This window comes from Lepidochelys kempii, chromosome 25 (genome assembly GCF_965140265.1).
Source record: "Lepidochelys kempii isolate rLepKem1 chromosome 25, rLepKem1.hap2, whole genome shotgun sequence".
Lineage (NCBI taxonomy): Eukaryota > Metazoa > Chordata > Testudines > Cheloniidae > Lepidochelys > Lepidochelys kempii.
The window spans coordinates 6,444,249-6,515,247 of NC_133280.1; the positions used below are offsets into that span (position 1 = coordinate 6,444,249).

Here is a 70,999-nt window from a genome sequence, read left to right on the forward strand (position 1 = left end):
GGGTAGAGTTTGGGGGGGGGGTCGAGGATGGGGAATGGAGGGGGGGCACGAGGAGGGGAGGATGGAGGGCGTGGGGGGGGCAGGAGGGCGTGGGGGAGGCACGAGGAGGGTGGGGACTGGAGGCGGGGCAGGAAGGTGTGGGGGGGCACGAGGAGGGGGGATGGGGGCACGAGGAGTGGGGGGCACGAGGAAGGGAGGATGGAGGGTGTTGGGGGGTAACGAGGAGGGGGGCAGGAGGAGTGGGGGGATGGGGGGCAAGAGGGAGTGGGGGGGCAGGAGGAGGGGAGGATGGAGGGTATGGGGGAGGTCATGAGGAGGGGGGCAGGAGGAGTGTGGGGGATGGGGGGCAGGAGGAGTGGGGGGGATGGGGGGCAGGAGGGCATGGGGGAGGCACGAGGAGGGTGGGAAATGGAGGCGGGGCAGGAGGGAGGGTGTGGGGGGGCATGAGGAGGGGGGAAGGAGGAGCGGGGGTGATGGGGGCAAGAGGGTGTGGGGCACGAGGAGGGGGGAAGGAGAAGCCGGGGGGATGGGGGCAAGAGGGTGTGGGGGCAGGAGGAGGGTGCGGAATGGAGGGTGTGGGGGGAGTCACAAGGAGGGTGGGAGATGGGGGCAGGAGGGTGGGGGGGAGGCATGAGGAGGGTGGGGGATGGTGGGGGGGCAAGAGGAGTGGGGGATGGAGGGGTGGGGGGGCACGAGGAGGGGGGATGGAGGGTGGGCGGGCACAAGGAATGCAGGGAAAGGGGTATGTCAGGTGTGAGGACTGCAGAGGGAGCAGTAGGGTGGGAAGGGTGTGGGAGACATGAGGAGAGGTGTGGGGAGCAGGAGGGAGGGGGTATGTCAGTTGTGAGGCCTGCAAGAGGGAGGGGTGTGGGGGCCTAGGCGTGCACAGAGGGGGGCGTGTTCTGGGGTGGGGGAAGGAGTTAGGGGTTGGAGGGAGCCGTGCAATGGGGAGCCTGAGGAACTCCCTGCTGTTTCCACCCCTGTGAAGACTCCAGGTGGGAACTAGGGGGACACGGTCACAGCTCCTCTGGGGAGGACACGGCTCTTTTTTCTTTTTCTTTTTTTTTAATAGGGGGGATCAAAGCTTTTGGAGACAAAACAACTCCTGTGGGGGGCTGCGGGAAGGTTGCCATTGACCTTGCAAGTTTGGGCCCATGAGGTGAATACCTCTGACCCTGGGGGTCGATGGCTTATGGGGAGGAGGCAGCTCCTCCGGAAGGTTAGGGAGCCTGTTGGGGATGAGCAACACTTCAGTTTATCCCCTGAAGAATAAGCCTAATGTAACCTTCTTTGCACACGTGCAAACCAAGCCTTTCTAAAAACCAGACACCCAAAACTTCATTGGCACCTCAAGGCTGTGTCGATGAGTGCTCTGTAATCCCTTACAATCCTTAGGCCAAGGGACTGATGGTCTGTGGCTGATGTACCGGCTGTCCTGCCCGCCAATAAACTGATACTTCATGCTTAACGTCTGCTGTGTAAGAGTGTATTTCACACCCGCCTTGCACCTCGCTCCATTACATGCTGCTGTGGCCATGGAGATCTGTGGGAATGTTAGTGTTCTCCCACACACTGCACTGCAAGATAACACAGCAGGATGTGCATGATAAAGAGATTTTTATCTCATAGCCAGCTGGTATTCCTTACATAGAAAATGGCAGGAGGTCAGGAGGAACCTGAAAGGCCACTAATCTCTTATCCGTTCTGTGGATGACATTCTGCCCATGGATGTGCATGCATACACATTTGAGAGCAGACTTTTCGTCCTTGGTTCCACGTGTTGAGTAACTGCTCAGCCACGAGGTATATTTTCTTTTCCTTGTTTTTCTGGGGTTTTAATGATCGTTTGCTTAATACACAATGACATGCTGTTTATATTGGTCCAAAGCTCCAAGACTTTTGTGTGTTGCTGGAGTTGCACAGATAAATCACTGCATCCGCCATTGCTAAGGAATACCGGATTACTGCATTCATCTACCCTGCCACTTTACAGCACTGCAACGTTCTCACTCAGGGGTGTGAAAAAACACTCCCCCGAGTGCTGCAAGTTTCAGCGCTGTAAACCGCCCGCGTAGACAGTGCACCAGGGCTGGGAGCTGCGCCCTTCGTGGAGGTGGGTTTTTTAGAGCGCTGGGAGAACTCCCTCCCAATGCTGTACTGTGACTACACAACGGCAGCGCTTTAACGTTGCCAGTGTAGACAAGCCCTTAGTATCAAAAGCTTACACGCTCATTTGGTAACAAATATATGGAGTCTGCTGCGTGACATACATTGACACTGAAGGAAGAAGAATGAGGTGTATATATATATATGAGGTATATAGACAAATTCTGCTGGATAAGAACCCAATCTTGCAAGCACACACATATATGTAAAAATACAAGGTGGGTGAGGAAAGTTGCAGTGGGGGAGATTTAGGTTGGATATTAGGAAAAACTTTTTCACTAGGAGGGTGGTGAAACACTGGAATGCGTTACCTAGGGAGGTGGTGGAATCCCCTTCCTTAGAAGTTTTTAAGGTCAGGCTTGACAAAGCCCTGGCTGGGATGATTTAGTTGGGATTGGTCCTGCTCTGGGCAGGGGGTTGGACTAGATGGACTCCAGAGGTCCCTTCCAACTCTGTTATTCTATGAGTCTATGAAAGATTTCTTGTATGGATTGTAATTGTTTAATGATACTCCATATAAGTGCCAGTGTGGGATAGCAGGTGACAACTAGGGTTGTGTGGTTGGAGATAAAAGACATTACCTCACCCACCTTGCTCTAATATCCTGGAACCGATATGGCTCCAACACCACTGTGAACAACATGTAAGTTATTCACATGCATAGTCCCCATTGACTTAAAGGAAACTGCTCATATGATCAAATGACAGGTTTCAGAGTAACAGCCGTGTTAGTCTGTATTCGCAAAAAGAAAAGGAGTACTTGTGGCACCTTAGAGACTAACCAATTTATTTGAGCATGAGCTTTCGTGAGCTACAGCTCACTTCATCGGATGCATACCGTGGAAACTGCAGCAGACTTTATATACACACAGAGACCATGAAACAATACCTCCTCCCACCCACTGTCCTGCTGGTAATAGCTTATCTAAAGTGATCATCAAGTTGGGCCATTTCCAGCACAAATCCAGGTTTTCTCACCCTCCACCCCCGCCCCCACACAAACTCACTTTCCTGCTGGTAATAGCCCATCCAAAGTGACCACTCTCCCTACAATGTGCATAATAATCAAGGTGGGCCATTTCCAGCACAAATCCAGGTTTTCTCACCCCCCCACCCCCATACACACACAAACTCACTCTCCTGCTGGTAATAGCTCATCCAAAGTGACCACTCTCCCTACAATGTGCATGGTAATCAAGGTGGGCCATGTCCAGCACAAATCCAGGCTTTCTCACCCCCTCCTCTTCCCCCCCCCCCCCCGGGGACGGACACACACACACAAACTCACTCTCCTGCTGGCAATAGCTCAATAGCTCATCCAAACTGACCACTCTCCAAGTTAAACTTGGATTTAAACTTGGAGAGTGGTCAGTTTGGATGAGCTATTGAGCTATTGCCAGCAGGAGAGTGAGTTTGTGTGTGTGTGTCCGTCCCCGGGGGGGGGGGGGAAAGGGAGGGGGTGAGAAAGCCTGGATTTGTGCTGGAAATGGCCCACCTTGATTACCATGCACATTGTAGGGAGAGTGGTCACTTTGGATGAGCTATTACCAGCAGGAGAGTGAGTTTGTGTGTGTGTTTTTTGGAGGGGGGTGAGAGAACCTGGATTTGTGCAGGAAATAGCCCAACTTGATTATCATGCACATTGTGTAGAGAGTTGTCACTTTGGATGGGCTATTACCAGCAGGAAAGTGAGTTTGGGGGGGGGGGGGGGATGGAGGGTGAGAAAACCTGGATTTGTGCTGGAAATGGCCCAACTTGATGATCACTTTAGATAAGCTATTACCAGCAGGACAGTGGGGTGGGAGGAGGTATTGTTTCATGTTCTCTGTGTGTATATAAAGTCTGCTGCAGTTTCCATGGTATGCATCCGATGAAGTGAGCTGTAGCTCACGAAAGCTCATGCTCAAATAAATTGGTTAGTCTCTAAGGTGCCACAAGTACTCCTTTTCTTCATATGATCAAAGTTAGTGATTGCAGGATCGGACCCTAAATTCTGCACTCAGAGACACGCATGGCAAAGAGCAGAATTGGCTTTAATATAGATGATCTCTATATGGATTATAATTATTAAGTTTGTTACATTTAACAAATATGTTGTTTCTTTTTTTGTACTTGGTTTGGTGGCTACTGAGATTTGATTGTCCGAGAATTAAATGAATACAAGCATTACTTTAAAGGGACACTCTTTTTTATTTTAAAAATATAGTTCTCTCTCATTCTAATATAACAGAGCAATGAACACCAAAATAAGATTTAAAACCTCATCTATGTTCTGGCTTTTACGCTGTTTGCTCTACACCTTGCAGGATGGGCCATTTTGATGATGTGTTGTTTTTATGCATCTTTGCAAGTATCAACACAAGCTTTCCAACTGCAGTCACATGATGGCTTTGGATGTTTCGCGCAGAAGCTGAACATTAGGGGGAGCTAAAGACTGCTGCATGAATGCGAATCGGAATCCTTCCCATGCCGTCAGATTATTGTTTAGGTTGGAGATGGGGGTTATTGGACACTGTGATGAATCTTGTCATTTGTTAAAAATTCATATACATTGTTGTAACCACAGGGACTGCACCTTGACGTGGTGGGAAGGCTTGTGTGTTCCAATGACCCTGTGAGCTAGGCCTGAAGAAGTTTAAACTCCTGGTAGGACCACACAAGCCAGACATGTCAAAAGGGTAGGGATGAGATGGAAAGCAGTCCATTGGTCTTCCAGGTTTGGGGTGGAGTGACAGGACAATAACCTATCCTGGCAAAAAAGTCAAGTTACAGAAAGACAACAAGGCAGCCATTCTGGCAGACAGCATGAACTCGAGTGGAGTGCAAGCCATATATGTCCTGAAAAGGGGACTAGAAGCTAGGTAGTGGAGTTATGTAGGAGAGCCACTTTTTTTCCCCTAAGTGTCTTGGGCTGTCTTACTTTTTGCATGGGTTCACCATTGATTGCTCAGATGATGTGTGTTTACTCATCTTCCCCAGATGCAGTTCCCCAGACTCATTGTGTTCCTGTACCCAGTCATCCTCGACAGACGGTGATGTCACAGATGTGGCTCGTCCCTACCCCCAATCCCACGTAGGAAGGGGTATTCACCACATGTCAAATCTGAGAGTTGATCCCCTACACTGAGTTCTATCCTGCAGCCCTTACTTGGGCAATACTCCCATTGACTTCACTTGGAGGATCAAGTCAATTAATGACTACAGCCTCATCCCTTGTATTAAATATTATTTTTCCTTCAACTCAATACATTGCACGTCAGAGTTACTCAGGATTTATATCAAAATAACCAAGAGCAGAATATGGTCAGTTGGTGGCCAGTAACTAATTGCCAAGTGATTAGGAAGAAATTCCTCATAGCGGGAGGTTATTCCATAATTGTCCATTTGGGGGTTTCTTGCAGCTTCCTCTGAAACATCTGGTACTAAGCAGTGTTGGAGAAAAAACACTGGACTAGATGGATCATTGGTCAGATCCAGTCTGGGGAGGGGGTCCTATGTTCTTATGTTTTCGTACATGTTGGCAAATTGCTGTCGGCACATATGGCACCATTGTAAATAATTAAGAAGAAAAGAAAGTGAGAGAGGGAAGGAGGGACTAAAGAAATGCAAAGGGGAAGAAAAAGAAGGGAAACAAATGAAACTTTAGAGTTAATCAGTGTTGTTTGAATTGGATTTATGCATATTCAGTCTTATGTTTTATTTAGGAACAGCTGTCAAGCATGTGATTTATTATTAGGGCTGTCAAGCGATTAAAAAAATTAATTGTGATTAATCGCACTGTTAAACAACAATAGAATACCATTTATTTAAATATTTTGGGATGTTTTCTACATTTTCAAATATATTGATTTCAATTACAACACAGAATACGAAGTCTACAATACTCACTTTATATTTATTTTTGATTACAAGTATTTGCGCTGTAAAAAAACAAAAGAAATAGTATTTTTCAATTCACCTAATACAAATACTGTAATGCAATCTCTTTATCATGAAAGTGCAACTTACAAATGTAGAACTATGTACAAAAAACCTGCATTCAAAAACAAAACAATGTAAAACTTTAGAGCCTGCAAGTCCACTCAGTCCTACTTCTTGTTCAGCCAATCGCTCAGACAAACAAGTTTATTTACATTTTCAGGCGATAATGCTGCCTGCTTCTTGTTTACAATGTTACCTGAAAGTGAGAACAGGTGTTCTGAAGGCACTGTAGTAGCTGGCGTTGCAGGATATTTACATGCCAGATGCGCTAAAGATTCATATGTCCCTTCATGCTTCAACCAGCATTCCAGGGGACATGCGTCCATGCTGATGACGGGTTCTACTCGATAACCATCCAAAGCAGTGCAGATCGACACATGCTCATTTTCATTATCTGAGTCAGATGCCACCAGCAGAAGGTTGATTTTCTTTTTCAGTGGTTCAGGTTCTGTAGTTTCCGCATCGGAGTGTTCCCCTTTTAAGACTTCTGAAATCATGCTCCACACTTCATCCCTCTCAGATTCAGATTCTTAAACCTTGGGTCAAGTGCTGTAGCTATCTTTAGAAATCTCAAACTTCTTCACGTTTTGTGTGAAATCTGCAGTTAAAGTGTCCTTAAAATGTGCTGGGTCATCATCCAAGACTGCTGTAACATGAAGTGTATGGCAGAATGTGGGTAAAACAGAGCAGGGGACATACCATTCTCCCCCAAGGAGTTCAGTCACAAATTTAATTAACACGTTATTTTTTTAATGAGCATAGACGCATGTCCTGTGGAATGGTGGCCGAAGCATGAAGGGGCATACGAACGTTTAGCATATCTGGTACATAAATACCTTGCAATGCCAGCTCCAAAAGTGCCATGCAAATGCCTGTTCTCACTTTCTGGTGATATTGTAAATAAGAGAGCAGCATTATCTCCTGTAAATGCAAACAAACCTGTTTGTCTGAACAAGAAGTAGGACTGAGTGGATTTGTAGGCTGAAGTTTTACATTGTTTTGTTTCTGAGTGCAGTCATGTAACCAAACAAAAATCTACATCTGTAAATTGCACTTTCACAACAAAGAGATTGCACTACAGTACTTGTATGAGGTGAATTGAAAAATACTGTTTCTTTTGTTTATCATTTTTACAGTGCAAATAAAGATTCTACAATTTGATTTCAATTATAACATAGCATACAATAGATGTGAAAATGTAGAAAACCATCCAAAATATTTAATACATTTCAATTGGTATTCTATTAACAGTGCGATTAAAACTGCGATTAATTACAATTAATTTTTTTAGTTAATCGCGTGAGTTAACTGCGATTAATTGACAGCCCTAGTTATTATGTATATCTTTTTTATTTTGCCAGCCCTTCCCTCTTTGATTTTGTTGGGTGTGGCCCAAAGAATGCTTTGCTGAGGGCAAGCCAGCCCCGCTAGCTATCACGCTATAGAGTTGCCCAATAGTTGCACAACTTATTAGCACTTCAGGCAGTTATGCAATTTCAATTAGTAAAAAATGTGACAGCATAGCCCAGAAGCCATTTTTCAAATGCTTAGAACAATATCACCAATTCCAAGCATTCACAAATAGTGAGTCAGGTACCCCAAAAATAAAGAGATGGGCTCGGAAAAAAAATGAGATTTCTGGAAATAGTAAGTTTGGGGTTCTTTTATATTTGCCTTCTGGTTTTTGAGCCTTTAGGTTTCATCTTTTCAGGCTTTCCTGCTAAAAACTTACCTTGGGTTTTTTTTTTTAAATAACAGATAAGATTCTCACATCATCACAGAACTCCAGGAGCTGGGTCTCTAAGAAAAACACCAACTTTCATTAGACTCACAATTAAATAGTGAGAGAGAACAGAATTTTGTAATTAACATCCCACTCCTCTGCCTCTGACTCATTCAATGATTCTTCCTCACTGAGAAATCCGATGAAGTGAGCTGTAGCTCACAAAAGCTCATGCTCAAATAAATTGGTTAGTCTCTAAGGTGCCACAAGTCCTCCTTTTCTTTTTGCGAACCACTAATTAGCTGTTTCTAACGATATGACTACACTAGCACTTTCGTCAGTAAAATTTTGTCAGTCGGGGTGTGAAAAAAACACCCTCCTGAACAACATAAGTTACACCGACAGAAGAGCTGGTGTGGACGATGGTATCTCGGAGCTCTCTCCCATTGGCATAGATCGGCTACACGGGAGACCTTACAGCGATGCAGCCGCAGTGGTACAGCTGTGCCACTGTGAAATCTCTAGTGTAGACATAGCCTAAGTCATCAATACACAATGCCTTATATTCGTTTGTCCAGCAGAAAATGTGTATCTTTTTTCCTCACATGCTTTCATCAGGATTTTGGGGCACACAAGAAACGCAGGCTTAAAGCATTGGAGGTGGGGGGGGGTATATGTCAGAGGACTTATTGTCCAGATTTATTTGTAGTTTTCAGGCTTGATTCTGATCTTTCTTCCACTATGATAACGCCATTGACTCAGCCCATTTCAGACAGCTGACACGAAGGTGTGAGGATACTTAACATGGGGAAATAGATTCAATTAGTGTAATGACCCAGCCACTTCCAGTCTCTATTCAAACCTAAGTTAATGGTATCTAGTTTGCATAAAGAAAAGGAGTACTTGTGGCACCTTAGAGACTAACCAATTTATTTGAGCATGAGCTTTCGTGAGCTACAGCTCACTTTGAAGTGACAGCTGTAGCTCACGAAAGCTCATGCGCAAATAAATTGGTTAGTCTCTAAGGTGCCACAAGTCCTCCTTTTCTTTTTGCGAACACAGACTAACACGGCTGTTACTCTGAAACCTAGTTTGCATATTAATTCAAGTTCAGCAGCTTCTCATTGGAGTCTGTTTTAGAAGGCTTTTCTGTTGCAAAATTGACACGGTAGTTGTCCCTCCATCGTGATCGTGGTACTGATGGATCTCCTAAGTATAGGGGTTACAACAATTACCTGGTATGGTGATGGTTGAGTTGGCAGTGTGACTACCGTACAGTGCTCATATACACAGATACCTAGAGAGTAATCAAAATACATTATGGAAACACCCCACTAGAAATAAATTTATGTAACCGAGTAGAAATGCAATTCCACATTCAGTGAAACCCAGGATGGCTCTCTTACAGCTACATGCCCTTGGAATCAGAGTTTATTTAAACAGTCAAACAAGTGAGACACATGAATCATCAGCCACATGATGCCTTCTAGATCCAGGCATGTTCAAAATGACTCACCGCCTATTGGCAGCTCCATTCGCAGAGGAGCCTCCAAAGTCAGACAGACACATGCCAGGAAAAGAGAAGGGATAAGTGTACATTCTCCCCAAAAAGAAAAGGAGGACTTGTGGCACCTTAGAGACTAACCAATTTATTTGAGCATGAGCTTTCGTGAGCTACAGCTCACTTCATCGGATGCATACCGTGGAAAGTATAGATCTTTTTATACACACAAAGCATGAAAAAATGGGTGTTTACCACTACAAAAGGTTTTCTCTCCCCCCACCCCACTCTCCTGCTGGTAATAGCTTATCTAAAGTGATCACTCCCCAAGCTGCTCAGTGAGACGGGACAAGAGGTATCAGGTTATGCCACAGTGAGGCATCGGGAGCATGTTGCATAGCAGGGCTTCTAAATGAAGTAGATGGAGTCTCTTTCCAGGGGGTCTGAAAAAACCCCAGCCAACTCAGAAAGTCCCTAATGTATATTGCCTGTAACCCAGCCATCACCAGAGCACCTAGTTGCTAAATATTGTTATTAAGACACATGAAACACCATCCCTAGCTGAGCTGTTTGGGGTGATTGAACTCAGCCCCTTTGAATCCAAAAGCATGAACTTCTGCCTGAACCATACCCTCCACCAGCCGTTAGATGGGACAAAGAGCCACACTGCTAGCATGGGTAGCACTTGCCAAATTAGGCCAAAGGGAACCGCCCTGTCCTTGCTTCCCCCGTGGTTCAGCCCCTAATACTTAGCTTTTAGGCACAACAAGTGTAGGAGAGCAGCCTGAGGCCCCAACCAGGAGCATTACCAGAGATGATCCTCCACCACATCAGGAGAGGGACCAGACTCAAACTCAGGAGAAATTGAGAGGAAGGCAGTTCCTCACCCTAAAGACAACCATTGTCTGGGCTGTCATGCTAATGAAAGGTGCATGACTGAGCGCTCTGGAGATCCAAGATCTTTGAGTAGCCTAACAAGCAGCAGTGAAGGCTGCCATGGGAGGAACTATCTCTGGAGGCGATTCAGTCTCTCTGGCCCATTGCATCCTTGGCCGCCCCGCTGAGGCCGTCAGCCAAGGGGCCAACTGCAATGGTGTCTATTTTGTGATGTGGACACCTTGCTGCCAGGAACTGGACTCAACCTGTAATTAGGGCTGGGATGAGCCGATTTTTGTTAGTCAAGATTGTGAGCTCAACTCTCCACCGCACCTTACCTAAAGTCCCCATGGCCTAGTCCCTTCTCCTCATCTCAGGTAAGAATGTACTCACTGGAGAACAAAAAATAATTATCGATAAACAAAAGGCTGACAGGCCAAGCCCTTCCAGTTGGTCAAAGTGAGAGAGAAAGACCAGGAATGCACTGATGCTTTCGGGTGTTCCCATTCCTCCCCGGCTACTGCTGCTTTCTTCTTTTGGATTCTCCCTTTTATTTCCCTCATTTCACACCCCTGAGTCTGCCCTGCTGGACCCCTATACCTGTCTCCCTGCTAACTTCTGCTTGCCTCTTCCGTGTCTCTCACTCCTGCTAATATCAGAGTACTTTATGTTCTCCATCTTCCTCCAGCTAACTGCCTAGTTCCAGCGAAGGTATCACAACTGCACATCTCCAGCTGCCACCGAATCTCCTAAGCCCAGCGGGTCATCCCTTCTCACCTCACAGTGAATGTGCTGTCGGCTGACTGGACCACACTAAAGAATTGTGGGAGATTGCTCCATGCGGTGCCCCATCACCACCAACTCGTTTCACACAAGCAGCCGAACAAATGGTCCGATGATAACATCTTTGGAACATGCTCCCACGCCGTTGCACTGAAGTTCAACTCTGGTCACCTAGCGAGTAGAGAGCCTCCCTATCCTGTTACCGAGCCCCCAAGCCAGAGCTAAACCAGACTAGCAGGTCTGACATTCCGTCCAAGGGAAGACAGCGGTGACGCTTACCCATTCCCTGGTACGTGACATTTATGCCATAATGCAGAGCAGAGATAGGACAAGCTGGGCTTGGAAGCTGCACAACATCGGTCACCATCATTCTACTGCACTTTACCTTCTCCACTTCCCCTCTTCTCAGTGATCACTCTTGAGTCAATGTTATCTGTAGTCCTTATACAGCCATTTGTCTATCTCCCTGTCACTGAAGTGCAGCCACCTCTGGGGTGGAAACACAACAGCCATTCTCCGCCACCAACACTGCAGGAAGGAATGCCAAAACCAGCATATCCAGCTCAATCTACGGGAGAAACAGTCTTGGGACCTCAGTGAACAATAATGATAAACAGCCTTCCTGGCCTTTCCTGCCTCAGTGTTCAAAAGCACCTGAGGGTGTTTGACACCTCCCACCCTTTGACTTTCAATGGGTGCCTAACTCCCTGTGGCACTTTTGAAAGCCCCGCCCCTTGTCGCTCATCTTGTTTAGACTGTAGGAGTGTTGGGGCAGGGCCTGGCTATATTCTCTCTGGGTGGGCTCCACAAAGGTCATTAGGTGCCTCTTGAGATCCACAAAACTCCCGCATAGGTGCCACCAAACCATACAGGCACCTAAACGAACTGTGTGCCGAAGTTTTTTCCTCCGAGCAGGTGCCTGGCTCCTGCCTGAGCCCACGTGCAATTTACACAGCCGGAAAGTCTGGAGTTCAGCCAGACTAAGGCACATGCAGGGCCTGATCCAGAAGGTGCCTACTGAGCGCACCTAGGTCAGGCCCCTCCCGTGAGTTCACATGAAACAGCCGGGGGGTGGGGGTGCCCAATTTAGCCTAGTGATCAGGGTACTCACCCCGGCTGTGGCAGGTCCCCATTTCAGTCCCCCTTCCTCCTGGGAGGGGAGATGGGATTTGAACAAGCCTCTACCACCTTTTAGAGGAGAGCCCCAGCCTCTGGGCTGCAAAGTCGTACTAACCAGCTCTCAGAGTAACAGCCGTGTTAGTCTGTATTCGCAAAAAGAAAAGGAGTATTTGTGGCACCTTAGAGACTAACAAATTTATCTGAGCATAAGCTTCCGTGAGCTACAGCATCCGATGAAGTGAGCTGTAGCTCACGAAAGCTCATGCTCAAATAAATTTGTTAGTCTCTGAGGTGCCACAAGTACTCCTGTTCTTTTTGCTAACCAGCTCTCTGGTCCAATGACCATTCCCATCTTCCATTGTTTAATTAAAGTGGAACAACTTCGACAGGCACGATTGAGGGAGCCCCGCAGCGGAATATTCCATATGGATTAGAGCACCCACCTGAGAGGTGACAGATTGCTGTACATCACATCAAATCCTCTCTCTCCCCTGGAGGAGGGGGGACTTGAGCCAAGGGTCTCCCCCTTGCTGGGTGAGTACCCTAGCCACTAGGCTAAAGATTATAAGGGAGGGCCTACTCCCAAGCTGCTTTGTTTCAGGTCCCACAGGCAATTTAGGCAGCTGAATGCATATCTGCCTCTGGTTCATGGATTGCTAGCAGATAGGCACCTATCGCTCCCCATGCACTGTGTAGGAGCCGAGGCATCTAACTCAGACTTTGTGGTTGCAGTGTTGTTCCTGAGATTTTCTGGGCCCTTAAAAGTTGGGTGCCTGTGAGCTTAATAAACATGAAGAAGAACCTCCAACTTTGAGCTGGAATGTGGCTGTAGCCATGGGGCAGGGAGTGCAGTGGGATCTTTGATAACCACGAGTGGTCAAGACCTGGGTGTCACATCGCAACAGAAAGGCAGCACCTTCAGCTGCAAGAGCATCCCCCATCCTCCTTTTGCTGGATCAGACAGCAGCCCCACTGGCTTGAGTATCCAGGTGTTCCTTGGAGTTCTCCTGTCTAAACACTCCCCAAAACGGCCACACTTAGCTTGTGAGAGGCGATGAGCATGGAGACGGAATGGCCTCCCATTCCAGAGGGCTACCTGTCTCCTCTCTGGCATGCTAATTATTTCAGTTTGGCCAAGTCTGACCTCCTCCTTGCTGTTAGCACTTAGAGTCTGCTCAATGGCAACACACTGGGGTGGGATTCTGATCTCATGCACCTGATTAAGACTGAAGAGCGGAGAGCTGTGATATGTTCCACTGGGTCACCCGAAGATCACCCGATCTAGCAAGTAACTGTACACCACATGCCCTGCGACTGACCCGTGCTGCAGTTACATTCTCCAGTGCTACCGTGATAAATAACCCTGCGAATTCCAGTTATCAACATTGCGCTAACTCAGTCCAGCGTGGGAGGAGATCAGGTTCTACATAAGGATGAGCTCTGCTCGGTTCCTGCTGGGGAATAGTTTATTATGCGAATTGCTGCACACTTATTTATAGCTCTCCCCCGGATTGAGGGAGCTTATTTTGAGGTGATGCTAAAGCAGTCGAATGGCTCGGGCTATTTTAATGTTGCATCGGGCTATTTTCAGAACTGTCCTCCTCTGCTCATGCTTTGAACTGGCTTCCAAGTTCCAGGCTCTCGTGGAGGGGGGAAGGGGAAGCTTGGGGAAGAGAAAGAAAGAATTTCCGAAAGAGCTTGCAATTTAAGCTCTGTGACCCTGCTGCCATTGGATTGTTGACTTTAGCAAAGCTTTTGTTACAGTCTCCCACAGTATTCTTGGCAGCAAGTTAAAAATGTATGGATCGGATGAATGGACTATAAGGTGGATAGAAAGCGGGCTAGATTGTCAAGCTCAGCGGGTAGTGATCAACGGCTTGATGGCCAGTTGGCAGCAGGTATCAAGCAGAGTGCCCCAGGGGTCAGTCCTGGGGCTGGTTTTGTTCAACATCTTTATTAATGATCTGGATCCGGGGTCCCCAACGTGGTGCCCGCGGGTGCAATGGCGCCCCCCCAGGGCAGTCGTGTGCGTCTGCAAGACACCACGCCGCTGAAATGCCGCCACCAAAATGCCGCCGGAGAACCAACCACCAAAATGTTGCCATTCTTGGTGGCATTTTGGCAGCGACGCTCTTTGCCGGGTGTCCAGTGCCCGCCACAGGCTTCTGGGAATAGGAATATGCTATTCCCACAGAAAGGTTGGGGACCACTGATCTGGATGATGGGATGGATTGCACCCTCAGCAAGTTCGCAGATGACACTAAGCTGAGGGGAGAGGTAGATACGCTGGAGGGTAGGGATACGGTCCAGAGTGACCAAGACAAATTGGAGGATTGAGCCAAAAGAAATCTGATGAGGTTCAACCAGGATAAGTGCAGAGTCCTGCACTTAGGAAGGAAGAATCCCATGTGTCGCTACAGGCTGGGGACCGACTGGCGAAGCAGCAGTTCTGCGGAAAAGGACCTGGGGGTTACAGTGGACGAGAAGCTGGATATGAGGCAGCAGTGTGCCCTTGTTGCCAAGAAGGCTGAGGGCTGTATTAGTAGGAGCATTGCCAGCAGATTGTGGGAAGCGATTATTCCCCTCTATTCGGCACTGATGAGGCCACACGTGGAGTATCACGTCCAGTTTTGGTCCCCCCAGTACAGAAGGGATATGGACAAATTAGAGAGAGTCCAGCAGAGGGCAACGAAAATGATTAGGGGGCTGGGGCACATGACTTACGAGGAGAGGCTGAGGGAACTGCAGTTAGTCAGTCTGCAGAAGAGAAGAGTGAGGGGGGATTTGATAGCAGCCTTCAATTACCTGAAAGGGGGTTCCAAAGAGGATGGAGCTTGGCTGTTCTCAGTGGTGGCAGATGACAGAACAAGAAGTTCTGGTCTCAAGTTGCAGTGGGGGAGGTCTAGGTTGGATATTAGGAAACACTGTTTCACTAGGAGGGTGGTGATGCACTGGAATGGGTTACCTAGGGAGGTGGTGGAATCTCCATCCTTAGATGTTTTGAAGGCCCGGCTTGACAAAGCCCTGATTGGGATGATTGGTGTTGGCCCTGCTTTGAGCAGGGGATTAGACTAGATGACCTCCTGAGGTCTCTTCCAACCCTAATATTCTATGAGTCAACAGCAAACTTCCCATTGACTTTAACATAGCTGACATCTGACTGAGATAAAGAAAGGCAAGAATGTAGGGCATGGAGAGTCTGAAGAGATTGTAGGGGAGGAGGTCAAGGGAGAAAGGATTTCTGGGAGTATAGAATTTTAAGGAGTGATTTAAAGGACAGAACTCAGTGGGCAAGAATTGGAAGACCCTCCCTGTAGAGGACACCAGGCTGGAAGGCATGAAACTGAAACCTGGGAGGAGTTGAGTGGTAAGGAGAATGGGTTAGGAGGAGAGGGGCAAAGGGTATGGCATAACCAAAGTAACTGGAGGAGAAAGGCAGCTGTGGCAAATTGAGGACAAAATGGAGAGGGAAGAAATGAGAGATGTGGGGAGAAAACCTGTCTCGAGCCATTAAAATGACCTTGATGGCTAATCACCCTGGCCTGTGGCATCACTGAATGGTAAATGGGGAAGCACGTGTTTACGAGATGGCGTCTCTCTGGTTATACTCCTGAGTGTGTTAGTTTGACTTGGCTGCTGAATTCAAACTTTGCAGGGAGAGGAGGAGAGTTGATGGGACCATTTCAGGCCTTGCCCAGGACACTCTTGCCAAGGTCGTACAAAGAGTTATATTTTGAAAGGGAAAGAATGAGGAGGCCACAGAAATCTTCGATGCGCGTTTGCCCATTGACTTGATGGCAGCAGAGTTAGCCCAGCGCTGTGTGCTTTCGAAACCCCATGGCTTCTAATCCTTTCTTGGACACCAACTCATTTGCGGTCTTGGGCCAGTCACTAACCCTCTCTGTCCCTTTGCTTCCCTGTCTGTAAAACAGGCTTTGGGGAAGGTACCCAATAGCCCCCACATCAGAGAACAGTTGTAACTAGAATGGTCCCTTTTTTTTTTACAAATAAAAAGCTGTTTTAAAAAAAACATCATTGGCCCCCTTAAACAAATTATTATTGGTCATGGACCAGGCATAGGCGCCGACTTCTAATGCTCAACCCCCGCCCCCTGCCCCTGGCCCTGCCCCGACTCCATCCCCGCCCCGCTTGCCCCCATTCCAACCCCTTCCCCAAAGTCCCCAGCCCAACTCTGCCCCCTCCCTGCTCCATTTGACTCCTTCCCCAAATCGCTGCCCCGGCCCTGCCGCCTCCCCTGAGCGGACCACATTCCCGCTCCTCCTGGAGCTTGCTACAGCTGTTTGGTGGTGGCAAGTGCTGGGAGGGAGGGAGTGGGGAGGAGGCGGAGGCAAGGCAGGGAGCTTGGCTGCCAGTGAGTGCAGAGCTCCAGCTCCAGAGCACACACAGAGTCAGCACAATGGGGGCCTGGTCCCATAGGCGCTAGGCCCTACACAAATGTACAAGAAAAATGCAGGCCCGGCCCCGAAGAGCTTCCAACCGAAGGCTCTGTCTGCCTTACAATCATAAGTTGACACAAGTGCAGTCGACATACAGTTGCTGAAGTTAGCGCAGGTGCGTGCATGCTTGGTTGTTGGCACTCTTACTGCGCTTACCCCCCTCGGAGCGCCTGTGGCCATGTAAAGTGCCGTGCCATGGGAAGGTATCCCAGGGTGCCCTGTGCAGCTGTCCAGTGCAATGCCTTTTGGAACATTTTTGCAATGTTTTGAGAGAGAACTCACCCGGAGTTCTCCGGCATGCAACTTTCGCCCCCCATAATGCCATCCATATCCCATCATTTTCATGCCATTTTTTTAAAAAAAATCCCACAAACCAAGGCAGCGCTTTTTGGTCTCTGCCATATCTGACAAAAGCACAGCAGGTAGGGAAGTCCCAGCAAGGTTTTTCCATTTTTAACAACAGCCTACCCCCACACCTGCAAAAGGAAATTAGCTCCTTTTTTCTGACCACATCAAAACCACCCACATATTAAAACCCCGCTGTGCAATTGGGTGAGCCATGCAGTGAGCCAGAGCGCCTGTCTGAACTTCATCGGCTTCTGTACGGCAGGACCTGGGTACAACAAGTTGCTTCCCTGCTCTGTGCCTCAGTTTCCCCATCTGTGAACTGGGGATAACAACCTCTGGGGCGAGGGAGGCTGTGGGGATTAGTTAGTAGTCATACAGCACTATGGCAGTATTCACACCCAGCTATCTCCCTTTCTGGTGGTCTGGGTTAGCATCCTGCAAATCCACGGACCATTTTTGCGGATCGGGGAATCAGGTGCAGATTCAAATTTTGCATCGGCGCAGGGCTGTAGTTGGGATGCTTGACAGTGCTGCCAGAAGTGGCCGGCAGGGGACACTGTTTAGCAATGAGAGACATTCCCACAAGCCTCCCTCTCAAACATCCCTCATTGCAAGGGACGCCACCCATTTCAGTCCCAAGGCCCCTCCATTCGGCACAAATCGGGCCCCCTCTCACTTCTACTGCTGGAAATGGTCATCAGAAATAAAGTCTGGCTGAATAAAGGCTACAGCAGGCATCATTTACGCCAAGGGAAGAATGCTCCAGCATCGTAAGCTTCCTGCATGAATGTGTGTCTCCCGCTCTTTGTAGGGCTCCATAACACTGTCCCACCTTTGGACCAGGCAGGTCAGGAGGGATGCCCACACATGGGCTGAGCATGCTGCCTGTACCACACTCCCAGTCCCTGCCAGCTGGGGGGGCCAGAAGATTGGCCATGTAAACTTGGATCATGGAATCACAGCAGTTAGAGTGGAGAAGACATATTGAGCATCCAATTAGTCCCCTGGCCAAGGCAGGGCTGTGCCCCTAGACCACATTTGAGGCAGTTCAGACCAAAAAGCCCAAAGCAACCGTGCTCCCCTTCTCCCTGGGAAGGTGACTCCTGCCCAGTATAGCTTGGTAGCAGGGAGCTTTTTGCTGACACAGCCAGATGCTTCCTTTGCTTAGTTTCATCCCATTGCTCTGACACCCCGTCGCCCTGTGTGACCCAATGAAATCCTCCCCCTTAGAGCTTAGCTTAAGTGGCAGCTTTTTCTCCTCTGAGCCATGCAAAGTGTATTTAGCTCTTTTAACCTTTACCCCTGAAGTCAGTCCCTCCAGCCCCCAACCATCTCTGCTGCACTTCTCTGAACTCCCTCCCATCCGTCAGCCTTTCTCCGAACGGGACACCCAGAGCTAAACGCAGCACGCCAGGCGTGGTCAGGCCAGAACCAAGCATCCTGCTCCCGTACGCGTAGCCACACGGTGACATGCCGCATGCTCACCTGTTAAAGGGAAGGAGTGGGTCCAATGCTGCAGCCTGAATCCGCCAGCTGCAGGCCGAATCGACGCCACCATACCTCACTCTCAACTCAGGGATCAGATTTTCAGGGTGGGCAGAAGCAGAAGAGCTACCAGCCAAGCGTGCCAGCAGCCAATTGCCAGGCACTCCACGGCAGAGGGGATCAAGCTGAGCAGCAGCACCCTGCCTTGAGCTCAGCTGCCAGACCAGTGCTGGAAAGGCCCTGCCTTGCGAGGGCAGAGTTTACAGCTTGACACCAGCACCTTAGAGAGGGACCATTATCACCTTGCAGCTGCAAGCCAGGATCCTTTGGCATCTGCAGCCTAAAACTGCCTTGCCCCAGTCATGTTGCAAACCTGGGTCTTATTTGGTCTAGCAGCTCAAATGTTTCTTTCAGCTCTTCCTGCCTCTCCGTCCCACTCCTCGGCTGCTTTGCAGAGTGGTTTCCCTCTAGATGTATTAGCGACATTAGAATCGCAGGCAGAAAAGTACAATCTCTCTGACCACTTGGGCTTGTTTACTGCCCTCATCTCCCCCCCCCACCCCATTTACCATCAACTGCAGATTTCACTAAAGGGTCATTCCCCCTTCCACATCACTGATGAGGATGCTCAGAGGAACAAGACCTAACCGCAGAATCTCCTGCAGGGCCTTAGGTTTAAGTGAACCGATAATGATCCTGTTCCACAAACACGTACGGAGCCCTGATCCGTGACTGGGGCTCCTAGACACGACTGCAAGACATAAGAAAAAAACCTGCCAAGTATTCTCAGGTAGGTTTCAACGCATTTATTAAATTCTTACAAAACAGAATACAAAATTCTGGCATCAACAGTTGTTACAAAGGAAAACTTCGATTGAGCTGTATCAGTTCACCTGGTACATACAATAAAGTGCTTGTTTTTTTATTTTTGTTTTTATTTCTTGTTTTTACTTTAGTTTTATTTTTAAACCAGCCCCTGGCGCGAGGCATCCATTGTACAAACCAACAGTGCGTTAAGGTGATTTTATGTCAAACCCAGCTTTGGCAGTCTTCATCAATTGTAAAGTGGAGAAAGGGCTTTCTCCTGTATTGATAAAAAAAAAGTCTGATTCACAGTAAAAGTTTCTAACCAGTTCTAAATTGAGTTAACTGACTGAAGGAGGACCAAGAGGGAAATAAGCAAAAAAATATATATTTTAATTTCCTGCTGAAACTCGCAAGAAACTTTTTGAAAAGAAAAAAAAAGTCTCCAAGACAGATGCTTTACGAGGAAAAAAAGGCTTTTAAAAAAATAAAGGAGGAAAACATGGGTTTAAAATAAAAAAAAAGGACTTTGGCAAGACAGGGTTAAAACTGGGCACAGAACCATGTAAGTGCTAGAGAGAAAGATTCTGGGCAAGCATTGTCTTTGGAAACAAAACCAAGGGAAAGTAACCAGTAAGGAGGTGGGATGCGGGCCCAACCCTGGGCACTAGCATTAGCGTCTCTTCTGTCTTGTTAACACCTACAGACCAAGGACCAAATTTTTCAAAAGACCTGAGCATCCATCTCCCACTTAGACACCCTCAATGGAGCCCTCTGCTCCCACTGAATAATGGCAGCTACTCGGGGCCAAATACTATGAAGTCTGATCATGGAGGTGCCTAAATGAAGCTGAACTCTGAGCCCAAGTGTGCAAGGCATTTCACAATTCCCTCCAAACACACACTGCTCTGTGCACTTCCTCAGAGCAAGTGTGCTTCTTAAAGGCAACCTAAAAAGGAAAGAGTAACTGGGCTGCCTATTTGATTCTTAAATGGCATGGAAGTGTTTCTTCCAAAGTTTCCCCTTCATTAGCAATCCAGGGTCTTGTCTACAGCTTTTCCTGTAAGACTTCGGCTGATGGGAGGACTGCTAGCATTGCGACAGATAGATGCACCATGCCAACGAAACAAAGTGAACTGTATTCGGATGGACTTTTAAAACACCAAGTTAAACCGGTGTGGATTTAAAACAAACTGCCGGGCAAGCCGTCAGAAAAGCTCTCCTGATAATCAACGGAGTGAGGCTGTCCCCTCTTTAAAGGGGGGAATTTTCAGAGGCACAGACAGGAGATAAGAGCCTAATGGCCCTAAAAGTGCCATCTGTGACTTTGAACCTCTCCCCCAAGAGAAGAAAAAGCTCACAAGACATGTGAGCAGGCAGATCAGCAGCAAGTGTAAATTACTAGATCTGACCCCAACTGAGGATCTGTTCAGAGATCTTCAGCTAGTCCTCCAGCAAAAACCAGGCAACCCCAGGCCTGCCTCCCTGATTTTTCTGAGGTCTGACAGAAGACCCCAGACCTTCTTTACTCAAAGCAGCAAAGAAAGGTCAACCCAGTTCACTTGCCTTTGTAAGCCACCTTTCAGGGGAGGAAAAAAGGTTTCATGGGTGGGAGGCGGGGATGTTTGCCAACAAAATCATGGAAAACCAGAACATCCCCCCCTTGCAATTCCCTTCCCATGTTTGTTTGTTTTTTAAAAGGCTGCAGCCGGCAGCATTACAATAGCTTTCACAATACCAGCTCGAGGCATCGCATACTGTACATCATTCAAGTATTTCTTAATATAAGACAACAAGGAATTATCTACAACTGATAAAAACAAAATAAGCTATAAAAAAGTAACAATGTACAATCAAGATAATGGATTTTTTTTTAAAGGAGGTCTCTAGGAGTATTGCAGCCTGTTTTTCGAGGTACAGTACCCCCCTTGCTTCCAATACAGTGCTCCCCCGTATTCTCCTTGCTACCCTGGAGTTCTGCGGTCAAGGGAAGCAAGTGCTGATCACTGTAAGCAAGATGATGTGTGGATTTTGGAAATCAAGGTGTTTTACTTACAGATGGAACTGAAATTGCTTCTGCAAAACAGGGTAGGGAACAGTTACAGTTTACATTCCCGTCCCTTCCCAAAGCTTCATCGAGATCCAAACACCCAGTGATCAGCTAACCCCTGATGCTATTCACAATTGCCTCCCTGAAATCAACTAAACATATATTGCATAGTGTTGCTGTCAGCAGTCTTCGGGGGGGGGGGGGGGTGTGAAAAAACCCAGAACGTCCGCAGTCTGAGAAAGCATCCAAAATTCAGAGGAGGCAGGTTGGATTCCCAACTCAAAGGTTCCAAAACCTCCCAGCTGTGCCTACGTGAGAAGTTTGAGGTGGCTTTTAAAATATAAAGCTTGATGCATCCAGTTAGACGAGCAAGGGAGGCCAGTAACTCGTCCAGTTAGAGAGCGAGGGAGGCCAGTAATTTGCAGGGGGCACATTTCCCTCAGTCTGGACAGACTCAGACAAACACGTCGGCCTTGTTTAAGAGAGGAGCTTCCGGGGAGGCAGAATGAAGCCTCTGAGTTCACTCACTGTCAGTTTCGCACCAGCACAGCTAGGCTCAGCTCAGTGGTGCTACCCTTCATCTGCACCACTGGCAAGGGCAGGCAAATCCGACCCGATATTCCGCAGGGAGATACGGGGTTTTGATTTGCAGAACAGCTGGGCGTACGCAAGCCCCAGCGTGCCCCCATCTAAGACTCAGCGCTTCTGAAAGATCAGGCCCAGAGCCCTCATTTTTCGAGAGGAAATCAAGCAAAGGGAAGGCGCTACACGCCAGGTTGGATCAGGAAACTAGGGAAGAGACTTCAGAACAAATGGAAGCACGAGATACACCTTGGGCAAGGAGAATTGCTGCCACCCACCTAGGACCCCAGCCCCACTGACAGACTCGTCCTGATTGGTCAGCCTCCAGTTGGGAAGGCTTGTGTCACAATTAAACTCCGGGAAAAAAAAAAATCACTTCTATGGAACCTCCGGAAGGCGCATTCGAACCGCACATGCTCCCCTCCAATTCAGACCTCCCCGAGAGGCCCTGCTGACTAAATCTGCTCCCCTGCAAGCATCTCAACCCAAAAACCCAACTTCCACGAGACCACGCCTCCCTCAAAGACTATTAAAGCTCTTCCTCCTCTAGTCCACCTCTGCTTCAGCATGAAGACCCAGAAACCCGCCTCCGGTCTACCCCGCTGTGGGAGCTCTCTGCCCGTCCAACGCCAGAGACTGGATTTCCTAAGGGAAAGCAGCCCACAGGCAACAGTCATGGGCAAGCCCTGGACGGATTTCTATGCCCACCTGAAAGGAAGGCTGATCACACCTTGAAAAAGCATCTCCTCCCTCTTGAGGGGGAACCTTGGGAAAATATCTGCATTTAAAAAATAAATGAAATACACCATGGAACCCCTTAAGCGACACAGATCCCACGGAAACAATACTCCTTTTCACTTGCTTCTGCCTCCCGGCGACAGAGCTGCTCGGATCCTCTCCCTGAATGCTCAGTTCGTTGCCCTAGGACAGAAAGCTCACTGAAAGCAAGAACAAATTTTTCCTTTTTAAAAAGCACCAGATTATTTCCAAGGCAGGGGATTCGCCAGCCACAGTCTGTAAGGACAGGAGCTTGGCGTTGATCCTGCCCTTTACTGGGAACCCAGCTGCTCGTGTGATCTCACAAAACTGGCAGCTGGTAACTGGGGCAGAGACCCCCTCCACACACACACACACACGCACACACTCATTCCTCAGAAGAGGCTTGGGTCCTGCTCCATGGCAAAGCCCCTACAGACTTTCATAGGACAGGACCAGCCCTATAACACGTTCAGAGTTACTTCCTAACTCTGCGAACATTTCAAAAACCTGGGAACACTGGTGGAGATTCCACCAGTCCCCACCTCCGCTCCCCCATATCCAAGCTGTACCTGGCACATCATCTAACCCTAGGAAGCACCATGCCAGTACAGCTCAGTTCCCAGTCCGAGTCCGAAGGACAGAACCTAGGGGAACGAAGGAAGACACTTCTCAACGCCCTATTCAAGCAGGGTTCGCTTTAGCAAAGCACAACTAGGCGGTTTAAAGAAAAACAAAACCAAAAACCCTCAAGTGGTTTAAATAGCTTATCTTAGAGCAGGGAGCTGAGTTTCAATCCAAACCAGGGAGATCAACTGCCCTCATGAGCACAGCTCGCCCCTCTCTTCTAGCGAGAAATCCATCTGCCAGCACCACGTTCTTTCTCCAGATGAGCTGCAGAACGCCCCCCCACTTCCACAGACTTCAGCGGGAGCAGAGGGCACTAAGCTTCCAGGACCAGGGGCACCTGCGGTGACAATGACACCCCCTTCCAATGCCACGGAACCCCCCCATGCCCCAACGCCAAGCCCTGGCATTCGATGAAGATCCAGTTCCCAAACGGAGCTTCAACCAAACTCTCCCTCAACACTACAGCATCCCACTGCATTCTGGAGTCCCTACGGCAAGGGAAGCGTTGGGAGGGATGGTGGCTCAGGACTATCCCTCTCCACCCTCACCCCTTTTTTTCTGAGAGGTGCGATGCCTGGACACGTTAGCTTTTCAACACCTTAGCTTAGATCAGCCAATTCCAGCTCCGGAATGATTAATTTTTTTTCTTCACTTTTTTTTTTGTTTTTTTGTTTTGTTTTTTTGTTTTTTTTTTAAAAAAAAGCTCCCCACGGTTGACTCATCTCAGCCCCAATTCAAAGAAAACCCTGCAGCTCGGTAGGAAAATAAATGTTAAAATGCTACGTTTTGTTGTTAAAAATACAACCGAGGGTCTTTTTCGTCGTCGTCGTTTTTTCACAGTATGAAATGAGCTGAAGTTGTAAAAGTGTTGCTTATACAAATAGTCCTTTGGTGTAGGGGAAAAAAAAAGAAAAAGAAAGAAGAAGAGTCAAGGAAGAGTTCATACGTTGTCTGTTAAATGTCCTTAAATGTGCCCTGGGTGAAGCAACCTCACACTTGATTTAATACCTTTAAAAAAAAAAAAAAAAGGGGGGGGGGGGGAGAAGGGGGTTTAAACAGAAACAAAAGAAAGCAACTTGCAAGATCAGTGAAACCTTGGAAACCAGCCAATAGGACAGAGTCCTGATCTTGTTGCTAGCTAACAACGGCATTAAAAAAAAAAAAAAGAAAAGAAAGAAGGACGACGCCCGGATACAGCACACACGTATGTACAGGGAGTGGTGGGGGGGGCCACAGCGGGCAGGCGATCACGCGTGATCGCCCACCAGGACTAACGGAGCGCCGAGGTGCTGGCTCGCAGCCCCCGCCTTCGTCATGCTGCTCTTCTGCCTCCGTTGGGCCAGCCTGGATTCCGAAGGGGGCGACAGCTGCATGGAGCGTGAGGTAGCTTTGATGATGATTGGTCGCGTCTCCTCCTCCTCCTCCTCGTCTTCGTCACGCTGCATCAGCTGACGGTTGACAGCGATGGCTTCAGCGGCGAAGGAGGTGAGTTCTTTGGCACTGCTGTTCCTGGAGGGGAGACAGGCCAAGGTCAGTGAGCAGGGGCTGGACAGGTAGCATGAGACCCCGCCCCCGGACAGCAGCTACTGGAAGGAGGTCTCCCATTCCCCTCGTCACTCCTTGAACCAAGGCAGAGTATTCACGAGTGGGGAACACGAGCTTAATCAGTGTTCATGGTGCACGGGCAGCCACAGCATTGACCCAGCGCCCCCACCGACATCCTGACCCAGCATGCACCGGGCCCAGCGTTTGATCCCCAGGGAACTCATTCCAGGTCTGTCTCCTCAACTGGCCTGAAGTTCTGAGTAGGTACCTGAACAGGATGGCTGAAAGACACCCCAATGTCTTGTTCTCCTGCAGCTGGTTAGGACTTGGGACCACAGGCGCCAACTTCTCATGGCGCCGGTGGGTGCTCGCACCCTGCCCCCCTCCCCCAAAGTTCCCCCCCAACTCCGCTCCCTCCCTGCCCCTATTGGACCCCTCCCCTGAGCATGCTGCATTCCCCCTCCCTCCCAGTGCTTGCTGTGCGGAACAGCTGTTTAGCAGTGCCAAGCGCTGGGAGGGGGGAAAAGCGGGCACGCGGCACGCTCACGGAGGAGGCGGAGGTAAGCTGTGGCAGGGAACTGCCGATGGCCACAGAGCACCCTCCAATTTTTCCCCGTGGGTGCTCCAGCTTCAAGTTCTGGGTCTAGGTGACCCACCTCACCAGGCCAGCAGGGGCTACAAGTGCCAGGGAGGTGACGGGGCAACGGGGCACGCCTTCCAGGAGAGCGGGTGGGTCACCTGGTCCACACCAAGGCCCCTGTAGCCTCCCTCGGCTGACAGGGCGTGAGCGTCAGCACTCCTGGGAGCGGGGCAGAGGACTTTTAGCACCCTGGGGTGCAGGCGTCATACCAATGCACTCTGGCTTTGGATTGTCAGGTCTGCAAGATCTGCCAGCAGATGAGCTCATCATGTTACTATGGAGAGGGCTGCACTAACTACCGCAGAAGCTGCTGAGACACCGTCTCCCTCTGCAGCAGCCCCACCCCCCGCGCGTACACAGCCAGGGTGCAGGAGAAAGGACTCGCTCACCTCTGTAAGATGATGGGGGTTGGAAGAGTGTTGTCTGGAGCACACTGGAATAGAACAGAAGCAAGATTTAGAGTCAGGTGGCAAAGCTCATCGCTCCGGAGCGGATATGGGACCTACAGTCAACATCCGTGAACCCGCCTCCCAGTGGAAGCGGTGGGTGTCCTAGTGGAAGAAGGCCCCAGTGGGTAGGGCGAGCTTGGCTTGTGGGAAGTCTGGGTGCAATTCCTGCTCTGCCAAAGACTTCCTAGGTGACCTTGGACATGTCACTAGGAGCCTGAATACCGCTGTGGCCTTAGTGGCTTGGTGCCTCAGTTTCCCATCTGTACAATGGGGATAACAGCACTGCCCTACCTCCCAGAAGAAATACATTAAAGATTATGAGGGACTCAGATACACCAGCAATGGGGCCAGATAAGTACCCAAGACCAACAAATCCTGCATCGATGGCTCTAAGACTCCAGGTTTTCTTTAGGGACAGACAGTTGAGTGGTTAGAGCACAGGACTAGAAATCAGGAGACCCAAGCTTTAGTGTGGTTCTGAAAAGGACCTGCAGCAAATCATTTCTCCTTTCCCTGTGCCTCACTTTGCCCTGCTGTGAAATGGGAATAAAACATCCGTCTCTCAGGGCGCAGCGGAGGGACAGAATCATGAAGCTCAGCTGTTTGTCAACCCCAGGTGGGAGACTCAAAAGAAGTACTAAGAAGGATCATAATGCTGGTTTAAGGCAACTTCTCTCTGGAAGTGTGAGGCTCCAGATAAGTTATTTTTTAATGCCATTTTCTCTTCTCTCAGGTCACTCAGTCTGGGCCCGACCCATGGATCTTATGCGTGGCCATAGCTTCCTAGCCGTGTTACACAGCTGTGCCAAGAACCCACGCAATCAGGTCCAGAATCGTATGAAGTTAGAAGAATGTCTTCCAAGATCTGCAGCTCAGCAGCCAACAATCAAACCTCCTCAGAGCAGTACTCACCCCCTGCACCCAAGGATGTTCGAGGACCTGGGCCGCGCTGAGCCGATTCTTGGCATCTCTAACCAGCAGCTTGGAAATTAGATCTTTGGCTCCAAAAGAAATGTGGGCCCAGTCCTTATCAGGAAATTCATACTTCCCTTCCTGGATACTCTCAAAGAGCATGTTCTGGAAGAGAAGAGGCACCCGAGCAAAGTTTATTTTTAGAGAAGTGAAAGTGATCCTCTGCACAATCTGATTACACCTAGGAGGCAGCTCCTCCCAAGGCGAGTGGGAGGCTTGAAGCTAAGCAGAGAATCTCCAACCTTCACAGCCCTACCAGCTGCATTCTCTGTATGCAGGGAAAGCTGATGTCAGATGTCCAGCAAAGCCACTCTATGTGGCCAGCAAAAATTAGTTGCCAGAGAGAGGCGTCTTTAACCATTGCACCGGAAGCCACACGGGGCGACTTCAACGTGGCTGTTTCAGACAGGGGTTTAGCATGCTGAAGGAGATGGGCTGTGCAGTGTGGGAGGCTGGGCCAGACAGGATAATGGACCTACTACTGCTCCTAGCTAAGAGAAAATCTCCTTTAACACAAGGGCCAGGCTGCCAGGCAGAGGGGCTGGCTCACCTGGCAGGCATGGCACGCCTCGCCGCGGTCCCAGCCGCAGTCAGTGCCACAGTGCCCCACGAAGGGCGGATAGCCGCTCAGCATGATGTACAGGATGACCCCCAGACTCCACAGGTCGCAACGCTTGTCGTAGATGGAAGCCTCCTCGTTGAAGGCCTCCACCACCTCGGGGGCCATGTACTCAGCAGAGCCGCACTGCAGAAAGGGAGAGCAGGGCAGGGTTACTCAGACGGCAATCGGGCCTCCAGAATCCAGCACTGATCTGACGAGATGCCGCGGAGGGGAAGGGAAGACTAGGCGTGACAGAGGCCCCCAGATGCTACAGGTCATCACAAATGCTCAGTCCGCTGCTATCATGAGACACAGGTAAACCAAGACACCAGATCCAACCCTCACCCTGAAGGTTTGACTCCAAATATTATGATCCATGACCGGCCCGGGCCCAAACATGGAGGCAGGACCCCTACAAAGCAGGCCGTGAGAGAGCGCAGAGCCTGGGTCTGATGGGCATCACCAAGTCGTTCATGCCCCATCACAGAACCACTATGGTGCAATCGGCAGCGTCTGTAGGTACGAACCAGTAACCAGGAGGTTAGCCTGTTGATGGTGCAGCAACTCCCCTTGCTACAACTGGCACCACTGATCACAGGGTTTGGACAAGTTGCCTGAGCGCCAAATTCACCCAAATAGAAACACAGACTAAAAACCTAGATTGGAGCTGGCAATGAAGCGAGGCCCAAGTGGGCAGCGTTGCTCCAGCCAGAAGGGACCTGGGAAAGACAAAGGAACAGCCGTGCCAGAGGCAAGGAGCAGAAGCAACAAACTGAGCCACGCCACCCTGTCCTCAGATGAGATAACTCAGCTAAGAGATTTGCTCGTCGCAGAGACAGAAGGCCAAGGAAGGGCAGGCAGCACCAGCTCCCGGGGTCTGCAAACGTCTCTGCCATGCAATGGGATTCTACTCCAGTTATAGCAGCCGGAGACAAATGGAAAGTCACAGCTGGTACATTTACCCTGCTCCCAGGACTTGACATCTTTCCCTGAACCTCCAATCTCACTCTTTTTAAGGGTGAGTCTCAAGCTCCGATGCTTACAAAGAAAACCTCCAAAGAGGTGACGGGGTGGTAGCGGATGCAGCCACCGCACTGGGAACTGCAGTGTGCCCCTGTCCACCCAAGCTCCACCAGCAGGGAGTGCTGGAACTGCACTATTGCACGAGTGCATTGGAAACAACGTCTGCACCTCGCCTCAGGAGGGCAGGGCTTATTTTGTGGGCCGAGTTTAGAAAACCACTACACCCCTCTGCTCCCCAGGTCAGCCCCTGCCGCCCCGCTGTCCATATTCAGAGAGGGAGGAGGTAGAGGACATGAGAAGTTCTTTAAATAACTGACTGGGGTTTCCAGGATTTTCTGACCGGGGCTCTTGAGATCAGGCTCCCAGACATAGCTTGGCTTGAACTGCTGGGTTAATTATGCACAACAGTCCCTCTGGGAAATTGTTCCCAAGCATTGCTCTGGCAGGAGCAGATGACCACAAGCTATAAACAGACCCATTTTTCTTGGAAGGGCTGCACACAACCACCTTACGAGCATCCCCCGAGGTCCTAACATGCCACTGAAGAGCAGTGAAGAACTAGATACGACTCTGGGACCACCAGGTGGGCCACAGGGAACGAAGCACACGGTAAAGACACCCAGATGTCCCCACAGGAGAGGCCGTGCAGAGACGGATCAGTTACATCCCTGGCTGTATTCTGTCTAATCAGCAGTGTCTAATCATTGGAGAAAAGCAATCTTCTATAAGTCCCCCATCCTGTATCTAAATATCTAGCTTAATAATAAATACCTAGCGCTCATGTAGCACTTTTCGTGACCAGATTGCAAAGTGCTTTAACAAAAGAGGTTAGCATCATTATCCCCATTTTACTAATGGGGAAACTGAGGCACAGAGAAGTGACATGCCCAAGGAGCAGGCCAGTGACAGCACCAGGAACAGAACCCAAGATTCCTGAATCCCAGTCTAGAGCTCAGCCCACTGGACCAACTCAGTGGCTCAACCTCAAGACGATCCTGCCTCCTCCACTCAAATCCGTTTAAGTTTGTTACAGTCTGGATGAAGTCACAGGATGGACCCAGAATGCTATGTCCCAACTCTACCCTTGATGGGCGCTAGCTTGATAGCACATGACCTTCTAATACACTGGTCCCCAAACTTTTTTGGTCGTGTCTCCCTCCCTAATCTGGTCCCTAGGAGCCACGGCCAGGGCCAGGAGCAGGGCTGGGTGGTGCTCCCTCCCCCCCCGGGAATGTTTCTCCATGCCCCCCTAGCAGGGCGTACCCCACAGTTTGGGGACCACTGTTTTAACAGAAGTTACAGCTCATCTCGTCCGACCACACCCAGCCCTTCCCTTCCACTCTGCAGGTTTCCCTCTGAACTCAGCATATTCATTTTATACAGGCTTCTTCCCTCTTTATTACAGTGAAGGGTCCCGGGGGAGAGGGAAGCTTCTGCCCCCACATGCTTCCTGGAAATGGGAGCAGCAGGAATGGAACTGAATGTCTGGTGCCCCTTACGCAAGAATCAGACTTTAAGGATAGGAAAAGATCCCTCCCTATTGAATTCTCCACTCTCTCCCAGAAGCTGGTATTGAACCTGCGCTTCCAGAAAAGGCAGCAAACCTGGTGCAGTGCCTTGGGCCACGCAGCCACCTTGATCCACCCTCCAGGAAACCAGAGGTAATCAGAGAAATGCACCGTACTGGGGGAGAGGGCTGCTGTTTGGAAACCACCCACCATCTCCTGTACCAAAGGAGGGGGAAATCCTTCTCCACCTGTTACATCAACAGCCCCCCAGATGTGAACAGCAGCCAAAAACCAGCTGAGTCACCCTCTCATCCCCCGCCCCCAGCTGATCCCCGTGGGAGAGAGTAATGGACATCAGAATTCAAGGACTGGAAGGCCCTGCATTCAGTGAGCTAGTGAAGGGAAGGGCAGGAGTTAAACAGCTGATGTAACCAGAGCCACAGATGTCTCCACAGTCCTGTCCCTTCCCCCTCCCGCCCTTAGGCAGTCTGGGGCTTTCCAGCCCCAGCCCACGTGATGGATCAGCCCACACAGGCCTGGTGGGGGAGGGAAACAACCCCACAGCAATCAGATAATTGCTTATAATGAGAGCGGAGCACAGGAACAGCTGATGCCACAGAAAAGAAAAACCTTCTGCAAGATGAGAACCCCAGGCAGGGTTGGTGCCCGCACGAGGGGCCCCGAGCAGCTTTTCTCCTCCCCCCACAACAGCATAGGAAACAGAAAGCAGAACTTTGTCCCCCAGAAACCCCAGCCAGAGTTGTAAGCGGCACCGGAGGGGCAAGGTGCAAAGCAGAGTGGCCCCCAGAGATAAACACACGGGGGCAGATAGGCAGAGAGAGTTCCCCCGGGAGGGCAGGCGTGTTTGGCATGTCTCACCAGATTCCCACCCCCACCCAGCGTTCCCAGGCCAGCCGGGAGCAGCGCTCTTCAGCTCAGGAGAAGTTCCCGATGCCACCGTTGCATCAGCCGCGGCGCTGCCCTTCTGAAGCACACGTGAACCCAAGCCGACCTCGATGCCAGTAAACAAGGGCGTGGGGCTCTGCCTCTGCCCGACCCCATGTGCCAGGCAGTCCTTGCCTCCCAGAACCAGGCAGCGTATCCCGGGTGAGCGACAGCCCTGCTCCCCCAGGGGTTCTGGCGGCTGCAGGATGGGTTAGTGGGACCCTTTCTGCAGGACTCTGCTGGCTGCAGATCGGGGTCAGTTCGGAGCTGGAATTCTCTGGCCCAGCTCACGCTAGATGATCATAATAGTCCCTCCTGGCCTTAATCCAGGCAGCAGGGAGAAAAGCAAGTTTATGTGCCAAAGCCCCTACTTCCATGAAAAGCAGGGCAGGGAGTCATCACCCCCCAGCCTTGAAAGTAGAAGGAGGTGCTGAAATCTAAAGCACTGGGCCCAACTACCTCCCACGCCCCCACCCCAGTGCAACCAACGCTGCAAGTCAGAGACATCCCCCCCCCCCCCCCCCCGCCTCTCCCCCGCCATCCCGTTCCCAGCCACATCTCGCCTGACCCACTTCTGTAAGCTTCCGCCAGGGAACGGCAGATCCCGCCCCGCCCAAGCCGCTCTGGCTCCTTCCCCGCAGCCAATGGGGCCGGCTGTTGCTAAGGCTAGATTTTAACTTCTCTGCACTGGCTTGGCGGTGCGCCACCCCCCTCCCCCCCGTCTGAAAGCAAGCCGGGCATGCTAAAAAACGCATTATGTAACCCTTTCTCAAATTCGCTCCCCTCTCCGAGGGGGATGAATAATGCATGAGCCTCTCAAGGACAGGCTCGGGAGAGCAGCGCCTGGCAGCCGATCGCCCCATCCCCATAGGGGGCGGAAACCAGTGTATGCAACAACCCCCCTCCGCCCCACAACCCTGCCCAGTGCTTTACTCTCTCCAATCATCCACCCACAGCCTCTAGTTTCCTAATGCTCCCCACTTTCCACAGGGTCTGTTTCCCAGCCCCCTTCAAAGGCCCTTTGCCTAGAGAGACCCAGTGTCAGGCTTGCCTACTTCAGGAATCCCCCAGTGCCCAGGGACGGCTGTTCTATGTCCCTCAGCCACGGCCTTCCCAGCATGCCTGGCTGTGCCTACACTTCTCAGGCTCCCCGCCGAATTACAACCCCCAGTTTCTATTCTGGAAACCAGTTACAGGAATGCCCCTGGGCCGATGCCAGCCGCGGTACAGGGTAGTTAAGGGGGCCAGAGTTGCAAAGGGAGCCTTGTTGAAAAGTCCAACAGCGACTAAAAACAATAGATTATGGACACTGGTGCCAGAGCAGAGGTAACTGCAGAAGTCCAGCTGGTACTCCAAGGGGAGCAGAGCGCCAAGCGGGCTGCATCCGTTGATAGAAGTCTAGCCCTAGTGGCCAGGACTCCTGCCACAAATGCACAATGCTGGTCATCTTCCCAGACGTCTATAAGCAGCCTTAGTCTCCCACAAGCCAGCTGGTGGCTAGCCAGTCTATGGTTCAAGACCTCTCTCTCTCCATGACAGTCCCATCCTCCCCGCAAAAGCCAACTAGGCCACTCCCTCACACATTAGTGAGGGGGCAGAAATACTTACGGGTGTGAGCAGCTCAGGGGTGGAGATAGGAGAACAATCGCCATTTAATTTGATGCCACTTCCCAGGTCAAAGTCACAGATCTTCACAGGGGAAACCTAGGACAGGACAGAAGAGGCAAAGAAGTCGATCGCTAAATTGAACTGCGACGCGCCTGTGAAGTTCACCATGCAAGGCCAGAGGTGACCTGGAGATCCCCCACACACTAGACGTGTCCATGGCCCACATGCATCACCCCAGCATCTCCCCCCGGGAGTCACTTCTTAGCAAATTGAAATCTGGCCTTTGCCCTCCACCGGAGGTTATCAACAGCAAAACTCTGCCCAGTCAGCCAGCCATGCTCCCTCCCCAGCTCTGAGATGGCTTCCTTCTCTGGGGGGTAGGCCCCTTCTGAGAACCTGCATGCAAAGGGTTAACATCACAGCCTTGCTGCCCACTGAACTCTCTGCCTCCCCCACCTCGTGCTACCTCCTTCCCACCAGTGCCCTCCCCACACAAGCAGGGCCCAGGCTCCCCAGGAGCCCAGACCCACGTCCCAGCAAGAGGCTAGCCCACCCGCTGGAGAGGAGCTCCCCTCCTCCAAGCCACCCCAGCTCCTGCCAAGCCAGGGAATGAAAGAGTGGCATGTCTCTGGACGTGCTGCTAGCCAGGCAGCCTGCCACTCACCTGGTCGGGACTCTCACAGAGAATATTTTCTGGTTTTAAATCCCTGTGCGCTATACCTGTTAAAAAACAAGAAACCCCAGAGTCAACAGGGGCTGCTGCTTTCCTGGGACAGTTCAGAGCCTGGCTCTTGTGCAGCCCAGGGCTTGCACGGTGGGGGAAAACTAGGGGGGCTGGTTCCCCGCATCGGCAAGCCCCAGCCACCCTGCTACGGGATGCTCTGGGAAGCGCAACGGCGAGAGAAGTGCTTGGGCCCGAGACACCCTGCAAGCTCTGGCAGGCCAGTGCAGCCCGTCACCGCGTCTGCCTGGGGAAGGGAGCACCCAGGAACCTGGGGAACGGGCTACGCAGAGCCCCCATCCACTCCCTTCGCACCACCACACAGTCCTCCCGGAGAGTCTCTAGTGGCCGAGGGGTGGAGCTGGGCATGAACTCTCAGGCCTTAGGATCATGGGCTCTCCCAGTGCAAGGAGGAATAACCTCCTCCAGCCCACGCCCTCCCCCCAGAGCCCGGCAAGTGCCCGCCCTTTGCTCCTCACCTTTGTTGTGCAGGAAGTTAAGGGCACTGGCAATGTCTTGCACCACCACACTGGCCTCCAGTTCATTGAAGTGACGCCTCCTGTGGATGTGGGTCAGGATGGAGCCTAGGGCACAGGAGAGGGAGAGGGCGGCTGTTAGCAAGGCCTCATCCCCGCGTTTCTTCCTCAGCATCCCACCCCCTGGCTCCGAAGCGCCTCCCCACCAGAGCGTTCGGGAAGCAGGGACCAGGGATTTTGCAGGCCAGGAGCCAGCCGTGAGAGTCTGGAGGGAATTGCACGCTGCTGAATGGTGATGGGCTATGACGGGACCCATCCTTGCCAAGCTGCGAGCTTCCCAGCTGGCGGAAGGGATCTCCATCAGGCCTCAGGGGGGAGAGGGGAGCCTAAATCAGTGGTTCTCAACTAGGGGACCGCGAACAGGTTTCAGGGGGGCCACCAAGCAGGGCCAGCGTTAGACATGCTGGGGCCTAGGGCAGAAAGCTGAAGCTTCACAGGGCTCCCAGCCCTGCCATCTGGGGCTGAAGCCAAAGCCCAAGCAACTTTGTGGGGCCCCCTGTGCCGTGGAGCCCTGGGCAACTGCCCTGCTTGCTCCCCCTAATCCTGGCCCTGGCTTTTATATGCAGAAAAAACAATTGTGAAACTGGTGGGCTGCAGAGTTTTTCTAGCATATTTGGGGGGGGGGGCGCACCTCAGAAAGGAAAAGGTTGAGAGGTCCTGGCCTAGAAAACACAGCCCCCGCCCCGCCAGCCAGAGGTGAACGGTGCCACGAAGAGGGAGGAGGAGGCAGTGCTCCTGCAGGGATATTTACCTCCTCGCATCTTCTCAAACACCAGGTAGAATCGATCTTCCTCTTCGAAGAACTCGATCAGCTCCAGGACGTTCCTGTAAGGAGAGCGGCGGGGGGGATATCAGCTCAGCTCTGCCCTCTTGTCCCACAAGGCTCCCCCTCCAGCCAGCCACAGGGCCTTCCCAGAGCTGGCTCCTCCACGCCACGAGCGTGCATGGGCTTGCAGACGCAGGACAGGCGCCAAGGAGAACTGGGTTTCAGTTATTGGAACCAGAAGGCCCTGGGCCCACAGCTGGTTTCCCAGCATTCCAGGGGATGTTTTCTCAGTGTCCCGCTCAAAGACTTAGCTATACCACAGCCCTAATTGTCAGCAGATGCTTCCCTTGGCCAACACGCTGCTATCGAGAAAGAGCATCGCTCAGCTTTTTATCCAGGGAGCTGGTCTTACTATTCTGCGCAGTGAGACTAAACTCTCCACAAATGCAACAAACCCCCTCTTCCCAAACCCTGCACGCGGCCTACAAGAGGGAAGAGCCCTTCGGAGTCATCTCCAGCATTCAGCAGGTTACTGGTGGGTCAACGCAGCTAAAAGAGATCTATACTCATTGCTATAGAACAGGTGTTAATGTAGGCCAGAGATGCTCACATGGCCCGCCAAGGTTAAGGTGGGAGCAAGCACATCTTCCCACCTTTACCCTGGACTGCAAAGAGAAGGGGGGTGGCAAGTCTTGGCCGTAAGCTAAAGCAATGCCCACCCACCCAGCAACAGAGATCCCAAGAACCAGTATGCCTCTGGCCTAGCAGGGAGCTCCCCCATACCTGTGTCCTTGGCACTGGTAGAGCATCTCCACCTCCCTGAATACCCGGCTCCGGATGTGTCCAAGGCTCTTCTCAATGATCTGAAACAGAAGTAGGGAGAGGAGTTTGGAGACTGACCGTGGCCCCACAGGCTGCTTGAGGAGGGGGGGCCTTGGACCCCCCAAAGTCCCAGGGCACAGGGAGGGGATCCAGTAGGAACGATGCCAGAGCTCAGATCCCAAACTGGATTGCTACAGCGTCCTAGCTACATAAGCCAAAACACACCCCTAGAGCAGTTAACAAGCCAAACAGCACCCTGTCCACAGATCCCAGAGACCAAGCCAGGCAGGGTGGCTCCATTCAGAGATCCCTGAAGGGGTTAACCAGCTGCAGAGAAGGCTGCTTTCCTTCCCCCACCCCTCAGGGAGGTGACAGCATTAGCCATGCCAGCTTCTCCTCCACACCCTTCCCTCCGCAGGGGAGGAGCTGCTCTCATTCCAGGGGGACAGCCAAACAACGGGTCACGTGTCTAATGCGCCAAGCAAAACAGAGGCCCCTACACACTTCAAAGGGCAGCCCTGGGGTTTGGCTGCAGAGATAAGGGCCCCTTCTCCCTCCTCCCCAGGCTCTGTGGAGAGAGAGCTTGTACAAAGACAGCCATAAATATACAAGATAAGCCGGGCCACAGGCTGGGGTCGGCCACAGCAGAGTAAATCTGGAGTAAGCACTGATTGCGGTGGAGTCACTCTGGATTTACACCAGTAGAGCAGAGGTCAGAGTACAGCCTCCTGCAAAGGCGGCTCAGGGCAGGGAGTTCTAAGAAGCGCCCAAGACAGCGTAGGGGGCAGAGTGCAGGGCTGGCAATCAGGACTCCTAGGTTCTGAGCCTCCCTCTGCCACCAGTTTGCTGCATGACATCAGGCAGTCACTTCCCTCTCAGTGCCTCAGTTTCCCCATGGGGGACATGGGGAATTCTACTTCCCGGACCCCCAGCACAGAGCCTGAGGCTCAGGTGTTTGTAAAGTGCTTTGAGAGCCTCACCCTGATGAATATGGTACAGGGCAGTTCCATGCCAGGCTGCTAGCTTTGGCGCATGGAACGGCCTCAGACTGCCCAGAAGGGCTTCTCCCCTTTGCTCTATTGTAGCAAAAAACGTCGGTGTCTGAAATGGAGGGTCAGATTTCTGGTCCGATACACACGGCCCTTGTTGCTCTGCTGAGGCACCAGGCGTGCCAAGCTGCTGGAGAAGGGCGGCATTGTTCCCCTCCCATGGGCCGCTTGCCCAACGGTCCCCTGCACAAGCAAAGACGCTCCCCAGAGACTGCAGCTCAAACAGCCAACAGCTGCTCTCCTCCAAACCCAACACGCTTCCCTTTTTCAGAAGGGCATGACCCTGCGCGCAGCCCCCCACTCTCGCAGCCCTCCCCTCCACACAGGCACCCAGCCACAGCCTATCGCTTCCGTGCAGATGCCAGTACACCGCAATGGCAATGCCTGATGCCAACGAGCCAATCGCTGTTCAGTACAAAGGGGCACCGGCTGGCCCCACTCCGCTTGCTGAGGCTTCAGCTGCACAGACCGAACAGGCTGGGTGTGGGCAAGCTTTGCACGCTGCCATACAGCGGCGCTCTTTCCCGGGAGTCCTGCAAAGAACTCGGCACGATGGCTCCCAGCCCGGAGGAGCCCGCATTGCTGCGGTAATCTGAGCCCCGACAGAACTGCACTTCGACAGGTTTCGTCTGGAGTTCCAACAGCCCGGCAGGCCATCACACAGACAGCAGGGAGGCGGCTCGCCAGGACCTGTTCTGCTTCCCGCCCGCTTGCTGGGAGGCGTCAAGACGCCCAACACACAAATGAGTCTAACCGTCCCACTAGCATAATCCTTCCCACTCATCTGTCCTCCCCAGGTGCTCTGGGAATACTAATTTACCCTCCCAGACTCCCCTGCCTGGTAGGGATCAAGCCCACATTACAGAAGTGAAGAAACCTGCCTTAGGTCTGTCTGTCGCACAGCCAAGAGCAGAAGCCAGGTCTCGTGACCCCCAACCCCGCACCTTAATTATAAGGCCGCCTTTCCCCACACCGGGGCCGACAAGCTGAGCGATGTCAAAAGGCAGCGAGCCCATCTCTGTCTGCGGGGGGATCTAGTCTTACACAGGCTTCTTGTTTAAGTTGGACCACATCTAGGATCTTCAGCTGCATCTGTTCAGGACCAGGGTGGCCACTGAGCCCTGGGTTTTTACTCAGGGCTGCGTAAAGATCCAACTGCACTGCCCTCCCACACACAGGATGGCCTTGGGCACCGCACACAAGGGACGAACCCTCAGCAATTCACAGGGACTGGACCAGGAGGATCTCCTACACTAAGTGAGCCAGTCTTCTCAAGAGCTTCCTTTCCCCGGCTATCTTCGGACGACCCCTTTTAATTGAGCTTAGCCGCAGCTACTCTGATTTGCTCAGTAAAGCGGTTACTACAGAGCCGTCTCCCCTCCCCTCGGCACACAGTGCTGCCACCCGCTCTGCAAGTTCCAGCACCAACGCTGGTCCATCCAGGCCATTTGATGGGCACCCGGCTGGCTCAGATCCTCCCGTCTCTTGGAAGGCTAACGGCTGAAGCCCATCAAAACAGGCCAAGCAGAGCCAGCCCCATAGCGTTAGGCACCACCAACACCAACTGTCTGTCTCCTCCTCTCACCAACAGCCCTAGGCAAGTTTGGGGTGGATGGACAGTTTAGAGACTTAGCTACCTCCCTCTGCCCTCTCCTCCTGCTTCTAGGCTGAGGGGTGGGGTAAGTCTCCCAGCCTCATTATTATGTGTATCACAGTAGCGCCGACAGATCCCTCCAGAGATCAGAGCGCAAATGTGCTAAGCACTCAAGAGCATGCCATCTAAAGGGACAGGACAAATTAAGGGTGGGAGTGGAAAGCAAAGTCAAAGGAGGGAAGTGACTGCCGGAGCCGGGAACAGAACCCCACTCTCCCCAGTGCCAGCCCGGTGCCCTACCCACTCGACCACGTGGCCTCTCAGAGCCCATACCTTCACGGCGTACTCCTTGTTGGTGATGAGGTTGATGCAGGACTGGACTCTAGCATGGGCGCCTTCCCCGAGCACCTCCTCCTGCAGCTGGTAGACATCTGTGGGGAGCAGAATGGACCTCGCTTCAGTACAGTTTTGGTTTTTTGGTTTCTGGGGGTGGGGAGGTTTGCAGAAGTTAGCTCCTGCCCCAGCGCTCGGGGCAGAGTCCCAGATGTGCAGCTGCAAGGCCAGACGGGGCACAGAGTTCTTGCCACACATCCCAGCTGCCGCTACAGAGCCTGGCTAGTGATCAAATGACATCGCGCTCTGCTCCTCTCTGCTCCATGGGTGAGTCCGCACGACTGGATCAGCTCTGATCTGGGGCAAGTGGGAAGCTCATTAAACCAAGTGCCCGCTTGAGCAGGAGGTTTCCAGGATTTTGAGGGCAAACGGCTCCCCCCTGAACTGCCAGCAGGACCACCCCGACCCGCGAATTCCTATACCTCTCACCTTCAAACCTCCCAGAGAAGCTGTCCGTAGCTCTGCATCGTTTCTTCTTCTTGTTCCTTTTCTTGGTATCAGGGATATCGATGGGCTGACTTGAAGGCATGTCTGTCCCAAAACAAAGCCATGCAGAAAGCATTAACACCACACCAGCATCCATACAGCGCAGCCCTCATCTCCCGTATACACCCTCTGGATTCAGGTACTGACTAGCCACACAGGACCCAATATAGCACGCTTGGTTTACGCTTTGTATGGTCAGATATGACCCTAGCTTCCAGGTGCCTTCACCGCAAGGCGGACAAGACAATGATATGAGAGAACAGTTCAGGGATTGGAGCAGAGAGGTTTGGGGAGAGGATCCCTGGAGGTCGTGAGATTTACTGGGAAGGAAAGTGGGATCCTAGCAAACAGCAGGAGATGAGGCTTAAGCTTGGGACAGATTTTGGAAGGTGTGTCAATCTTCCAGACATGCGTCTGAGCCAGCAAGCAGCCCCATTGGCTTCAGGGAGGCTACACACATCACGTGCTTAAAATCATACACGTGCTTAAGTACTGCCCTGCATCAGAGCTGCTGGGGACGGTATTTCTGGCATCTGGCCAGGCATCTGAAGGCTGTTTGCAAGAGGGAGGAGGGGAGAAGGAACCAACATTCAACAGTCTTCATCCCTCCCCCACCCGTGTATTAAAGTCAAGCGCAGTCTGCAGAGCTCACCGGGGCGGGCCGGGCACTCAAAGTTGAAGACAGAATCCAGGTGACTTGACTGGGAGAATTCCAGGTCGAATGGGTTCTGGCCCTGGAGGTTCAGAATGGAAGAGAACAGGGTGAGTCACACACGAACATGCTGGTAGCTGCCGAGGGTCTCCATGCCACTTATCCTAGGTCTCGACATCCTGCTCTGCTCCCCTGGAATATCTTCATCCCAGCCCGTCAGCCAGCTAACATGAGTCCCGTGGAGACTGTTATGGCTCCACCAGCCTGGCTTGGGTCCCCCAGCAAGGGAATCCCACCAACACACCTCGCTGCGTACTCGGGAGTTGCAGTCACGCCAAGTCCCCTTCACCTCCACCATGGCCCAGCTCATTTTTCTACCCTTACACGCAGGCCTAGAGAAAATCGCCTTGGAGTCTGAGGTCGGCTGGTAACAGCCTTCCCAGAGGCAGTGGCTAGCTTGCGGGAGGGACAATTTAATACCCAACACCAACTAATCAGAGCTGCAACATGCACAGGGTCCCCGACAACTGAGGTGGGTAAGTTACACTGGTTTCTGGAACAGAGAATGGGCCCTTCAAGGAGAGCATCCCCGCATAGCTGGCAGTCTCTGCTCATTAAGATAAACCCAAGCAGAAAGCTGGCTCCCTGTCCCTCCCTTCCTGGCTCAAGCGCAGAAGCCCAGGCAGGATGGAAGTGCCCGGTCACTGGTTCCTGCGGTGGAGTGACTCAGGATCGTTGTAAGCAGTAGAAGTAGCTGTCTGGCACACCCAGCAGGTCACTTGTTTGAGGTGAGGCTCTGGAGTCACGGTTAGGCTGGTTGATCCAGAGCTTGGCAATACGGAAAGGGGGTGGGGGCTGTTTGGACCGAACCAGAGAGAAGAAATCCACAGTTCTCCCCGAGCTGTGGTAAGAACAAAGCCAGCTGCTCCCACGTTGGATTGGCAGAGGCAGCTAACAGCACAGCCAGCTCCATTGTCGTCAGCCAGGATCTCAATGCGCTTTACGTTCAGCCTCAACACCCCCGGGGGGGGCAGTCTTCTACCCACTTTACAGCGGGGCAAACTGAGGCACGGTTTCCATTGCCCACTCGCCCCAGGGTCAGACAGCAAGTGAGCGGCAGAGTTAGGACCAAGTCCCAGGAGTCCTGCCTCCCAATCGCTGGGCCTGCCCAGCCCTCCACCCGCCCAGCATTTCACAAACCCCAGACAGAGTGGCTGTTTTACGAAGCGACAGCCTCGATGCCAGTAAAAGGGCGCAAAAATAGAGCATGACTGGTATGCCACATGACCCTGACCTGCCATCAGCTCCCAGATGAGCAGGGGCTGGCTGCTTGGGTGTCAACTTAAACCATGCTACTGCAAGCCCAAATGATAGGGTGGCAGTTCAGGCCAGCCTTCTCCCTCAGCACATTCCCCTGGGGCCTGCTCATTCACGGTTCACACCTCCTCAGAGGGAGGGACCCATTAGTCACCGGACTGGCGCAGGGAAGCTGGAGCCGCAGCAGCCGTTGCAGCTGGTGCTGGACAGCTCGGTCCAGCCATCCCAGCCAGGGCCACAAGGATAGGCCATCACCAAGCACTTCCCCAGGGATGGTTCCCCCCCCCCGCCCGCCAGTCTCTAGCACAGGGCCGGGGAGGGGAACAAACATGGCACGGGATGGTGCCAGGTGGCAGCTGTATTGGGGTCATTCAGAGCGGAGGGAGGTTTGAATGAAGCACAGGATTGGGTGCTGGAGAGGCGTCCAACGCTTTGCTGCTGCTCTTAATGAAACCTGCAGTAATGAGCTCTGGGTGGGACGAAGGCGATGTCTACACAGCAAACAAACTCCTGCGAGGGGGAAGGGTCCCGGAGCCGGCACTGGCGTCTGCATGCTATTTCACAGCCCCGCAGCCTGAGGAAGCTGACACAGGCCAGCGGTGAGGGTTTAATTCCTGTGTAGAGACATGAGTACAGCCACTCAACCCCAGAGTGGCAGGATGGGGACAAATTGGCCCAGACTAGTTGAATGCTTGAGCTGGCAAGTCATGGGCAAGAGCAGAGAGGGACAGGGGCCTGGGTCACTGTACTAGCATTGTGCTTTCAGAGACCTGGAAGCCACTCTCATTTTAGGTCCCAAAGCAACAAAAATTGGTCCAGATGCAACCAGGAGGTGGGGACAGGTTCTGTTCTATTCTACTCCCAGCTCTACCAGTTGCCTGCCAGGTGACCTTGAGCCAGTCACTTCACCTCTCTGTGCCTCAACTTCCCCATCTGTAAAATGGGGATAATGATACTGCCCTCCTTTGAGAAGTGCGTGGCGATTACCAATGAAAAGCGCTGTACATGAGCCTGGCGTCAGTTTTTGTCCCCCATCACTGAGCCGATACATACTTTGGCACGACTGGCAGAGCAGAGCGTTCAGGGGTGGGGTTAGAGGTCACCAGTGAAAGGCACTGCCAGGGTTAGAGAAGGAACATGCACAGTGCTGGCAACCAGCTGAGCTACCAGCCTTGGGTCTTTATCTGGGAGATTCAAGCAGGCCCAAAACAGCCAGGCAGGCTGCTGCCTTGAATTAGGGGATGGCCTATATAGGACGCCTGGGGACCAATTTCCCTTCTTTATCTCTGACTCATGGGGGGCACAGTGAGGGAAAATCACATCACCACTCTGTGCCTCAGTTTCCCTAATTGTAACATGGAGAGAACACGAAGATCCCTGCATGGAAAGCACTAAGAAAGTATTATAAGCTAAAGGTCCAGGACGCTTCTCTCCCATCCCCCCAAAGAGAGCTCGTTAACCAAAGTATAAGCCTTCCCCCTGTTATGAAATGTGTTTGGGTGGAGGTGGAATTCTCTCTGAATTAAAAACAAACCACACACGCCCCACTGCCATGCCTGCGAGGAAGCGAGCCAGGAGGAAGGCTGTGTCAGACGAACGGCTGCCCCTGCAGCCAATCAGCAGGGCTTGGCACCAGCTTCCCTAACGGCTAGAAACAGCTAGAAAGCGCGTGTTTACTTTCTCCCTGGTGGAAGGCCAGCCCAATTGCCTTCAGCAGCACGGCCCAAGAGGGGACGATTCAGAACCCCTAGAATCTGGGACACTTTGCAGGCAAGAATCTGCAGGCGATTGCGTGTCTTTTCGACTGTCAGAAGGACTCCTGGGTTTGTCAAAGTAAGAATCAACGTTTCGCAGGCACAGCACCTCCAAAGGAGCCCATTTTTACTGTGCCCCTTATAACCCAAGGTCACCCAGAGCCAGCTGCTTTCTAATCATTCGGAGAGACGCTGTAGCAAAGGCAAGCTAAACACCAGAAGTGCAGGGTCTCCGGAATTTCCCTCTGTTCTAGAGACCATCTAAGCATTTCTCTTTCGCCTCCTTCTGCAAGGCTCCTTTTTTCCCTCTGCCCCCCCCACCACTATTTTCTTTCTCCACTTAGAAGTTTTGTGACCAACCCACTAACTCCGCATCATCCCCCAGCAACAGGTTTATTATGGAATGAGGGGGTTGCGTAACAGCACCCCCACCATGAGACCAAACAGAAGTTACATCACCCTGCAACGGGCACTGCTCCAGGAGCCAGTTATGCCGGGGGGGGGGGGGGCGGGCGATGACGGAGGGAGAACAGGAGAGGACAAAAAACCCCAACAAATCACCCAATGCCCCGAGTGCTCAGCACCCTCAACAGCATGACTCGAGAGGTCGCTCAGCATCTGGCAGGATGGGGCCTTAAATCCGAAAGAAGGAGAGGGTCGAACAAACGAGACCATTCATGGAGTCTCAACTCCCTGTGCCAGCTGCCATATCCTGAATCCACAACATGCTGACACATACAAGAGAACTGGGCTGTTAAATGCAGCCCTTCTGGCTGGTTCAGAGCAATGGACTAATTCTGTTTTAATCCGCACTATTTAGAGAGATGTAGCCCCAAGATAAAAGCCAAAAAACCCTTACACCAAGATTAGGTGACGGCTGGAGTAAGTTATTGATTTTGGAGAAAATTCTCTGGCCTGCGTTCTACAAGAGGTCAGCCTACATGATCATGATGGCCCCTTCTGGCCAGGGAATCTATGACACATAAGCCGCACAATAGAGAGAGGGACCTCCAGAAATAGGGAGTCGTGCACAGACAAGACATTTACCATGGGGGGAAAAAAAATCCCACTAAACCCGAATCCTCTTTATGGGCCCTGATCCGAGAGAGAACTGAAGACACAGCAAGAAAAAGGACGCTCCTAGCTGGGTGCTGGAGGAGTCAGGGATTGGGGGCCTTACACCAGGAAGAGGAGGTGGTGCAGCAGCTGGGCACCGCCAAGCTTTGGGGAAAGTGCCTGTTTCACAGCCGGCTGCCTCCTGCCTGCCAGGCCTGGGACCTGGCACAATACAGTGTGCAGCCATGGAACAACTTCCATGAGGCTGCAGGAAACAGACGCTCCAGGGACATTCATGGTGGATTTCAGGCAGCTGGGTGGCAGGATCCCAAGAGCAGCAGACAAGGCTATTTTGACATCCCCTTGGGTCTCCCACCAGCGCCAAAGACGTTTCTTCCATGTAAACGCACTGGAGCCTGTGTTCAGCGACCCTATGCAAAAGATACTGAAACCAGCAATATTTGGTCCATCCTACTAACTCTTCCGAGGTAGAGGCCTGCACAACACCGAGACCTACATCAGCTCCCACCAGAGCACCTTGCCACGCTGCCGGTAGAACCAACGCTCTTATTGCCCTAACCGTAGCCGTGCCATTGACAACAACAACTTATGGTTCAAAACCCCCAGCTCACCGAGAGGGAGAGAATCCTAATCCACAGTACTGCTCTGGTCATTTTAAGAGCAAGAGTCTTCGTAACATTGGAAAATTTATTCCCCATGCACCATTTTTAAAACCCTCAATCCATCATTGAGAGTCAGACCCAGGGCAAACATGGACCTAATAGAGGCATCTGGTGAAATCCCCCTGCAATCAGGTCAATAACCCACATCCAGGAAGCCAGGTATCTATACCACACCTTCTAACAGGAAATCTTCTTGTAGATAACGTTCTCTTTCTTCCCATCCCCTTTATTCCAAGTATGTAGCTGGAGTTTTTTTTTTTAATATTAATATGGTCAGGAGTTTATTAAGGCAGAGATCTGCAACACCACTGAATGGCTTTAGGAGAAGGCAGCCCACTGACTCTCAATGGGACTCATGTACCTAAATGCCTTTGGCACTTTCAAAACATCTCTAACCCCCATTTTCAGATACCAAGAAGGACTTGTATTTCCTTTGAGTGGCTTTTGGGGTAGCAGAAGCCATATGATCGTTGCAACACTAACAAGGAAGTTCATCCACTGTGCACAGGTGAAGCAATATCCTGTAACATACACTGATTTCAAGCTACTGAGCCGTTGGGAATAGGTAGCTACTCTGGACCCTGATCAGCCAATGCTTAGTGACCTCTTGGCAGGGTCCCACAGCTCCAAATGTCTACACTGCAATTTTACAGCCCCTCAGTCCCAGCCCATCAAGCCTGGGCCAGCTGTGGGTGTTTAGTTTCTGTGTAGACATAACCACTGAGGCCTGATTGGCTGAGCTACTGAACACCCCTAACTCCAACACAAAAACTCTGTGCACCTCCCGCAAATCAGCCCACTGTTTTCAGTTTCACATATATTTCTCCATATAGAGAAACATTCCAGTTCGGTCATTTGTTCCTTAAATTAGCAAGACCCTAAGATTAAAAATCCCTTGAGCTAACAATGAACATGCAAGCAGTCCACCACCTCATTGGTTATTCGTATATTCATGTGTCTGCCATTCTTTTAAGCTGTTAAAGCACCACATACTCTTATTACCTAAAGAACTAGTCTCAATAGAGAGACATAAATAGGATTGCCCTAGCCAGTTTCTAATGCTCCAAGGGTTCGCCATTTACTATTGGTTCCAGCGTCCCTGAAGCTTGGCATGCATTTTTTGGACAAGATAAATTTCCTCTTGATTTCCAAGGATTCCCACCCAAATTGCAAATTCACCTCCAAAATTTACAGTCCCAGCATGAAAAAATAAGAACAAAAATAATTTATAACTTTGATGTAAACAAACCAAAAATCAATTGACAAGTCAATTTAAAAAAAGAAAAAACCCACCACAACAGAGGCTCAAATGCAGAACAAAAGAAAGAACTTCGTAAGGTTTACCTTGAAAGAACGATGGAAACCTTTAATTTCTGTTTTCTTCTGCACCATTTTGTTGAGATTTTTGACCAAAAAACGTTGAGGAAGGAAAAAAAAAACTGAATAAAAAGATGGGGGGAAAAAAGTAAATTGGGAAAGCAGGAGAGCTAGTTCTGATTGGCTGGATGGAGACCCTAGAGGAAAAGGAAAAAGATACAGGGATTGTTAGAGGGCTTCTGGGGAGCCTATACGACATCCTGTGACATTTTTACTCAGGGAGAGGGCACAGATACATTTTAATGCTGGATGAATGGCCTGCCCGCTCTACCTATAAAGCCATTAATTCTCCAGCACCTCAATCTTGCACATACAAATAAAGATTATTTTCAAAGCAATAGCCCTAACTTCTACTTCCCTGGGCCTCTTCCGACTGCTTCCCCAGCACACAAATCCTGAACCAAAACAAAGCCCCCAGGGTGCTCCCCGCCAGCTGATCCATGCAAAACAAGGCAGAACAGGCTGCAATGCGAACAGCCCCCCCCACCTCATCAGACTCTCCCCCCATCCCAGTAGCCAGGTCAATAAAACTCCCCGGTGTTTGGTTCTAAATGAGAAGCGAGAGGGGAAGCTTCTGGCATTGCAAGATCTGAAACCATTGCGCGTCCATGCGCCTCAGTGACAACAAAGAGAATTATTCTGAACCAGGACTATTTGGGGGACAGGGCAAACGGCACCAACTCAGGTTCCTTGTGCGCTGCGGGGGTCCTCTGGGCTACAAACCACCCCGAGCCCCCCCAGGAGAAAGGGGTTTTGCAGCACACACGAGTCATCTGCATCTCACAGAGCCACCTTTTTTGGTGGTGGGGGCGGGGGGATTTCACCTTAATGCAAAACACACACACCACACCCCCTGCAAGATTAGATCTAGAGCTCTCTAAAGGAGAGATTATAAGGGTTTGATCTCCCCGAAAAACAACCCCCTCCCCCCACACACTCCTTAAACCAGCTTCAGCTCCGGGCCCACTAGTAGGAATGGCCTGGGGTCAGCCCCCCACCCCACTTGAAATCCATGCAAGAAAAGCAGCAATTCCCCCGCCACAAAGGTCTCTCCTTTGCAGCTGCTTTCGGGGGTCCCCGCGCTTCGTCCCCAGATCAGCGGGGGGGGGGAGGCGTTTGCACGGATCCAGGGGCTTCCATTGCAACCACCCTCCCCCACAGGCGTCTTGCTTGGGGGAGTCTCTGCCACCCCCTGTCTAAAGGGACCCCCCCACGCCCTGTAGTCCGCTCCCCCCTCCGGGCACCCCCCATGCCCTGCAGTCCGCCCCCACCCCCCGGGGACCCCCCCCCCATGCCCTGCAGTCCGCCCCCCCGGAGCCCCCCCCATGCCCTGCAGTCCGCCCCCCCGGGGCCCCCCCCATGCCCTGCAGTCCGCCCCCCGGCTCAGTCCCTACCGAGCCCGGGCTCCGCAGCGCTGCCGCCACTGCTGATGGTACACACGGCCCGGGCCGCCGGCGCTGCAAGGGGGAGTTACGGGGCCGGGGTGCGGGACGCGCCGCCCTTTATATCCCTCCCCTCCGCGGCGGGGCTCCAAGGCCGGCCCCGCTCGTCAGCTGATCCGCGCCCTACGTGCCGCCCGACAGCAGCCACCCCGGACCGGTCTGGGCCGGGCCACCCCCCGCAAGCTATTGCAGGGACAGAGCTACCTCCCCCCCGGCATTGCACCGCCCCCAGCCCCAGGGACCGACACACCCTCCCGGCATTGCACCGCCCCAGGGACCCCCCCCGGCCAATTCCCCTGGCATTGCCCCCCCCCCGCCATTCCCCCGGCATTGCACCGCCCCCAGCCCCAGGGACCGACCCCACCCCCAACCCCCCGGCATTGCACCGCCCCCAGCCCCAGGGACCGACCCCACCCCCAACCCCCCCGGCATTGCACCGCCCCCAGCCCCAGGGACCGACCCCACCCCCAACCCCCCGGCATTGCACCGCCCCCAGCCCCAGGGACCGACTCTTCCCCCCCCCCCGCCATTCCCCTGGCATTGCACCGCCCCCAGCCCCAGGGACCGACCCCACCCCCAACCCCCCGGCATTGCACCGCCCCAGGGACCCCCCCCGGCCAATTCCCCTGGCATTGCCCCCCCCCCGCCATTCCCCTGGCATTGCACCGCCCCCAGCCCCAGGGACCGACCCCACCCCCAACCCCCCGGCATTGCACCGCCCCCAGCCCCAGGGACCGACCCCACCCCCAACCCCCCGGCATTGCACCGCCCCCAGCCCCAGGGACCGACACCCCCTCCCGGCATTGCACCGCCCCAGGGACCCCCCCCCCGGCCAATTCCCCTGGCATTGCCCCCCCCCGCCATTCCCCTGGCATTGCACCGCCCCCAGCCCCAGGGACCGACTCTTCCCCCCTCCGCCATTCCCCTGGCATTGCACCGCCCCCAGCCCCAGGGACCGACCCCACCCCCAACCCCCCAGCATTGCACCGCCCCCAGCCCCAGGGACCGACACCCCCTCCCGGCATTGCACCGCCCCAGGGACCCCCCCCCGGCCAATTCCCCTGGCATTGCCCCCCCCCCGCCATTCCCCTGGCATTGCACCGCCCCCAGCCCCAGGGACCGACCCCACCCCCAACCCCCCGGCATTGCACCGCCCCCAGCCCCAGGGACCGACACCCCCTCCCGGCATTGCACCGCCCCAGGGACCCCCCCTGGCCAATTCCCCTGGCATTGCCCCCCCCCGCCATTCCCCTGGCATTGCACCGCCCCCAGCCCCAGGGACCGACTCTTCCCCCCCCCCCGCAATTCCCCTGGTATTGCACCAGCCCCAGGGACCGACACCCCCCCCCGGCATTGCACCGCCCCAGGGACCCCCCCCGGCCAATTCCCCTGGCATTGCACCCCCCCCCGCCATTCCCCTGGCATTGCACCGCCCCCAGCCCCAGGGACCGACACCCCCCCCCGGCATTGCACCGCCCCAGGGACCCCCCCCCCGGCCAATTCCCCTGGCATTGCACACCCCCCCGCCATTCCCCTGGCATTGCACCGCTCCCAGCTACAGGGACCGCCCCCCTCATTCCCCAGGCATTGCACCGCCCCCAGCCCCAGGGACGGACTCCACCCACTCCCCCAATTCCCCAGGCATTGCACCAGCCCCAGGGACCGACCCCACCCCCAACCCCCTGGCATTGCACCGCTCCCATCCCCAGGGACCCCCCTCCGCCAATTCCGCTGGCATTGCACCTCCCCCCCCATTCCCCTGGCATTGCACCGCTCCCAGCTACAGGGACTGCCCCCCTCATTCCCCAGGCATTGAACTGCCTCCAACCACAAGGACCGTCCCCCCATCCCCAGGCTCCCTTGGCATTGCACCGCCCCCAGCCACAGGGACAGACTGACCCCTGTCTGTTGCCCTGGTATTACACCAACCCCCCAGTTACAGGGACAGAGCCCTGCCTGTTCCCCCAGTATTACACACACACACACACGGCTACAAGGACACGTATAGACCCCTCGGGCCTTTACAGTGAGAAGTCAATGCCCATCCCTGCCTTGCAGAGCCCCTCCCCCCAACTCACAGCTACAGAGACACCCCCATTTCCTCCCCCCTTCCTCAGTGCTGCTTTGACACGACAGCATGACATAAACACCGTCCCAGAGCCATCCTGCAGCTTGAGACCCTGATTATTTTCTTGCCTTCCTTTTTCCATCAACTCAACCCAGCAATGCACAGCCCCCTGCTACTTCCCAAGCTCCAGCCCACAAGATGCACCCTGATCAGGAACAGCCCACCCCTAAATCTCCCATCTAACCCCGCTTCCTGACATACACACTTCTCCAGAAACACCCCCCCAACCCAGGGCTGCAAAGAACCCCCCCCTTCCCTCTCTCTGCGTCCTTCCACTGTGCAACTCTGATATCGTTATACAGCATGGGATGCCAAACGTTAACACCGCCCCCCCAGCACAGCAACCACACAGGATCACTTCTGCACAGGGCTTTTCCTGTTGTCGGCACTTCACTGCTTGGTGGTTGTTTTTGAAGCCAGTACAACCACTATCCGAGGCCTCTTAAGAAAGCTAGACCTCTTTGCAACACTAATCTTCTCCTCTCCCCCCCCCCCCGGCAAAACAAAGAATGCTATTGTCTTTGCACCCTTTTTATGCACGTGTGCACCACCCATTTCAAGAGCAATGGCGGGTACCTAACATGTATTTGTTCCTTACTATACTTTTTCCTTTTATCCCTTTATCAGCAAGTTGGCTCTGGTTTTATTTCTCAAGGCACAGAGTCTTAGGGGCATAGGGTTTACCATTATCAGATCCCAGCACTGATTCCTGCTAGTCTGGCATTCTGCCTCCAGCAGGGCTCCCACTGTCAGTTTGGATGAGCAGGATAGTGAGTTTGTGGGGGGGGGGGGGTGAGAAAACCTGGATTTGTGCTGGAAATGGCCCACCTTGATTATCATGCACATTGTAGGGAGAGTGGTCACTTTGGATAAGCTATTACCAGCAGGAGAGTGAGTTTGTGTGTGTGTTTTTGGGGGGGGGGGTGAGAAAACCTGGATTTGTGCTGGAAATGGCCCACCTTGATTATCATACACATTGTAAAGAGAGTGGTCACTTTGGATGGGCTATTATCAGTAGGAGAGTGAGTTTGTGGGGGTGGGGGCAGAGGGTGAAAAAACCTGGATTTGTGCTGGAAATGGCCCAACTTGATTATCATACACATTATAAGGAAAGTGATCACTTTAGATAAGCTATTACCAGCAGGAGAGTGGGGTGGGAGGAGGTATTGTTTCATGGTCTCTGTGTATATAATGTCTTCTGCAGTTTCCACAGTATGCATCCGATGAAGTGAGCTGTAGCTCACGAAAGCTTATGCTCAAATAAATTGGTTAGTCTCTAAGGTGCCACAAGTACTCCTTTTATTTAGACCTCGCTAAGTGTTCAATAGATAGCAGTTTGGGAGCCAATTCCTTCTTGAGCTCTGAGGTGAGTGTCTCCAGCTTTGAAACATGGGATTTGTTTACCCGTATCTTAGCAGGCATAAGACATGAAAGGACCCAGGACAGCTTTGAGTGTGTGGGTATAAGTCTTTGTGGGTTTAAAGCTCAGCTGCTGATTGTGATGTTCACACAGAGGGGAGGGGGCTATACAGTGTGCAGAGAGGGTTAGGGGCACATCTAGAACTGATAAAAGAACTGCAGTTTCTTTTTTGCAAAATGCAACCAACCTGTGGAACTCAGTGCTACAAGATACTTACTGAGACAGATAGCTTGTTCAGATTGGATCTTGACTGGGTAGCAATAAGGATAACAACACTTGCTTTCAAACTAGTTAGGATAAAAGTCACACTCATGCTTCAGAGCATATGTTGATCAACTGAGGTCAGGAAGAAATTTTTCTCCTCGATTGGGGGCAACATGGTGGTAGCTGGTCAGTGTGTGTGTGGGAAGAACAGGATACTAAACTAAATTGGGGTGGTATTTCATAGATTCCAACACTTGATTGATTATTGTAATAATCTAGGTTTCAGAGTACCAGCCGTGTTAGTCTGTATTCGCAAAAAGAAAAGGAGTACTTGTGACACCTTAGAGACTAACCAATTTATTTGTTACTCTAAAATAAAATAAATTGGTTAGTCTCTAAGGTGCCACAAGTACTCCTTTTCTTTTTGTAATAATCTAGTATGACCTGTACAACACAGCCCAGCGAACGGCCCCAAAATCATTCCTAGGGGAGATCTTTTAAGAAAATCCAGTCTTGATTTTAAAATTGTCAGTGACGGAGAATCCACCATGACCCTTAGTCAGTTGTTTCGAGAGTTAATTACTTTCACTGGTAAAAATGTACCCTTATTTCCAGTCTGAATTTGGCTAGCATCCACTTCCAGCCATTTCCTACCTTCCTAAAATCTCTTCCTGTATTCCTTCAGTTCCCGAGTTAGCCACGGTTTTGCATGACTATGCTTCCCATCTGCCTGCGCCTGAGGCAATGCTGATATGGTAGGAGGTGGACTGGAAAGCACACAGCTGCTCCACTAAACTAGATGACTTCAACTACAGGAGCAGGCTAAAACCAGATTCAGGCTTATTAAGACACTGCTCATACTGTAGGATAAAGAGTGACAACACACCCAGCCAATTAACCACAAGAGCAGAGCATGACATCATCAGAACCAATAATCATTGGCTGATTGGTGAGCCTATTTGTGTTACTGGCCTCATGACATGTTTTGCTTTGTTATTTTAAGTGTCATCTGAGTTCAGTTTTTCCTCACAAAAAGAGCAAACAGGTAGCTGGCCTGGTTCTCACTTTACCTAGTAGTCAGCAGTGCAAGGTGTGTGCAAAGTGTTAGCAAATCAGAATGGTAGCTTTTCACACCCACTTTGCACCAGTGTAAACAAGCACTCACGTAATGGGGAAACTGGCCCTTTGGTTTCAGAGTAGCAGCCGTGTTAGTCTGTATTCACAAAAAGAAAAGGAGTACTAGTGGCACCTTAGAGACGAACCAATTTATTTGAGCATAAGCTTTTGTGAGCTACGGCTCACTTCATCGGATGCATTCAGTGGTGTTTGTTTAGTTTACAGAGGCACAGAAGTCAAATCTCCAGGTGAGAGCAGGGTGTGTGCATCTTCTGTGTGAGGCAACAGCTCTCAGACCAAAATGAACATTACACAGTTCCCCATCTACAGGCACCTTCTCAATGACTCAGTTCAACACTTTCCCCAGATTTGGCTGCCCTGGTTATTTCTCACCCATATTTTTATCCATCACAATATTTCAAGGTGTGGGAAGAACTTCTAGACATCTGTTCATGGCCTCCCCTCCACTCTGATCCCAAAGTAAAGCATATCCCAGACTTCCTCCAGCCCAAGGCAGAGACTAGCAATTTAAATAGCTCCTGCCCCAGTTCCCACCCGCCCAGGAGAAATTTTTTTCTCACTGACTAGAAAACTGCCCATTCTCTCCCATGGTTTGGCTGCTTGTCATAAACACCACATTACTAGTGCAAAGACAACTGCTGCTAGGAACAGGCATATGAAAAGTTTCACAAGTAAAGAGGAACCATCAATTTTTGATGGAATCACAAAAATGGGTGCTTTTCTCCCCCCAAAATGATCCGTTTTGCCCTAGGGCAGTTTTGTGAATTTACGGCCGTCGCACTGCAGCTGACTTATTTAATCAGTTTTAATCTCTCGCTCTCAAAGCATTTAAATAAGCAGTTCTCGACTTTTTAGCTACTGGGATGCCCCTCCCCTGTAGCCAGGATTGCCCTTCCATTCCGCACTACGGGCAGTGTGAGATGGTCTGACCCCCTAACTTCTGTTTATGACCCCATCCCCCCACAATGATGGGATCCCACATTGGGAGCCCCTGATTTAAATGTATCAAATACCCTTTTGGAATAGTCCTCAAAACTGTTTTAGGTCAGACTGTGTTTCAGCCAATCAGAACTGAGAAAAATGTAACTCTCTTTTAGAGGACACTTACTACACTTTCTGAGTGGCTGACTCAGCATCATGGGGCCCAAATTAGTTTTTCAGGCATTACCGTGGTAAGTTACTGCACATGCTCGGGTCTGTCTACGCTGCAGTCGTGGGGTGTGGTTGCAGCATGTGTAGACAGAGCAGACCCAAGCTAGCCTTAAATTAGCTCAGGTTACCAATAGCAGTGAAGCCATAGGGCTGTGAAAGTGCATTCTGGGACCCTGGATCCGTGCTGAAGTCTAATAGACTCCCAGACTCTAAGACCCAAAGGGACTACCATGATTGTCTAGTCCAGCGGTTCTCAAACTGTGGGAACCCGTTTTAATGGGGTCACCGGGACTGGCGTTAGACTTGCTGGGGCACAGGGCCGAAGTCTGAGCCCCACTGCCTGGGGCCGAAGCCAAAGCCCGAGAGCTTCAGCCCTGGACGGCGGGGCTCAGACTTCGGCTTCAGTCTTGGGCGGCAGGACTCAGGATACAGGGCCCCCACCCGGGGCTGAATCCTTTGGGCTTTGGCCGCCCGCCCCGACCTGGGGCGGCAGGGCTCGGGAGGGGTCAGGTTTCGGTCCCCCATCCTGGGGTCATGTAGTAATTTTTGTTGTCAGAAGGGGGTCGGGTGCAATGAAGTTTGAGAACCGCTGACTAGTCTGAGCTCCTGCACATTGCAGGCCACAGAACCTCGCCCACCCACGTCTGTAATAGACTCGTAACCTCTGGCTGAGTTACTGAAGTCCTCAAATCTTGATTTAAAGTCCAGCTTCAGTGCTATCGGTGTGTGAGCTAGCTACAGCAAAGCCAGCTGGGGCCTGTCTACATGTGCTGTAATTATACCTTGCAACTGCAGTGCACAGATACCCTCAGACGCACCGTGCCTCTGAAACTGGCCCCGGGCTCCCACAAGTGAGATATACACCCTATTGTTCTTGTGAAAAGAATGGGAACATGGACTCACGCCCCAACCTTGATTGTGAAATAATGCTGTCTTGCTGTGGCCTGGCTTTGTGGGTATGAGTGAGTGGGATGTTGTTCTCTAGTGGCTAAGCCCCATAGGCAGGATAAGAGTCCTATTACTGCTGACAGCTGGAGTAGGGTTGCCAGGCATCCGGTTTGCGACTAGAACGCCTGGCCGAAAAGGGACCCTGGTGGCACCGGTCGACGCCGCCAACCAGGCGGGCAGCACACAGAGCCTCCCTGGCTACCCATGTGCCTAGGGGCCACAGGGACCTAGCGGCCACTTCCTGAGAGCGGGGGTAAGCGCCACTGGGACCCCGCACACTGAATCCCTCCCTGCACCCCAACCCTCTGCCCCAGGCTGGAGTCCCCTCCCGCACCCAAATTCCCTCCTGGAGCCCGCACCCTTCACCCCCCCACACCCCAACCCCCTGCCCCATCCTGGAGTCCCCTCTTGCACCCCAAACCCCTCATCCCTGGCCCCACCCCAGAGCCCATACCCCCAGCCCTAGCTCTCACCTCCCCTGCCCCAGCCCGGAGCCCCCTCCTGCACCCCAAACTTGGAGAAGGGGCAGGGCCTCAGGGAAGGGGTGGGGCAGGGGCAGGGCAAGGGTGTTCAGGTTTGTGTGACTAGAAAGTTGGCAATCCTAAACTGGAGATGTCCTGTAGCTCTAGTAAGAGAGGCCTGTGTTTCTGACCCTGAAAGAGCAGCCTTTGAGTCTTGCTTCCCCAGTTGTGTGTATGATTTATAAACTTGGGTTCATTGTTCTCTTTCCCTTTGGGATTACACCTTACAATGGAGCTGATCCAAGCACTTCTTCCTGCTAGGAAAGTTTAGAACCCATCCGGGCCTGAATTTTGAGTCTTGGGCCCCACTCTGGTTGTATCAAAATTAGCAATAGATTGAATCCACTCTTAGCAATGGTCAGATCTTGGTTCTTAGGTCCTCCGTGCTGAGTATGGATTTTGGATTCTGAGCACCACAGCAGAAGGGAGATAGTTGGGGCTGGGGGCGTAGGAGGGAGCTATAGCAGGAGGAAGGATGTCAGGAGCCAGAGAGGGTGATGAGGGTGAAACCACTAATTTCTTTAGTACCAGATCAGAGGAATGTGTTTGTTGGGTATGTGGGTGGTGTGAAGTTAAGGATATTCTTAGCCTGGGGCTCTCACATGTTTCCACAGTGTAGGCCATAACTGAACAGAGAGATCATCCTGTGGGCACGTCCACTCTTATCAAGACCACATGTACAGCTGGTCCAAAAATGTCCCAGTGGCAACATTTCTCAATAAAAAAATGCCCTGATGGTTTGGTTTGAAATTTTTAAAACTGAAACGTTTCCTTTCCAAAACCTGGGCTTTTGTCGACCCTCCCCTTTCAGTTCCCCACTTTTCACCAACGGAAATCGAGGGGGGGGAATCTGAAAAATCGTTTGAAATTCCCAGCAGAACAAGTGGTAATTTGGGGCCAGACCTAGTCATACAACAGCCTATGGAAACCACTGTTTATATGGAAAAGTAATGTGATGGAACGCATCTAGTGTATTCTAAGCTTTCTTTAATGTGGGGCAGCAGCTGGAAACAAAGAGAAAAAGCCAGCACCATGTGACTGGCCCTTCAGACCAACAGCAAAAGGTACAGCTTGGGAACCACTGTCTTTTAACTGTTCATGTCTTTGCTTGTGATAGCTTAGGGGGTTGTGAATAATGTGCTAGGTGGCAAGGTCACTAGGTGGCAGCTGTACATTCTGTGGGGTTTGAATCTTGTCTTGGCCGGGGGTCGTGCAGCTTGTAACACAATGGGGCTCCTATCTCGTTGATAAATTGGAGAGGGCTCAGAGAAGAGCCAGGAGAAGGATTAAAGACGTGCCTTACAGCAGTGGGTTTCAAACTTTTTTTCTGGCGACCCAGTTGAAGAAAACTATTGATGCCCGTGACACATCGGGGCTGGGGATGAGGGGTTTGGGGTGTGGGAGAGGGCTCAGGGCTGGGGCAGAGGGTTGGGGTGCGAGGGTCAGGGCTGCGGAGTGGGGCCGGGAATGAGAGGTTCAGGGTGTCGGAGGGGGCTCTAGGCTGGGGCAGGGGGTTGGGGTGTAGGAGGGGAGTTAGGGCTTTGGGCTGGGGTGCAGGCTCTGGGGTGGGGCTGGGGATGAGGGGTTTGGGGAGCAGGAGGGGGCTCCAGGTTTGGGGGCAGCTCAGGGCTGAGGCAGGGGTTGGGGCGCGGGCTTACCTCCAGCGGCTCCTGGTCAGTGGCACAGCCGGGGTGCAGAAGCAGGCTTCCCGCCTGTCCTGGAACCGCGGACCACGCTGCACCCCAGAAGCAGCCAGCAGCAGGTCCGACTTCTAGACAGAGGCATGCAAGCGGCTCCGCGGGCTCTCGCCCGCAGGCACCACCGCCCCCCGCCCAGCTCCCATTGGCCGGTTCCTGGCCAATGGGAGTGTGAAGCTGGTGCTCGGAGCAGGGGAAGCGCATGGAGCCCCATGGCCCCCCCCTGCCTAGGAGCCGGACCTGCTGCTTGCCTCTTCCGGGGCGCAGCACAGTGTCAGAACAGGTAGGGACTACTCGTTTTTACTGACCGGCTGCCAGTCTCCCTGGGTGCTGAGCAAGGCAACCCAGTACTGGGTTGCGACCCGAAGTCTGAAAACCACTGCCTTACAGTGGTATCCTCAAGGAGCTCCATCTATTTAGCTTGAAAAGAGAAAGTTAAGGGGTGACTTGAACAAAGTCTATGAGTATCTACAAGGGGAACAAATAGTTGATAATAGGCTCTTCAATCTAGCAGAGAAAAGTCTAACACAATCCAGTGGCTGAAAGTGAAGCTAGAGAATTTCAAACCGGAAATAAGGCGTACATTTTTAACAATGAGAGTAATTAACCACTGGAACAATTTACCCAGGGTCACAGTGGATTCTCCATCACTGACAATTTTTAAATCAAGCCTGGACGTTTTTCTAATAGATCTGCTCTAGGAATTATTTTTGGGAAGTTCTTTGGCCAGTGTGATACAGGAGGTCAGACTAGATGATCACCATTGTCCCTTCCGGCTGTGGAATCTGTGAATCTTTTGCAGTTTCTTTTGGGTAATAAAACTTGTGAATACACAAGAAGTCCCCAGTCTTCTTTAGACTAAGCAACATTAGACTCAAAGAAGATTAGGATTGGAAGAGACCTCAGGAGGTCGTCTAGTCCAGTGCCCTGCTCAAAGCAGGACCAACCCCAACTAAATCATCCCAGCCAAGGCTTTATCAAGCTGGGCCTTAAAAACCTCTACGGATGGAGATTCCACCACCTCCCTAGGGAACCCACAGTGCTTCTCCACCACTCTTATTATGATATGTATTACAGTAACACCTACAGGCCCCAAACAAGATTGGCACCCTGTTGTGCCAGGCACTGTACCTGCATAGTCCCTGCCCCAAGACGCTTGCAATCAAAATAGACAGAGCTCTTCTGATATCCCGTCAGCTGTTCTAGTCACTAGTCTCTGCTGCCTCTCACAGAGCTCAGATGAGTTTGCAAAGAGGTTTCTTAAAATTGCATAGCCATTGTGTTTTATTTACACCCCCCCATCTCGCAGTAATGGACTAGTGGTGTCTAGGCCTAGAATCAGAACTGCTCGACTGTGAGTCATAAGCCCTGTATTGCAAATGGAGAATTTCCTTTAGTTACGTGATAGAGGCCTGTGAGTCTCCAGCAGAAGAGCCTCAGCTCTGTCTTCACTGTCGCCGTGACGTTCAGCGTCCTGAACACATGAACTTTGTAAGCAATGCTGGATTTGCCCATTTCACCCCACCCCTTCAGAGTGCAAACCGACGTGGCAAAGAGATTGAGCAAGACTTTATGTAGGGTGCCTGAGATGGTAATTGCATATCAGTGAACAACAGGAGTTACACAGAGTACAGTGGCTGGGCTGGGCCGCTGAGTGGTTCTAGCATGATACACAACCGGTGCTGCTCCCCAGCGGGGAGGGGAAAGGTGTGACCCAGGGTGGTTCCCAGGCACCAGGACCACCATGGGGGTGGCAAAGGGCTCTGGCTTGAGTTCCACGCCGGGGGGTGGGGCGGAAATCTCCCTTTGACAAAGCCGCATGCTGAATTTCAGGGGCCACCTGGCTCTGGGCCTAGCGGCCGGGAGGGTCTTAGGGAGGGGGGAAGGCCCGCTCCACTCTAGGGCTGCCATTCCCATCCCAGAACATTTGTGCCCTGCGGCCCCTCCGCGTTACTGGCGGGGTGGGGGAATACTGCTGGAGCCATGGAGCTGCAGACCCACTGGCAACCCCCTCCCCAAATCCCTGCAGTGCCATGATTCGCGGAGAAGCCTGGCAGGTGGCAGGGTCCCCTGAGCAGGCTCCTCAAGTCCTGCTCCACTGCGGCTGGAAGAGGGGGTGGGATTAAGCCCCTAGAAAAGCAAGCGGCCCCAAAGCACTTTACCAAGTGACAGGATAGACACAGGCAAGGCCGGGCCTGGCTTTCACAAGGCCTCCTGGGTCAGGTGTTGAATACAGCCCTGGAGCCAGAGAGATAGGCCAGGGGGCATGTGGGTGCAGGCCCCATTTCTCCCAATCCCCAGAAGCTTGGAGGGAACATGGGTAGCCTCCAGAGGAGCAGCTCTGGGCCCACCTCTGCTTCAGGGGCCAGGTCCATTCCTCCCCAGAGCCACTGCACACCCGGGCCCAGACTCACAAAGGTGCATAGGTGCCTAACTCCCATCCAAAGCAAGGGGAGTTAGGCGCCTCAATACCTCTGTGAATCTGGGTCTTGGTTGCCAGGCGGTTTTGGCTGCTGAAGGACCTGGTTGTCCCTGGGAAAGAGCAATTGGTCAGGATCCCTGGGACCGCTCTTATCATAGACTGTGAGCTCCTCACACCAGGGACCACCCCTCTTCTGTCTAGCTAGGTACTGACACGGCCCTCCCCACTGCAGCACCGCACACCCCTCCCTTGGGGCAGGACGGGGTGCTATTACCCCGCTGCACAGATGGGAACCGAGGCGAAGGATAAGTAGCCTGAGCGAGGTCACCCAGCAGCTCCAGGGGCCGAACTGGGCATTGAACCGAGGTCCCGCCCTAGTGCCCTAGTCACTGGACCCCGCGTGTCTGCAAAGTACCTGGCACAGAGTGGGAGCTAGTGTGACAATCCATTATCATCACAATTCTCAAAGACACGCGGCTGCAGAGTTTGCCCTGAGCTGCTTGCTTGGCCTGGGTTCACTGCACTTCTAGCTTGGTTGCAGATTGGCTGCATGACGCTATCTAATCACCTACAGACCACTGGACCATAATTCCTCCCTCGTGTGAGCTGGGCTGGGAGCTGCGCCGGTGAGAAGGCCGGGGCGCAGGGCACAGCGGTTACTTTGGTTACTTGCTTTGGTTACTCCCGGTCAAGGGACACCCCGCGGGTGGGCCTGACCCCTTCTATGTGGCTGACCTAAAAACCCTTGCAAGTCAGAAGCTTTACTGTGGTTTTTAAAAGCAGGAAGGGACCAAATTAAATGCGGGGCAAAGGGAGCTCCAGCACCGCCAGCCGGGAGCTCGGATGGGTGCCGCCATGCAGGATAAGGCCAACCAGATCTCATGCTGTAGGGCGTACCCCGGTCACTAGGAGGGCAGCAAGTGATTCCCCCCACTCTCCCCGTGCAGCAAGGCTACCAGCCAGGAGCACTGCTGAGCAGAGCAGCTGTCTTTCCGCATGTGATGGCCCAAGGGCCTGACCCAGAACCGAAAAGCCAGCATGAGGGTCTGATCCAGCTCGCACTGAATTCCGTGGGAGCACGGCCAAGTGGTTAGAGCCCTGTGCTGGCACACAGAAGACCTGCTCTAGCCCCAGCTGTGACCTTGAGTAAATCATTGCCCGCCTCTGTTCCCCCTCCCACCCTTTGGCAGTCTTGCCTACTTAAATTGTAAGTTTTTCAGGGCAGGGACTGTCTCTTACCACGCATGGGTGCAGTGCCCAGCTCAATAGAGCCCTGAGCTTGGCTGGGGTTCCCAAAACGCACCCCATAAAAGTGGGATGAGAACACAACCCTCAGTTACTTGTACAGATGAGCTGGGACGGGCATTTGGATCCCCACTTTCCTCCACCTACTTTACCTTTTCTCCTCCACCTATAGCAACAGAGACTTCCCTGATCAAAGGTGATCTGTCAAGGAAAAGAAGAGGGCAGGGGCTGAGCTATCCGTTGCTTCTTTCGGCTAGAGAAAGGAGACCCGAACGGATTTTTTTTCCTTCCGCCCACCCCACAAAACGATTGTTCAAGCAACTGCATGAAGGACCCACCAGCAGGGCTGCACTGTCACTGATCAGCTCCCAGACACACAAACGCCAACACCTGCCTCTGTCGGCACTGAGCCCCTCGCAGCCGGTTACTCGTCTCCCTGCAGAGCGACTGTAGCTCGCTCAGTGTCCTGCCGCCACTATATTCAGCGCCACAAGGCTGCCACATCCACAGGCCCCCAGGCTGGCAGCCCCACGCCTGATTCCCGAACGCTGGGGCTCTCTGGCTGTGGACTCGGCCCTGCGGGCAGTGCCTCACTTCCTGGCTGAAGACTCCCCCTTTCTGATGCAACTGTCATGGCTGCCACCTCTGGATACATGTCAAGCAGGTAGCCAGGGCCTGGGACACAACAAAATGGTGGCATGGACAGCAGGAAACTCAGCAGAGGGGCCGTGGATGGGCCCTAGAGACTAACTCCCCATTGACCCCTAGAAGTGGCCTCCAGGATGGGGCTGAGGCACGTTGGTGGGAGCGGTGGGGGAGGTCACCCTGCTGACGGTGCAGCTGTTCTGCGTACCCCAGGTGTGTTTTCCCCATGGTGATGGTGGGGCTAAGGCCAAGCAGCCCCCGAGGAAGCGTGCATACTGGTTTCACTTCTCTTTCGCTTTCCGCCTCTCAGCTGCTTGCATTGGCTCTTGTCTGTTTCTAGGCAGCTGGTGCATTTCCTCCCAGAGCTGTCACGGGTCTCTTCCTCCAGCGCCGAGCCGGGGCTGCCTGGCCTTGTTCCCAAGGCCTGGAATGCGCCGGATGGCTCTGACCTGGAGCAGCACGCCCAGGGAGCTGAACCCAGCGCGAGGGCTGGCACGGCAAAACACAGCCATGTAGCCGCCTCGTGTTCTCCACCCACGGAGCAGGAGCCTGTGAGGGAAACGGCAAAGCAGCAGGGAGGAAGGTGGTCCACATAGACACGCCTCTGTCCAGGGTCTGGAGCAGAGCCAAACGGGGCCTTCTCCCCAGTTCTATTCCAAGGGCCGATCCATCACCCGCAGTGGGCAGCGATATTTATGTGTGTGTGTGCAGTAGTCTGCAGGTGAGTGTACGCAGCTGTGTAGGGGATATTCATCCACGCACACATTTGGGTATGTTTATGCCAGCATTTATGTGCCTCACTGTACGCATAGCCATCAGTCTGTACCGTGTGTGCATCCACATTTATTTACACACAGGGGTTTGTGGGGGGGTGTGACTATGCCTGCATGTGCAAGGAGGGGAGTATGTAACATTAATGCATTAATCTGCCTGCCCATGCCTGGAACATTTGCAAACACAGTTATGCACAGGTGCTTGCATGCCTGTCACTGTGGATAAGTGTGTGCATGCATCCAGGGGTGTGTAATGTTAGCGCATGAGCCCTGAGCTTGGGCATTTGGTTGTTATATTTGTCCCTGCGTTGACAGGTAGACCAGCATTTGCATGCCTTCCCGTGCACATGCCTATCCGCCTGTATGATGTGGGCACGTGCACTGATTAATGCACAGGGGTGTGCCTGCATACATGTGTCGCTGTGCATAGGGGGGGGGGGGCGCGTGTGCAGACTTGCACATAGCGCCGGTACATGAGCCTGCATGTGTAATCATTGTCCAGGCATGTTTGAGCACACATTTGCATGCATAGTTATGTGCATCGTTGCCCAAGCCCCCATCGGTCTGTACCACATTGCAAGTGGATTTAGTTCTGCAGAAGGCTTTGCATGGATGGAGCTGTGTAACTGTGGATGTACGGCTGTGTGCATGCCTGTCTATAGATGAAGATACATGTGTGTGTGGGTCGGTGAGTGCAGACTTGGGTACACAAGTGGAACAATGACACCATGGAGCAGTGCTGCCATCTCCTCCCCTTCCTCTGCAGCACAGTGCTGCCTTGGCAGGCAGCCAGGTAATAGGGCCGGCATCCAAACCAGAACAAAATTCCTGTATTTTTCCTCACGGCTCTCATTTACAAGGAAGGGCGGGGGAGCAGGAGCTCCTTTGTGTGGCTCCCACTGCATGGCAGGGCTACAAATCTAGTGATGTGGAGGCGGCTGAGAAATAAGGCCCTGCTGAGGAGCAGTTGGTCTTCTCAGGGGGCTTTTGTCTGTGCAGAAATAAACTGCAGCGAGCGCCCTGCGGGTGAAAAGGTCTCCGGGGGTGGGGCCGGGGGGCTCTGAAAGGGACGGATTAGGTAGATCACAAACCCATTTGGATGGCTGCTGCAATCTATTCACTGATTTCTGCTGGAGTGGAAAGAAAGAAAGAGGTGATGGACGCAGCGTATGAAGGGGGGAGTCCAGGAGCTTGGGGTTCCCCAGGGCTCGCACTCAGAACTAACCCACTTCAAAGCACAGGGACCGGCAGCTGAAGGGCAGGGCTGTCTGCGGGTTGGACAGTTGGTGTGACTGCCTACGCACAGCTGCTCCCATCCCCTGTCAACAGCAGAGCTACACAATCCTACGCCCAACCGTAGAGCCAGGCCTCTGGCCAGGGATGATGCTCACCCTTAGCAATAGACACACTAGCCCTGGACGGAATCAGGGCTGCTCAGCTGCACGTCATAGTCCCCACACCGCTAATGGAGATTCCCCTTTAGGTCAAGCAGTAGGGGACCTGTGCTTTTGCATTGGAGGGATACAGATTGTACCCCTCAAGTGGCTGGGCAGCTGAGCAATTGTGGCTTTCAGTGTGGTGACAACCACACGGTCCACGGACTGGCAGTGTTGTCAGCTCTCATGCTGTTACCACTGGGGCTTGGGCTAGCTGATGTTTTCCTTAAAGCCCGAGCCCCGGGAACCCTGACACTAGGCGAGACGCTCAGCTTGCTTCCTTTAAACTCGATTCTAGGCTGCCATGTTGCAGCAAAATGCTTGACAATGTGACCCTGAAAGGCACATAAAAGAACCCCACGTTTCTTATTTTTAAGCCAGTCATGACGTTTTAGGGGCTGACTCGTGGTTTTTGAATGCACGGGGTTAGCAACAGTGTCTCACTTCGCACTTTTAAAGATGCAGCGTCAGGCTGATGGGTGCTGCCCCTGGCTCTGAGGGTCGCTTAGCCAGAGCTCGTTCATTCACTAAGGTGAGGCATTCACGTGTTTTACTTCACGCGGCAGCTGCAGAAATCACTCTTGTGATCTCGCTACCACTGACCGGCAGCCTGGCTGACACCCTCAGACAGGAGGCTAAGGAACGATTTCCCCATGCATCCCCTGCCTACAGAGGACACATGGGAAGGCGATGCCTGGGAAGGAGCAGGGGAAAGCTTGCTCTGCTACAGACTCCCTTTGGGAGCTTGGTCAAGTCACTTAGGCCGTATCTACACTAGCACTTATGTCGGCAAAACTTATGACGCTCAGGGGTGTGAAAAAACACACCCCTGAGCGACATAAAAGTTTCACCGGCGTAAGCAGTAGTGTGCACCGGGCTATGTCGGCGGGAGAGCTTTGCCCTACCACTACTCGTGGGGGTGATTTAATTAAGTTGACAAGAGAGCTCTCTCCCATCGGCATAGAGCGGCTACACGAGAGCTCTTACAGCGGTGCAGCTGCTAGGTCCCTAGTGTAGACATAGCCTTAGTCTCTTTGTGCCTCAGTTTCCCCCTATAAAATAGGGATGCCTCTCACCCTTCGCCTTCCTACTTAGACTGTAAACTCTTTGAGGGCAGGGACCACTCTGTACGTGCAGCACAAAGGGGCCCTCTAGGCACTACTGCAAGCCAAATAATAATACTAGAGTTGTCAATCTGGTGCCCTTTGACAGCATTAAATTCACCCTGAAAATGGAGCCAAACACAAGCAGGTATCTTGAACCTTAAAAAAACTGAAGAATGTTAAAGCCAAGTTACAGGTGGCTCTCAGAGCTGGTCACAGAAAGGTACAGCTGTTCCTCACAACAATTCAGAAGAGAGGAACTTTTTAATTTCATTTGATTTTTTCAGTGAAAATATTCATAAAAAGAACCATTGAAAAATGAAACATTGACCCAAATAACAGTAACAAGAAACAACATTTTTCCCCATAAATGTTGTTTTCAAGGATCTCTATTCAGAGATTCATAGGCCAAGATTTTCACAACTGACTAAAGATTTTGGGGGCCAGTCTGGGCCACAAGCCTTGAGTGTCCAACTTGAGACATCTTAAAGAGTTGCTGGAGCCGTGTGGATCCCAGGATATGAGCGAGACAAGGCAGATGAGGTAATATCTTTGAATGGACCAACCTCTGTGGGTGGAAGGGACAGAGACAAGCTTTCAGGTTTGGGAAAGGGAGTCAGTGTCACGGATAACTACAAGGTGGAACATCTGTGTTAACTCCTACGCTTAACAATCTGTTCTACCTTGTATTTAGCTGTGACACTGAGTATCTTTCCCAACCCTGGAGAAGAGCTCAGGGTAGCTCAAAAGCTTTTCTGTGTCTTATTGGACCAACTTCTGTTGGTGGAAAGGATATTATCTCTCCCACCTTGTGTCACTCACATCTCAAAGGGTGCAGATTTTCAGCAGGCTGTTGCTTGGCACGTTCTGAAAGTCAGGTCCCTTTAAGGTCTCAAACTGAGGACCTAGACTGAGTTCTTCAAAGGTATTTAGGTGCCTAACTCCAGTTGGGAGCTGGGTGCCTAAATACATGTGACGAGCTGGACCCTAGTCACTTTGGAAAACTTTGGCCATAGATTCTAAGTCTAGAAACTTAATTGTTTTTTAAATGAAAGCTGAGATTCTCATGTGATTACAGGGTTCCAGGAGCTGGGGCTTTAAGAGAAATACCTAATCTCATGAGACTCTGCAATGCTGTTTGCACAGACACTGATAACTGGCCAACCCATCCTCTGTTACTTAGCTACCGAGACCCCTACAAAAGTGTGAGAGCCTGCCAAAATACAACCCCTGCCTCAAACGTCTCTCAGAGTGATTCTCCAGCAATCTCATGCTCTGTTTCTGTGATGCCCGTTGCCTACTTCTCTGGCTTGGGCTCACTGCCTATTGCCACCCTAACAGCCAGCCTGCAGAGGTTTTCCAGCCTCATCTTGCCTGCTCCAACACTCACCTCTCTGCTTCTCTGGCTCATTGGTGGATGCAGTAAGTGGGGTGTCATAAGAGCCCTGAGAGATTGCTCTGCTGATGAACCAACCTCTCCCCTGAGAGAGGCAGTGTTGCCTAAATGATAGAGCACTGGATTCCTGGACTGGGAATCAGAAAACCTGCATTCTGTGCCTGGCTCTGGCCTTGATGGGTGCCCTTGGGCAAGACACTGCATCTCTGTGCCTCAGTTTCCCTATCTGTAAAATGGGGATAATGATATTGACCTCCTACGTAAAGTGCTTTGAGATCAACTGATGGAAAGAGCTAGATAAAAGCTCTGTATTGTTATAATATAGATTACACTCACACACATGCTAACCGACTGTCTTGGAACATACAGCTCCCACTGATTTTAGGTTTGTCCATTTATTTGGCTGACCAACCCAAGGCACACCAGGGTACTGAGCATCCACAACCCCCACTTGATCTTTGAAAGTCAGGCTCCCCTCAAGCTGGGCTCCAATCATTGAAGCCCCACAAATCCATGACCACGTTTGAACATTTAGGCCTCAACGGCTGGAAATGTCAAATGCAGAATTTCTCATCTTGCTGCTTTTACACAGAGCCTGGGGGCCAGGTATGCAAAGGAATTTAGGTTCCTAAATGTAGGCCCCTACCAGCCTTTTCAAAAACACCTCGGTGCCGAACTCCTAGTGATTTCTAGGGGTGTTCGGCACCTCGGAACCCCTGAAAGCTCCAGCAGATCCCTATCTGCATCTGTACTGCCCAGATACCTGTGACAATCTCTCCCTGGCCGTCTTACCGAAAGATCCACTGAGCTCAGCCATGAGTTATTGGGCTCAAGAGTGTCACTTCCCTTGTAGGGACAAGTCATAACCATGGAAGTGTCAGGTTGGAAGTGACCTTGAGAGAACATTACATCCAGCCCCCTGCACTGAGGCAGGACCAAGTAAACCTAGACCTAACCTAAATGTCCCTTGCTGCAGATTAATGCAGGACAAGATGTAATGGGCTTAAACTGACATGGACACACATTGACCACTGTCCTCTTTAGAACAGCCCTTAACATATCTGAAGACTGTTATCAGGTCTGCTTTTCTCAAGACTAAACATACCCAGAGTTTTTTGAAACCTTTCCTCATTGATAAATTTCAGAGTAGCAGCCGTGTTAGTCTGTATCCGCAAAAAGAACAGGAGGACTTGTGGCACCTTAGAGACTCACAAATTTATTAGAGCTTTCGTGGGCTAGAACCCACTTCATCGGATGCATAGAATGGAACATATAGTAAGAAGATATATATATACATACAGAGAAGTTGGCAACTTCCAATTTATCTGTATATATATATATATATTCTTACTATATGTTCCATTGTATGCATCCGATGAAGTGGGCTATAGCCCACAAAAGCTTATGCTCTAATAAATTTGTTAGTCTCTAAGGTGCCACAAGTACTCCTGTTCTCATCGATAAAAGTTTTTCTAAACCTGTTACTCCTCTGGGCTCACTTTAATTTGTCCAAATCTTTCTGAGAGATTGGACACAGTTTTCTGGCTGAGGCCTCCGTCCACTCTCTGGCTGGGGTGATGCAGGAGATCAGATTTGTTTGGTCCTCTCTGGCCTTAAAAATCTATGACTTCATGAATCTTAGAAGACTGGGAGCCCCATTTGAGCTCCCTTTGACTCAGAGGTGGGAGCCATCTGCAGCCCCTAATCCAAACACCTCAGCCTTTGGAATCTGTAACTTTTTGTAAAGACAGTGGAAAAGTGGCAAATGATTTACTTAACAAGAGCATATGCCTCGCACCTACGCAGGTCTGATTTACTGTCTGGGTCAGGTTCTTGGTGGCCAGGCAGAGCACTAGGGCATCAGATTACTGCAGGAGGCCACCACCTTCCTTGCCGTGGTCTGAGATCTACCAAGCTGGAGCTCACCTCTCCAGGCGGATGATAAATCATTTTTAAATTCAATGAGCTAGATTCTCCCCACAGTTACTCCAGGGGAAGTCAGGCGTAATCCTTCCGCTGTCAGTGTAGTTATGCCTTATTTACACCAGAGTGGGGGAGGCTCAGAATCAAGCCCCTTATCTGGCCCCAGGAGCAAGCCACCTCCTCATTCTGGTGTAAATCAGGAGTGGAGCTGCACTGATGTGACACTGGTTCCCAGTCAGGATCAGGTTCTTCATCTGGTGGGGAGAGTGGCCGTAATGCTCCTCCTCAGCCAGCGCTGAACCCCCAGCGATGGAGCACGTCCTCCGCAGAGACTCCACAGTGTGGGCATGGAGCGGGCCAGGCCTGAGTTCTGCTCCTGTTTGCACAGAGGTCAGCAGAGCTGCCCTGGGGGATCTGAGAGCAGAACCTGACCCCGTGGCTGAGGCCCAGGAGTGGGACCTGCCGCCCTGTCCCTGGGCTCCTCCTGGCATTGTTCACAGCACCTCATGAGAATTGACTACCGCAAACGCCTTGGAAACCATCCTGCACCGTGACAGCTTCCCCCCATGCCCACCCTGCCATTGCCTGGTCCATGAGAGTGGGTCCTGCCCCAGCATACAGACACCCCCCCTTACTGCCCCTGCTCACATGTGCACATACACGCACCCCCCCTTTGCTGACCCTACACGCACACCCCACCTACTGTCCCCCCAAATAGCCCCTCATCTCCTACCCCTTCCTTCAGGCTCTTCCCTCCAGCCTCATGCCACACCTACCCTCGGTGCTCCCCTCCTTCCTTCCTTCCCTCCCCTCCCCTGTCCGATCCCCTCCTGTCAATGTCTCCTGTCCCTTCCCTTGTCCCTTCCTTCAGTCAATCCCCTCCCAGAAATCACACCACATTAACATGCCTTTTGTCCTGTCCTTCCCCCCCCCCCCACACACAAACATTCACAGCCTTTCCCCCCACCCAATGGATGGGGTCTGTTGAGATCAGAATCTCTCTGGGGCAGGGATTGACTGTCTGTGCAGCGCCTGGCACCCTGGGGCCCAGTTCTCGGGCAGCCGTTTGGCACCCCCGTGACACAAATCCTTCTACTACTGCTAATGTGAGAGGAAATCCATTCCTGTTTGTAAAGCACTTTGTGATCCTCAGCCGGAAAGTGCTGGAAGGGCTGAATGTTACTAATTAATTAATGCTATTCATTATTTGTATTCCCCTAGCACCTAGGAGCCCCCCTCATGGCCCAGGACCCCATGGGCCTACGTGCTGTAGGGACACAGCCTCGGATCTTTGATTTAAATGCAACTCAACCTTCACTATGGAGCTGTGACCAGGGTCTTTGTAATCCAGGATAACCACAGCTGCAAGACACAGTTCAGAGGGCAGGTGGGTGTGTTGGGGGCAGGCAGGAGGGCAGAGACACCTGGGATATAGGCCACCTCCCGCTGGGAGCTCAGCAAGGCTATTGGCTCAGCTAGGGGGAGGGTTCCCCTTCAGATAACCTGGGAAATGCTCCTGTCTAGGGCTGGTGAGCAGCCCGCTGCCAGGGTCAGCTAAGGTGAGAGGCAAAGCTCACACAGAGCCAGGGGACAGTGTTGGCATCTGCTCTAGGCCATGGTCACCCCAGAGAGGCTCATCGCTCTGATGAGGGGGGTATGGAAGTGCCTGGCTGCTCTGGGCTATCTCCCCGCACAATCCTAGTGACAGCAGGGGCCATGCAAGTGCTCAGCACCTCACCAAAATCTGGATTTCCATGAGGCATGGTACAGCCCCACAGGACGTTCGCCTTAGGGAAATAGGGAACCAGGGGCTGTAAGGTGGGTGCGCAACGGGTACTCAAAGAGTTGTGATCAGTGGTTTGCTGGCAAACTGGGGCCCCACAGGGTCTGTCCTGGGTTGGGTACCATTCGATATTTTCATTAATGATTTGGATAATGGAGTGGAGGGGATGCTTAGAAAATCTGCAGATGACACCAGCCTGGGAGGAGTCGCCAGCACTTCGGGGGGCAGGATTAGAATTCAAATGACCTTGACAAATTGGAGGGTTGGTCTGAAAGCAACAAGATGAACTTCAGTAAAGACCGGTGCAAAGTACTATACTTAGGAAGGAAGAAAAATAAATCATAGGCACAACTACGGAAGGGGGAAAAACGGGCTAGGTGACAGTTCTGCTGCAAAAGATCCGGCGGTGATAATAGATCGCCAAGCGAGTCTGAGTCAACCATGCGATGCTGTGACCAAAAAGTATCATTCGGGGATGTCTGAACAGTCGTGTTTGTCTGTAAGACACAGGAGGTAGCATTTCCTCTCTACTTGTCACTGGTGAGGCTTCAGCTAGAGTCCTGTGTCCAGTTCTGGGCACCACACCCTAGGAAAGATGAGGACAAATTGGAGAGAGTCCAGAGGAGAGCAAGAAAAGTGATAAAAGATTTCAAAACCTGACCTCTGAGGAAAGGTTAAAAATCCACAAATGGGCCTGTTTAGTCTTGGGGAGGGAGAAACCTGCCAGCAGTGTTCAAATCTGTTAAGTGCTGTTATACAGAGGACAGGGATCAATTGTTCTCCACGTCTGCTGAAGGCAGGACAAGAAGCAATGGGCTTCATCTGCAGCCAGGGAGATTTAAGTTAGATATTAGTAAAAACTGTAAGTACAAGGCTAGCGAAGCTCTGGAACAGGCTGCCAAGGGAGGCTGAAGAATCCCCGTTCCTGGAGGTTTTAAGAACAGGTTGGACAAACCCCTGTGAGGGATGGTCTAGGTTGGCCTCAGCATAGGGGGCTGGATTTGACCTCTGGAGGTCCTGTCCTACATTTCTATCAGACCCTGGGAACCAACTTGGCAGGTCTGTCAAGCCATCGGCTGGGCCCAACTCCTCGGGCGCTGCTGGACGCTGCTCTCTGGCGGGATGGATGGGGCTGCAGCCCTGGTCTCCTTTGCAGAGACACAGCCCCCTTTGTCCTGCTCCTTGGCCATGCAGCAGAGAGCCACTCCTGCGCCCCTCTGTGCAGCGGCACAGAGGAGGGCTCCAGTTCGGGGTGCGTGTAACATACCCCAGCTACGCACAGATAGACTGTCAGAGACTGACCCTGGAACCTTCAGCATCAAACACGCAGGACCCTAAGCACTAAACAGCCGCCCCCTCAGCAGCTGGGGCTTGATTTTAGCAGGGGCCATGATCACAAAGGAACAGCTGAGGCAATCTGGGTCAGGGGCTGACTGCAGGGTGGGGGAACCCTGGGCATCGGGAACGGAGATCCTGTGCCCCATAAGGCAACAGCCAGGGTGAAAACAACTGGGCACAAGGACCTTGCTGCAGCTGTGACATAAACAGACGGGAGGAGAGAGCCAGCAGAAAAATATTTGTCCCAGAATCAACCGCACGGTCACCCCCCCCTCGCCCCTTCTCCCAGCCTGCTCCGGGCCAAGCGATGGCATCCAAGAATGTGTCAGCTCCCAGGAGCGGGTAGGGTAGGGCAGGGCAGGTACATGATTAAAGAGTCAATAGTGAATCCACCCCCCACTCTGGACCCAGTGACCCATGTGAGTGCTGGGAACTCGCGCAACTACTGGTCCTTGGCAGGCAGAAGGGGACAGTGGGTGACTCTCGGGTTTCCCTGGCGTCCCGCTGTTCCTGCTCTCCAGCTGCCTG

The 70,999-nt window shown here is 52.2% G+C and overlaps 1 protein-coding gene across 1 annotated transcript; it reads right to left on the reverse strand.

The window, feature by feature from the left end:
- Positions 1–19,230: 19,230 nt before the first annotated feature.
- MKNK2 (MAPK interacting serine/threonine kinase 2) lies at positions 19,231–47,306 on the reverse strand. Its single transcript, XM_073324518.1, has 14 exons — positions 47,153–47,306; positions 45,726–45,895; positions 39,572–39,653; positions 38,863–38,964; positions 38,374–38,471; positions 35,359–35,438; positions 34,561–34,634; positions 33,753–33,857; positions 33,217–33,272; positions 32,553–32,648; positions 27,418–27,612; positions 26,808–26,972; positions 25,836–25,879; positions 19,231–24,770 (listed from the first exon to the last, which is right to left on the reverse strand). Exons 2-14 carry the CDS (start codon positions 45,771–45,773, stop codon positions 24,509–24,511), a joined length of 1,407 nt encoding a protein of 468 aa, XP_073180619.1. The 5' UTR covers positions 45,774–45,895; positions 47,153–47,306; the 3' UTR covers positions 19,231–24,508.
- Positions 47,307–70,999: the final 23,693 nt, after the last annotated feature.

Bases quoted from the DNA above. Each gene is read 5' to 3' on its own strand.
- MKNK2 (XM_073324518.1), bottom strand. From the start codon at position 45,773: ATGGTGCAGAAGAAAACAGAAATTAAAGGTTTCCATCGTTCTTTCAAG. The intron at 38,472-38,862 runs GTGAGAGGTATA...TGCTCCCCACAG, and splicing joins CTTCTCTGGGAGGTTTGAAG to ATGTCTACCAGCTGCAGGAG. The intron at 24,771-25,835 runs GTGAGCGAGTCC...TCTCCCCTCCAG, and splicing joins ACCCCCATCATCTTACAGAG to GAACAGCAGTGCCAAAGAAC.